The sequence below is a fragment of the Aegilops tauschii genome, chromosome 5 (assembly GCF_002575655.3).
Source record: "Aegilops tauschii subsp. strangulata cultivar AL8/78 chromosome 5, Aet v6.0, whole genome shotgun sequence".
NCBI lineage: Eukaryota > Viridiplantae > Streptophyta > Magnoliopsida > Poales > Poaceae > Aegilops > Aegilops tauschii.
In genome coordinates, this window is record NC_053039.3 from 474,720,855 (window position 1) to 474,792,943 (window position 72,089).

At 46.6% G+C, this 72,089-nt stretch overlaps 1 protein-coding gene across 1 annotated transcript; it reads right to left on the reverse strand.

Moving 5' to 3' along the window:
• Nucleotides 1–51,518: 51,518 nt before the first annotated feature.
• Nucleotides 51,519–57,187, reverse strand: LOC109743826 (E3 ubiquitin protein ligase DRIP2). Its single transcript, XM_020302911.4, has 7 exons — nucleotides 56,819–57,187; nucleotides 55,084–55,183; nucleotides 53,421–53,736; nucleotides 53,062–53,306; nucleotides 52,919–52,969; nucleotides 52,427–52,499; nucleotides 51,519–52,004 (listed from the first exon to the last, which is right to left on the reverse strand). Exons 1-7 carry the CDS (start codon nucleotides 56,937–56,939, stop codon nucleotides 51,783–51,785), a joined length of 1,128 nt encoding a protein of 375 aa, XP_020158500.2. The 5' UTR covers nucleotides 56,940–57,187; the 3' UTR covers nucleotides 51,519–51,782.
• Nucleotides 57,188–72,089: the final 14,902 nt, after the last annotated feature.

Sequence of the window (72,089 nt, forward strand, 5' to 3'; positions counted from 1 at the left end):
GTGCCCGCCGCCATCGCCGGCCCCGCCTCCGCACGCTGCTCCGCCGCCGCGCCCGACGCCGCTTCCCTCCGCCGCCGTCGCCTCCTCTCGTCGCGGCCCCGCCGTCCCCGGCCAGCGCCGCCCCTTCCTCTACCGCCGCCGGCGACGAGCCCGAGCCGCACCTCGTCCCGATCGGATCTGGTCAACGCCGAGGTTGACCCCGAGACCCCGAAATATTTCCAAGTTTTTTGCATTTTTAGATTATATACCCCTATTCATCATGGTATAACTCTCTGCATATAGCTCCGTTTCGCACGTGTAATATATCGAAATGTTCGCCTCGTGACGCTCTACATTTTGTTCAATTTTACCATGTTCATTAGAGGCCATCATGATGCCCACATCTCTGGTGCAAGAGTGCTAGTTGCTGTTATCTGCTGGTTCTTATCAGAACTTGGAGATTTGTTATTTTTGTATCATTTAATCTGTGCATCTTATGGGCATGAGCTCTACATGTGTTTTGTTGTATGCCATGCCATCTTTCCAGTGGTGTATTCCATGTATTTTTGTGATCCCTGTGGTGACTAGCATAAGCATGCAAACTAGGCCCCGTAATGTTTCTGATTTCAGGGACTTGTGATTTCTCCAAGTCTTTGTCTGCTGTTATTTTGTTACCATGTAAACTTGATGCTACGGAGAGATCCGTGCACATTTTAGAGATGTTCAGTAAGGATGTTTTGTAGCTATTGTGGTAATTGATCCATTCCGGCCCTTTTTTGCAATTATGGAGTAACATAGCATGACTCAATCTTGCTCTACTTTTGCTATAAAATACTTCTGGCAGATTGTTTACGTGTTATTCAATTTTGCCAAGCTTGTTGTAGTGGATCCATATATGCTATGTATTTGCTATTGCCATGGATAGCTTCATAAACATGCCATCTTGCTATAGGTATGCTTGTTTTTGTCATGCATTGCTTTGTGGTGAGTGCATCAAGCTCACCAAGATGCCTTCATATTATTGTTTCTGCCATGCTCTGTTTTCTGCTAAGTCTGAAACCTGATAACGAAACTTGATATGTTTACGTGGTTGCCATCATATCTTCTTGTCCTTTTTGGCTTATGGTCAGTAAGGGACTTTTGTCATATGCATGTAGTAGAATACTGACATACCTTGTTTTGCCATGTTAAGTTTCTGTAGCATGTTGTTTTCATGCTCTGAACATTGCTACCTGATGCTGTTTTCTGCCATGTCCAGTAATTTCACTAAGTCTGTGAACCTGTTATCTTTTGCACTTTTGCCATGCTTGTTTGAGCTTGTTATGTTGTGATCTAGCCGTAGATCAGTGTTCATATTTTGTCAAGCATCTCCTGTAGATTACTGCCATATGCTTTGTTGCTATGTTGGAGTGCTGTAGCATTGTTGCTTGTTGCATTTTAAGTGCTATCATGCTGTTAATCGCAGATTCGTGTCATTCTTGTTTTGCTTGCCATTTGCAAACCGTGCATCCGTTTCCGGTGATCTTTATATCGATTTCGAACGAAATCATCTCATCTTTCCAGTGGCATGCTTGGTTTGCCAAGTTACTGCCTTGTTCATCATTTTCCTTCCAGAGCACGCATATGCATTGCATATCATATCTCGCATATCATACATGTTTTGCATCATGTTGCTTGTGCATTTCCCGTGATTGATTGTGGTTCCGTTTATTTGTGTTCTTGTCTTGGGTAGAGCCGGGAGACGAGTTCGTGAACGAGGAACCTGTTGAGTACGCTTACGAGGATTAAGCTTTCGACAACTCTAAGAACCTTGCAGGCAAGATGACCACCCCTCGAAATCACTTCTATCTTTGCTTTGCTAGTTGTTCGCTCTATTGCCATGCTGCGCTACCTACCAATTGCTATATCATGCCTTCCATATTTTCCATCTCAGCCTCTAACCATCCTTTCCTAGCAAACCGTTGTTTGGCTAAGTTACCGCTTTTGCTCAGCCCTTCTTATAGCGTTGTTAGTTGCAGGTGAAGTTGAAGTTGGTTCCATGTTCGAACATGGATATTGTAGGGATATCATAATATCTCTTATTTAATTAATGCATCTATATATTTGGTAAAGGGTGGAAGGCTCGGCCTTATGCCTGGTGTTTTGTTCCACTCTTGCCGCCCTAGTTTCTGTCATACCGGTATTATATTCCTTGAGTTTGCGTTCCTTACGCGGTTGGGTGATTTATGGGACCCCCTTGACAGTTCACCTTGAATAAAACCCCTCCAGCAAGGCCCAACCTTGGTTTTACCATTTGACACCTAAGCCTTTTCCCCCCGGGTTTTCTAGAGCCCGAGGGTCATCTTTATTTTAAACCCCAGGGCCAGTGCTCCTCCGAGTGTTGGTCCAAACTAGAGCACCGTGCGGGACCGTCCCTTGGCAACTTGGGTTACGTTGGTACCTGTACGCTTAGTTTATCCGGTGTGCCCTGAGAACGAGATATGTGCAGCTCCTATCGGGATTTGTCGGCACAGCGGGTGGTCTTGCTGGTCTTGTTTTACCATTGTCGAAATGTCTTGTAAACCGGGATTCCGAGACTGATCGGGTCTTTCCAGGAGAAGGTTTATCCTTCGTTGACCGTGAGAGCTTATGATGGGCTAAGTTGGGACACCCCTGCAGGGTATTATCTTTCGAAAGCCGTGCCCGCGGTTATGAGGCAGATGGGAATTTGTTAATGTCCGGTTGTAGAGAACTTGTCACTTGACCCAATTAAAATACACCAATTGCATGTGTAGCCGTGATGGTCTCTTCTCGGCGGAGTCCGGCAAGTGAACACGGTTTGAGTTATGAATGACGTAAGTAGGAGTTTAGGATCACTTCTTGGTCATTGCTAGATGACGACTGTTCCGTTGCTTCTCTTCTCGCTCTCTTTTGCGTATGTTAGCCACCATATATGCTTATTGCCGCTGCAGCTCCACCTCATTACACCATCCTTCCCTATAAGCTTAAATAGTCTTGATCTCGCGGGTGTGAGATTGCTGAGTCCTCGTGACTCACAGATTCTACCAAAACAGTTGCAGGTGCCGACGATGCCAGTGCAGATGATGGGATCGACCTCAAGTGGGAGTTCGATGAGGAACGTGGTCGTTACTATGTGTCTTTTCCTGATGATCAGTAGTGGAGCCCAGTTGGGACGATCGGGGATCTAGCATTTGGGGTTATCTTATTTTCATTTGGATCTTGACCGTAGTCGGTCTATGTGTGTATTTTGGATGATGTATGGATTATATTTATGTATTGTGTGAAGTGACGATTGTAAGCCAACTCTTTATCCCATTCTTGTTCATTACATGGGATTGTGTGAAGATGACCCTTCTTGCGACAAAACCACTATGCGGTTATGCCTCTAAGTCGTGCCTCGACACGTGGGAGATATAGCCGCATCGTGGGTGTAACAAGTTGGTAATCAGAGCTATCCCTGACTTAGGAGCCCCCTGCTTGATCGAATCGCTGGCGTTGTTGAGTCTAGAACAAAAATGTTTTGAGTCTTAGGATTATATATATCGGAGAGTAGGATTCTTTTTACTCCTCAGTCCCTTCGTTGCTCTGGTGAGGTCTCCTGACGTAGAAGTTTTGACTCTTCTCTCCTCAAATTTCACTAAAAAAAAATTTAGGATCACGTGGGTATCTTGGAATCGTTCCGATGGTTTTGTGATGAGAACATTGTTCTTGGTGCCTCCTGACATTTAGGGGTTGTGGCAGTGTCCCGGGGAGTTGAGCTCCGAGGTGTTGTCGTCACAATTTTATCGTTGCAGTTCTGGAATACCTGAGTTTCGCCGACATCGAAATCTCTTTTATGCAGTTGTTGGTGAGATCACCTCGACGCCACCCAGTACTGGGGCGGGAGTTCGGGAGTATTGCCATAACTTGTATAACGGATGCTTTTCGAAGGTTGAGGTAAACGACTTCCGAAGGTTTCTTGGTTATGTGTTGACGGATGGATACAGCTGGATCTAGGGATTGCTAGTTTGGGTGATATATTTTGTGTCCCCTGTATCCCCAACACCAGATTGCATAACCAGAAAGTTTCGGGAGTTTATAAGTGGGAATTCAAGTAGCCTTAGGATATCTTTCCGACAAACGCATGATATGAGATTGGGGTTCGACGTCTAGTGGTCCACCTGTACACAGTTGGTTTACAGTGGTCTCGTAGTGTCTTAAAGAGTCCTTGGCTATGCCGACTCGGGGACGCTTCGTATGTCATGTGCACAGCCTTGTACATGATGGTGTTGTACGATCGAGCCCGTGTGGGCCCCACCACAAAAACTTCGGACGAAATCTCTATCATATGTTTGTTCCGGCTTATTCTGCAAGCCAATACTTTGTTTTGTTTTGAATTGTGGTATTCGAGTTGCTTCAAGTCAAATGTTGATTCCATATCTTTTTCAAGTGGCTTCTCAACTTAATGAAAGTGTGATGATTTACTACGGAATTCATTCGTTCATCCTCGTTCGAATGTTTGTTGTGAAGACTATATGTTGCAATTTCTATCCGTTGATTCTACTTGTCTATTTGTCTATCAAGATGCTAACGGATGTCACCCTCTTCAGGATGGCTCCGCCAACGCGTCAGAATCCGGAACGCAATGATGGGAGTCAGGCGAACCCTCCGCCACCACCTCCGCCTCCGGAGGCATGGCAAGCTATCATGGCAGCCACTAACGCCAATGCTCAGATGATTCTGCAACTCTTGCAAGAACGCACCCAAGGGCAAGGCAATCAAGGTCAAGGCAACTATCAGCCTCACTTCGCTACCCTCAACCAGTTTCTCGCAAATCAGCCCAAGTCTTTCAGCTACTGTGCCGAGGCCACGGATGCCGATGATTGGCTCGTGGACATCAACAAGCATTTTGAATGTAGCAATGTCAGGCCTGAGGACTATGTCAAGTTCGCTTCTTTTCAGCTCAAGGACCAAGCTGCTGATTGGTATCAACAATACAAAGATTCCAGAGGAGGTCGTGTGATCACTTGGACTGACTTCTGTCGGGACTTCAAAGCGCACCACATTCCACAAAGTGTTGTTGAGAGCAAGCGTGAGGAGTTCCGCAATCTCAAGCAAGGCAACATGTCCGTGTATCAATACAACATCCAGTTTCAGAAACTTGCTCGCTTTGCTAAACAAGACGTTCCTGATGAAAAGAGCATGATCTATCACTTCAGAGGTGGCCTTAGAGGGGATCTGCAGTTAGCTCTCGTTCTTGTTGAGCCTACTCAGTTTGATCAATTCTACAATATGGCACTGAAGCAAGAGGCTGCTCAGCTCAAGTGTGAGGCTTCTAAGAAGAGAGTCAGGGACGCAGTTCAGTCTTCTTCTTCCTCACTTGTGGCAGCTAAGCAACAGAAGTTCTGGTTGCCTCCTCCTCCTCCGTTTCGTCAGCCTTACTAGCAGAAGAACAAAGGTGGCCATGGCTCTTCCCACTCTTCCAACTCTGGCTATCAGAACAAGTCTCAGAATCAAGCTCCAAAGTCCAATGCTCCTTACCACCGTCCACTCTCAGAGGTGACTTGCAACAAGTGTCAGCAGAAAGATCACTATGCTAACAAATGCTTCAACCAAAGGCGTCTTCCGCCTCCTCCTCCTGTCAGATCTTCCAGCAATGCAGTGGTCAAGCATAATCCAAAGTCTGCTAAGGTGAACATGATGAATGCAGCTCAAGCGGAGGAATCTACTGATGTAATAATGGGTAATCTTCCTGTTAATGACTCTCCTGCAAAAGTTCTTTTTGACACTGGTGCATCGCATTGTTTCATGTCAAGATAATTTGTTGCAAAGCATGATTTCATTTCGGAAATGTTGGAGAAACCCATGGGAGTTGTTTCTCCGGGATCTTCTATGAGGGCTACCACAATGATTCCGGATGTTTCTATCAAGATGGGCAACTATAAATTTCTGTCTAAACCTTTTGTTCTTGGTGACTCGGATATTGATCTAATTCTCGGGATGGACTGGCTTTCTAAGCACAAGGCTCAACTTGATTGTGCTGCCAGGGAAATTCAATTGACACACTCTTCTGAGGATGTTATCATTTATGCCGCTCGTGATGAAACCATTCGGTTGTTTTCTCTCAATGAGAAGGGCGAATTGAATGCCATCTCTCAAATTCCAGTCGTTTGTGAGTATCAAGATGTCTTTCCAGAAGAGCTTCCGGGTATGCCTCCTCACCGGCCAGTTGAGTTCGTTATCGATCTTGAGCCAGGCACTGAACCCGTTTGCAAGCGTCCATACAAGCTTGGACCCAATGAGCTGGAGGAATTGAAGAAACAGCTCGATGAACAAGAGCGTCTGGGTTTGATCAGACCGAGTTCATCTCCATGGGGTTGTGGTGTTCTTTTTACAAAGAAGAAGGATGGCACGGACCGACTTTGTGTCGACTACCGTCCATTGAACAAGAAGACAATCAAGAACAAGTATCCACTTCCCAACATCAATGAGCTGTTCGAGCAACTCAAAGGTGCTAAAGTATTCTCCAAGCTTGACCTTCGTATGGGTTATCATCAGATTCGCATTCGTGAAGAAGATATTCCCAAGACAGCATTCAGAACAAGCTTTGGTTCTTATGAATATACTGTCGTGTCTTTCGGCCTTGTCAATGCTCCTCCAACTTTCTCTCGGATGATGAATTTCATCTTCAACCCCTATACCAATGAATTCGTTCTGGTGTATCTCGATGATATATTGGTCTTCTCCAAGAATAAGAAGGATCATGCCAAACATTTGTGATTGGTGCTCGACAAGCTCAGAGAGTATCAATTCTATGCGAAGTTCTCAAAATGTGAGTTTTGGCTTGATGAAGTTCCTTACCTTGGTCACATCATCTCTGCCAAGGGCATCGCTGTTAACCCCGAGAAGGTGTCCGCAATTGTGAATTGGGAACCTCCTCAGAATGTCAAGCAGCTCCGCGGTTTTCTTGGTCTTGCAAGCTATTGCCGAAGATTCGTTGAGAATTTCTCTAAGATTGCAAAGCCTCTTTCCAACCTCCTCCAGAAGCATGTGAAGTATGTCTGGTCTCCTGAGTGTGACGTCGCTTTCAACACTCTCAAAGAGAAACTAGTCACAGCTCCTGTCTTAACTCCTCCTGACGAATCCAAGCCATTTGAAGTTTTCTGTGATGCTTCTCTCCAAGGTCTCGGTGATGTGTTAATGCAAGAGAAGAAAGTTGTGGCCTATACCTCTCGTCAGTTGAAGCCCAACGAGAAGAACTACCCAACTCACGATCTTGAGTTGGCGGCAGTTGTCCATGCATTGATAACATGGAGACATCTCTTGTTGGGAAGACAAGTGGACATTTTCACCGATCACAAGAGTCTCAAGTACATCTTCACTCAGCCCAACCTCAACCTCAGGCAGACTCGTTGGGTCGAAATGATTCAAGAGTACAATCCAAGTATTGAATATACTCCAGGCAAAGCCAATGTCATTGCAGATGCTTTGAGCAGGAAGGCTTATTGCAACAGCTTAATTCTCAAGCCATTCCAACCGGACTTTTGTGAAGCTTTCCGCAAACTGAATCTCCAAGTTGTTCCTCAAGGCTTTCTTGCCAACCTCATAGTCTCTCCTACTTTGGAAGATCAAATTCGTGAGGCACAACTCCTGGATACCATGGTTAAGAAGGTGAAACGTGGTATCGACAAGGGTCTTTCCAAATACAAGTGCTATCGCATTGATGACAGAGACACTTTATTCTTCGAGGACCGGATTGTGGTTCCTAAAGGTGATCTAAGGAAAGTCATTATGAACGAGGTGCACAATTCTCTTCTGTCCATTCATCCTGGAAGTACGAAGATGTACCATGACCTCAAACAGTCGTATTGGTGGACTCGAATGAAGCGAGAAATTGCTCAATTCGTGAATGAATGTGATGTCTGTCGAAGAGTGAAAGCAGAACACCAACGACCAGCTGGTCTCCTCCAACCTCTTGCTATCCCAGAGTGGAAGTTTGATCACATCGAAATGGACTTCGTGACTGGTTTTCCAAAGTCCAAGCGCGGAAATGATGCTATCTTCGTTGTCATCGACAAGCTTTCTAAAGTGGCTCATTTCCTTCCAATCAAACAATCCAACACAGCAGCTCAGTTGGCAGAGCTATACACCTCCAGAATTGTCTCCTTGCACGGCATTCCACAATTGATTTCTTCAGATCGTGGAAGCATCTTCACCTCTAAGTTCTGGGACTCCTTCCAGAAGGCCATGGGCACAAACATTCGCTTCAGCACAGCTTTCCATCCTCAAACTAGTGGCCAAGTCGAGTGAGTCAATCAAATTCGTGAAGATATGCTCAGGGCTTGTGTCATTTCCTTTGGCATGAAATGGGAAGATTGTCTTCCATATGCTGAATTCTCCTACAACAACAGCTTCCAAGCAAGTTCGGGCAAGGCCCCATTCGAGATTCTCTATGGCAGAAAGTGCCGTACTCCTCTAAATTGGTCAGAGACTAGTGAACGCCAACTTCTTGGCAATGACTTAATCACAGAGGCTGAAGAAATGTGTAAAGTCATCCGTGAAAATCGCAAAGCCGCGCAATCGCGCCAGAAGAGTTACTATGATAGTAAGCACCGTGATGTGGCTTTCGAGATCGGAGACCATGTCTACCTCCACGTCTCTCCAATGAAAGGCACTCGTCGCTTCGGTATCAAAGGGAAGCTTGCCCCTAGATACGTGGGTCCTTTCAAGATCATTGGCAAAAGAGGCGACCTCGCCTATCAACTTGAGCTTCCTTCCAACTTCGCGAACGTGCACGATGTGTTCCACGTGTCACAGCTCCGCAAGTGCTTCAAGACTCCTGAGCGCACTATCAACTTCGAAGAGATTGACCTCCAAGAAGATCTATCTTATCATGAGCACCCCGTTGCTATTCTTGAAGAAACTGAGCGCAAGACTCGTAACAAGTCAATCAAATTCCTGAAAGTGAAGTGGTCGCACCATTCCGACCGAGAAGCCACCTGGGAACGCGAGGACCACCTCCGTTCCGAATATCCGGAGTTCTTTCAGTCCTAGATCTCGGGACGAGATCCTCTCGTAGTGGTGGAGTGTTGTAACACCCCGCATTAACTTTCCATATTTGTAACTACAAATCTTGCCATTTTCGGCTATGTGTTATGATATTCCCCTCGTGGTCGGGTTTTGTCTTTCACTTTGCTTTTTGTCCATGTCATGCATTTCATATCATGTCATCATGTGCACTGCATTCGCATACGTGTTCGTCTCATGCATCCGAGCATTTTCCCCGTTGTTCGTTTTGCAATCCGGCGCTCCTATCTCCTCCGGCGCACCCCTCTTGTTGTCTTTCGTGAGCGGGTGTCAAACATTCTCGGAATGGATCGAGGCTTGTCAAGTGGCCCTGGTATACCACCGGTAGGCCACCGGTCAAGTTTCGTTCCATTTGGAGGTCGTTTGGTACTCCAACGGTTAACCGGGTAACCGCAAAGTCCATTTGTGTGTTGCAGCAAAAAACCCCTCTCTAACCAGCCCAAAACCCACCAAACTCTCTTCCATGCTCTAGGTCGTTCGATCACGATCGTGTGAGCAAAAACCGCACCTCATTTGAACTCTCCTAGCTCCCTCTAGCTATATATATGCATCCCCTCTCGTATACATACGCAGATCAAACCCTAGCGTCTTCCACCTCGCGCCGCCGGACAAATCCGCCCGCGCCGGACACGTCCGCCCTCGCCGACCGACGAATCCCGCGCCGACATCTGTCCTTCGCCGCCTTCCGCCGCCGCCGGCCCGCGGGGCCCGAGTCGGGCCCGCGCGGCCCGCCCGTCTCCGCCCGCGCCCCGCGGTGCCCCGCCGCACCTCGCCCGCGTCGCCGGTGCCCGCCTCCATCGCCGGCCCCGCCTCCGCACGCTGCTCCGCCGCCGCGCCCTCCGCCGCCGTCGCCTCCTCTCGTAATATATCGAAATGTTCGCCTCGTGACGCTCTACATTTTGTTCAATTGCACCATGTTCATTAGAGGCCATCATGATGCCCACATCTCTGGTGCAAGAGTGCTAGTTGCTGTTATCTGCTGGTTCTTATCAGAACTTGGAGATTTGTTATTTTTGTATCATTTAATCTGTGCATCTTATGGGCATGAGCTCTACATGTGTTTTGTTGTATGCCATGCCATCTTTCCAGTGGTGTATTCCATGTATTTTTGTGATCCCTGTGGTGACTAGCATAAGCATGCAAACTAGGCCCCGTAATGTTTCTGATTTCAGGGACTTGTGATTTCTCCAAGTCTTTGTCTGCTGTTATTTTGTTACCATGTAAACTTGATGCTACGGAGAGATCCGTGCACATTTTAGAGATGTTCAGTAAGGATGTTTTGTAGCTATTGTGGTAATTGATCCATTCCGGCCCTTTTTTGCAATTATGGAGTAACATAGCATGACTCAATCTTGCTCTACTTTTGCTATAAAATACTTCTGGCAGATTGTTTACGTGTTATTCAATTTTGCCAAGCTTGTTGTAGTGGATCCATATATGCTATGTATTTTCTATTGCCATGGATAGCTTCATAAACATGTCATCTTGCTATAGGTATGCTTGTTTTGTCATTCATTGCTTTGTGGTGAGTGCATCAAGCTCACCAAGATGCCTTCATATTATTGTTTCTGCCATGCTCTGTTTTCTGCTAAGTCTGAAACCTGATAACGGAACTTGATATGTTTACGTGGTTGCCATCATATCTTCTTGTCCTTTTTGGCTTATGGTCAGTAAGGGACTTTTGTCATATGCATGTAGTAGAATACTGCCATTCCTTGTTTTGCCATGTTAAGTTTCTGTAGCATGTTGTTTTCATGCTCTGAACATTGCTACCTGATGCTGTTTTCTGCCATGTCCAGTAATTTCACTAAGTCTGTGAACCTGTTATCTTTTGCACTTTTGACATGCTTGTTTGAGCTTGTTATGTTGTGATCTAGCCGTAGCTCAGTGTTCATATTTTGTCAAGCATCTCCTGTAGATTACTGCCATATGCTTTGTTGCTACGTTGGAGTGCTGTAGCATTGTTGCTTGTTGCATTTTAAGTGCTATCATGCTGTTAATCGCAGATTCGTGTCATTCTTGTTTTGCTTGCCATTTGCAAACCGTGCATCCGTTTCCGGTGATCTTTATATCGATTTTGACCGAAATCATCTCATATTTCCAGTGGCATGCTTGGTTTGCCAAGTTACTGCCTTGTTCATCATTTTCCTTCCAGAGCACGCATATGCATTGCGTATCATATCTCGCATATCATACATGTTTTGCATCATGTTGCTTGTGCATTTCCCGTGATTGATTGTGGTTCCGTTTGTTTGTGTTCTTGTCTTGGGTAGAACCGGGAGACGAGTTCGTGAACGACGAACCTGTTGAGTACGCTTACGAGGATCAAGCTTTCGACAACTCTGAGAACCTTGCAGGCAAGATGACCACCCCTCGAAATCACTTCTATCTTTGCTTTGCTAGTTGTTCGCTCTATTGCCATGCTGCGCTACCTACCAATTGCTATATCATGCCTCCCATATTTGCCATGTCAGCCTCTAACCATCCTTTCCTAGCAAACCGTTGTTTGGCTAAGTTACCGCTTTTGCTCAGCCCTTCTTATAGCGTTGTTAGTTGCAGGTGAAGTTGAAGTTGGTTCCATGTTCGAACATGGATATTGTAGGGATATCATAATATCTCTTATTTAATTAATGCATCTATATATTTGGTAAAGGGTGGAAGGCTCGGCCTTATGCCTGGTGTTTTGTTCCACTCTTGCCGCCCTAGTTTCTGTCATACCGGTATTATATTCCTTGAGTTTGCGTTCCTTACGCGGTTGGGTGATTTATGGGACCCCCTTGACAGTTCGCCTTGAATAAAACCCCTCCAGCAAGGCCCAACCTTGGTTTTACCATTTGACACCTAAGCCTTTTCCCCCCGGGTTTTCTAGAGCCCGAGGGTCATCTTTATTTTAAACCCCAGGGCCAGTGCTCCTCCGAGTGTTGGTCCAAACTAGAGCACCGTGCGGGACCGTCCCTTGGCAACTTGGGTTACGTTGGTACCTGTACGCTTAGTTTATCCGGTGTGCCCTGAGAACGAGATATGTGCAGCTCCTATCGGGATTTGTCGGCACAGCGGGTGGTCTTGCTGGTCTTGTTTTACCATTGTCGAAATGTCTTGTAAACCGGGATTCCGATACTGATCAGGTCTTTCCAGGAGAAGGTTTATCCTTCGTTGACCGTGAGAGCTTATGATGGGCTAAGTTGGGACACCCCTGCAGGGTATTATCTTTCGAAAGCCGTGCCCGCGGTTATGAGGCAGATGGGAATTTGTTAATGTCCGGTTGTAGAGAACTTGTCACTTGACCCAATTAAAATACACCAATTGCATGTGTAGCCGTGATGGTCTCTTCTCGGCGGAGTCCGGCAAGTGAACATGGTTTGAGTTATGAATGACGTAAGTAGGAGTTTAGGATCACTTCTTGGTCATTGCTAGATGACGACTGTTCCGTTGCTTCTCTTCTCGCTCTCTTTTGCGTATGTTAGCCACCATATATGCTTATTGCCGCTGCAGCTCCACCTCATTACACCATCCTTCCCTATAAGCTTAAATAGTCTTGATCTCGCGGGTGTGAGATTGCTGAGTCCTCGTGACTCACAGATTCTACCAAAACAGTTGCAGGTGCCGACGATGCCAGTGCAGATGATGGGATCGACCTCAAGTGGGAGTTCGATGAGGAACGTGGTCGTTACTATGTGTCTTTTCCTGATGATCAGTAGTGGAGCCCAGTTGGGACGATCGGGGATCTAGCATTTGGGGTTATCTTATTTTCATTTGGATCTTGACCGTAGTCGGTCTATGTGTGTATTTTGGATGATGTATGGATTATATTTATGTATTGTGTGAAGTGGCGATTGTAAGCCAACTCTTTATCCCATTCTTGTTCATTACATGGGATTGTGTGAAGATGACCCTTCTTGCGACAAAACCACTATGCGGTTATGCCTCTAAGTCATGCCTCGACACGTGGGAGATATAGCCGCATCGTGGGCGTAACAGGGTTCGAGAACTATGTAGACATGACCGAAACACTTTTCCAGTCAATAACCAATAGCGAAACCAGGATGCCCATATTGGTACCTACATATTCTGTGAAGATCTTTATCGGTCGAACCTTATGACAACATACGTAATTCCCTTTGTCTATCGGTGTGTTACTTGCCCGAGATTCGATCGTCAGTATCTTCATACCTAGTTCAATCTTGTTACCGGCAAGAATCTTTACTAGTTCGGTAATACATCATCTCATAACTAACTCCTTAGTCACTTTGCTTGCAAGCTTCTTTTGATGTGTATTACCAAGAGGGCCCAGAGATACCTCTCCGATACACAGAGTGACAAATCCTAATCTCGATCCATGCCAACTCAACAAACACCTTCGGAGATACCTGTAGAGCATATTTATAATCACCCGGTTACGTTGTGACGTTTGATAGGACACAAGGTATTCCTCCGGTATCCAGGAGTTGCATGATCTCATAGTCGAAGGAATATGTATTTGACATTAAGAAAGCAATAGCAATAAACTGAATGATCATATGCTAAGCTAAAGGACGGGTCTTGTCCATCACATCATTCTCCTAATGATGTGATCCCGTTATCAAGTGACAACACATGTATATGTTTAGGAAACCTTAACCATCTTTGATCAACGAGCTAGTCTAGTAGAGGCTTACTAGGGACATGGTATTTCATTTATGTATCCACACATGTATTTAAGTTTCCGATCAATACAATTCTAGCATGAATAATAAACCTTTATCATGAATAAGGAAATATAATAATAACAACTTTATTATTGCCTCTAGGGCATATTTCCATCAGTCTCCGACTTGCACTAGAGTCAATAATCTAGATTACATTGTAATGAATCTAACACCCATGGAGTCTTGGTGTTGATGATGTTTTTCCCGTGGAAGAGGCTTAGTCAACGGGTCTGCTACATTCAGATCCGTATGTATTTTTGAAATTTCTATGTCTCCATCCTTGACCTTTTCATGAATGGAGTTGAACACTATACTAGTAGAAAACAGGGCTTTCGTTCGGGCCTGGCCAGCCCATTAGTCCCGGTTCTGCATGAACCGGGACCCATGGGGTGCATTAGTCCCGGTTCGTGAGCCCAGGGGGCCGGCCGGGCCACGTGGGCCACTGGTCCCGGTTCGTCTGGACCTTTTGGTCCCGGTTCCACGCACGAACCGGGACCAATGCGACTCACCCCTGTCCCATGACCATTAGTCCCGGTTTGTGCCACAAACCGGGACTAAAGGGTTGGTCCTCGTTGCGGTCAGATTTTAGTCCCACCTCGCCAACCGAAGGGCGCTCACACCGGTTTATAAGCCCGTCCCTCTCTGCCTTGTTGAGCTCCTCTCAAAATGAAAATAGATGCCCTTATATAGGGAATTTGACCTAAATTCAGAGTGAATTTCTCTGAAATTCATAGAAATTTATTATGAATTTAGGTTGAATTCTCTCTATAGGCGCATCTATGCTCATTTTTTTATGTTGGGGTTGGCGATCTTTACAGACTTTTTGTGTGTTGAATATGCACCATTCAAAATCAGTCTCTGCTTTGAATGGTTCATTTTGAACACACAAAAAGTCTGGAGTTCAAATATGTTCAAGAAAATGAAATCCCTTTGTAACAGATGAGTTTTCGTCCGAAACCCTGATACTTCGAAAGAGATTGTCCATTTTGTTCACGAAGTGCATCCACCATTTGCCGGGACCCTCTCAACTTTTTAGCACATGCTATGTGGGTGAAATGATGATACCATGCCACCTTTCAACCTTTTCAGAGTTCATTTGAAATGCTTTTCAATTTTAGGGTCTTATAGCTCAAAATAATTAGTAAATGCATGAAAAATAACAAGTGAAGTCAGAAAGGATTGAAAAATGATGATGTGGCTTTGAATGGTGCATTTTGAACACACAAAAAGTCAGGAGTTCAAATAAGTTTTAAAAAATGAAATCCCTTTGTAACAGACGAGTTTCCGTAAGAAATCCTCATACTTTGAAAGATATTGTCCGTTTTGTAAACGAAGTGCATCCGCCTTTTTTCAGGACCCTCTCAACTTTCTTGCACATGCTATGTGGATGAAATGATGATACCATTCCAACTTTCAACCTTTTCAGAGTTCATTTGAAATGCTTTTCAATTTTAGGGTCTTATAGCTCAAAATAATTAATAAATGAATGAAAAATAACAAATGAAGTCAGAAAGGATTGAAAATTGATGATGTGGCTTTGAATGGTGCATTTTGAACACACAAAAAGTCACGAGTTCAAATAAGTTTTAAAAAATGAAATCCCTTTGTAACAAACGAGTTTCCGTATGAAATCTTGATACTTCGAAAGAGATTGTCCGTTTTGTACACGAAGTGCATCCACCTTTTGCCGGGACCCTCTCAACTTTCTTGCACATGCTATATGGATGAAATGATGATACCATGCCAACTTTCAACCTTTTCAGAGTTCATTTGAAATGCTTTTCAATTTTAGGGTCTTATAGCTCAAAACAATTAGTAAATGCATGAAAAATAACAAATGAAGTCAGAAAGGATTGAAAAATGATGATGTGGCTTTGAATGGTGCATTTTGAACACACAAAAAGTCATGAGTTCAAATAAGTTTTAAAAAATGAAATCCCTTTGTAACAGACGAGTTTCCGTATGAAATCCTGATACTTTGAAAGAGATTGTCCGTTTTGTACATGAAGTGCATCCACCTTTTGCTGGGACCCTCTCAACTTTCTTGCACATGCTATGTGGATGAAATGATGATACCATGCCAACTTTCAACCTTTTCAGAGTTCATTTTGAAATGCTTTTCAATTTTAGGGTCTTATAGCTCAAAATAATTAGTAAATGCATGAAAAATAACAAATGAAGTCAGAAAGGATTGAAAATTGATGATGTGGCTTTGAATGGTGCATTTTGAACACACAAAAAGTCAGGAGTTCAAATAAGTTTTAAAAAATGAAATCCCTTTGTAACAGACGAGTTTCCGTATGAAATCCTGATACTTCGAAAGAGATTGTCCGTTTTGTACACGAAGTGCATCTAGTTTTTGCCGTAACCCTCTCAATTTTCTTGCACATGCTATGTGGGTGAAATGATGATACCATGCCAATTTTCAACCTTTTCGGAGTTCATTTGAAATGCTTTTCAATTTCCGGGTCTTATAGCTCAAAAAAGGAGTAAATGCATGAAAGATAATAAAATGCATAAAACTATAATATTTGTTATGATCAACTAAAAAACTAAAATCATTAAAATATTCTGTTATGATGAACTAAAATAAAACTATAATATTGTTGAATAGCAAAAAGAATCAACTAAAAAGCTTTTATAAAACTATAATAGCAAAAGGAATGAACTAAAAAGCTTATATAAACCTCTAGTATTTTTGAAACTAAAATTATATAAATTTTATGGAACTTATATTAACAAAGTATTTTTTGTTCAAAACATTAATAGCAAAAAGAATTTAATAGCAAAAAAATTAACAAAATCTGGTTTTGATTAAAAAAGATATTTAAAATAACCTAAAATTACCAAATTGAGTATAATGATAAAACATATTAATATTAAATAGCAGGAAATGGAATCACTCAAAAATCTATTTTTATAGTAAATTTATTCATAAAACTAGTGATTCACATACATTAAAAAAAATTTAAAACTAATGGCACTAACAGAAAGTTTATAATTTTTGTGACCTAAAAGCAAAAAAGAAATCACTAAAAAACTATAAGTATTCAGTTTAAGTAGAAATAAAAATAAAAAGAAAAAAAGGAAAAAATGCCACCTACTGGACCTCCACGGCTTGAATACGACTAGAAACCCTACAATGGTCCAGGATTCAGGCCCGCAGAAGGCCCAATAGGCCCAACAGGCATGGCAAAGTAGAGATTAGGCCCGTAAGCCTGCAATAGAGAGGAGCTCGAGAGGGTGGCGGCAGCAAAGCTTATAAACCACTCCGAGCCCCTCTCAACTAGCGAGGTGGAACTAAACTTCCCACCGCACCGTGCCAGCACAAGGCCTATGGTCCCAGTTCATGCCACCAACCGGGACCATAGGTGGGCATTCGTACCGGTTCGTGGCACCAACCGGTACCAATGCCCACCTATGGTCCCGGTTCATGCCACCAACCGGGACCATAGGCCTCAGTTTCCCGCCCTTTGGGCTGCCGAAATGAGACCTTTGGTCCCGGTTCGTGGCACTAACCGGGACCATAGGTGGGCATTGGTACCGGTGTTGGTGCCACGAACCGGTACCATTGGTTTTGCTATATAAGGTAGCACTTGTGAAAATTTCGCCAACTGCTCCCATTCCCCCCGACGCCGCCAGGCCGTTCCTCGTCGACGTCGTCGTCGCCGCCCCGAGCCCCTGCCCCGACGGCGTCGCGCCGCCCCTGACCCGCCGTCGACGTCGTCCTCGTCGTCGCCGTCGCCGCCCCCGAGCCCTCGCCGCGCGCGTAACCCCTCCCCCACGAGCCCGCCGTCCTCGTCGCCGTCATCGTCGCCGGCCTCGTCGCCGTCCTGCCTCGAGCCCCCAGTGAGCCCCTTCCCATCCCGATCTGTGCGCTGTCGCGGCTGCCGCCGCCCCCCTGCGCCACGCCGCCGCCCCTGTTTTTGTATGTATGTATGTATATGGATGTATGTATGTATGGATGGATGGATATGCATGTATATGGATGGATGTATGTGTATGTGTTCATAGTTTTTTGTTCATAGCATTTTTAGGCTGTATAGTTTTATTTTTGTTCAATGTTTATGGTTAGAAGAGGAGAGGAAAAAATTGTGTTGCAAAAGTTACATTTAAGGTTAGTTGATTTAGTGCATTTTAGGTTGTTAGTTCTACTGTTAGTGCATTTAAAGTTAGTTTATTTTTAGTTGAACTAGTTGATTAATTAATAAAACTACTTTATTTTACTATATATAGAAGTAATTTATTTTTAGTAAGTACTACTTTATTTTATTTATAGTAAGTACTTAATTAGTAGTTGAACTAGTTGATTTAACAAAACTAGTTTATTTTACTATAGAAGTAGTTTATTTTTAGCAAGGAAATTAATAGAACTAGTTTGTTTTTGTAGTTAAAGCAATTATTCCCGCATCGACGTCGACGATGCCTATCCCGCATCCTCGTCGTCGAATCGGCGGAGGAGGCCGGCTTGATTAGAGGGGCCATGTCCGGGACTGGGCTCCGCCGGGCTGGTTTTGGGAGGTGCTACCTTCCGGTGGGCGTAGGTTGGTGAGGAGCCAACCCGTCGTTGACCCGATCCTTGTTTGGTGGCGGTCGCGTGGGCCAGTGACGGTGCCGAGGCTTCCGGACACCGCGGACGTGGTACGTCACCGTGTCAGCGAGGAGGACCAGCACGTCTATCGCTACATGGTTGCGTTGGAGGGCAGGTTCGACAATACCTGGCAGGTTCTTCAGGGATCTCACTGGAGCTATGATCCTGTGATGGTTCCGTCCCTTTGGGTGTCCACCGCCCGCGCCGATACCCGTCGGGCGCTACGGTTCTAGCTGTACTAGCGATGCTATATGTATGATAGTATTCGAGGTGTATTAGTGATAATATTTGACGATGTCCGGACGCATGGAGATGATGTAGTTTTGCTTATAATTGAATGCATCCTAATTTGAATACTACTTTATGTTGTGATTTGATTTTGCTTATTGAATGCTCAAAGTGGAAAACTACTCCTACTTTGAACGTTAAAATTGGAGAGCACTATGCAAGGCATATGCATATGATTAGTTGATAGCTTATAGGGTTTTTGTTTTCGTAGAACTCTAGTAGCCCCCGGCCCCTCCATCATCCCCGCCGTCATCCCCGTCACCGCCCCCTCCGACATCGAGGTGAGACCAGCCAAATCCCCTTTTAGAAAGATAATTAAACAATATTTTGGGTTGACTTTAAGTCTGTCGAGTCTCCACCATATATGAGAGGACGAAGAATCCCGACTGTTGTCGTGGGGGTAGCTTCTCCTTCGTTCCCGTGTGCTAGACAATTTGGTGTAATGCACTCGAGAACGAAAGGAGGAGCTACCATCACCGACGGTCGCAAATGTCAGAGAGTTATCAGTGAGGGAGAGTTCCACCATATATATATATATATGAGAGGATGAAGAATCCCGACTGTTGTCGTGGGGGTTGCTTCTCCTTTGTTCCCGTGTGCTAGACATTTTGGTGTAATGCACTCGGGGACAAATGGAGGAGCGACCATCACCAACGGTCGAATGTATACACCACGTGAGCTGAGAGTTTTCAAGAAAAGACTCGACAAACCGATAGTCAACCCGTGATGAATAATAATGATCTAACTTAGGTTTTTTAGTACATATATTTAATTGTAGACGTTTAATATTTGAATTATGAACATAGGAAATGTCGTACTCGGACGACGAAAGTCTCCCGGGGGAGTGCGACTGGTGCCACAACGACCGAGGTCAGTGCGACAGGCCTCACCTGGACGAAGATCAGCACTTCAGTATTAAGTGGAGGAGACCTTCGATGTTGAAACGGTATGCAACGACGACAAGTGTTATTTTTTCGTAATTAAGCACGACTTCAACTATTTCAACGTGTACTTTTCATCTTTTACAATTCGACTAGCTTATCCCATGCCATGCAAGACGCTACGTCTTGGAGAGGATGGGTTTTGAAGACCATGAAACTATGGAAACAAAGAAAATTCACCTAAGGACCCATCATGATATAGATTTTGAAGTAAATCTGTATAATTCTGAGAGCGTAACCCATTTTGGTTGCAAAAATTGGGAAGCATTTTGCAAGATGTATGGTTTTGATGAGGGTATGCTTGTCACCATGGATCTTGGTGATCCTGACATCGAGCAAGACAATATGGACATTTGGGTCCTTGTTGATACGCCTCCAATTCTACCGCTATGTGAGTTTCTCAAACATAGTTATTAGCTAATTTATATTGTTCATTTCAAAATAGTTGACAGCTTATTTTCATTGACAGCTTATTTTGGTTGTTAAAACAATGTGCGGAACATGGTAGACATAACCTACTACACCGATGGCTCTGAGTTAACTTATAAGGAGAAAACTCATCTGGTCGGATTTTGTACTGATCTTGAGAATTACAATATCTATTGTAAAACTCCTCCACATTATGGTCAATACGTGCCACTAGTGCACGTGTTGAACTACGGTAACTACTATGGAGATACCCTGGTAAGATTTCTTACTATTACGACATCTGTGCATCTTTTGCATACTTCTAAAACTAGTACATCATTGCTAACTATGAAGTTATTACTATGTTTTTCAACAGATAATCCCAGAGGATTGTGTGCCTCATTTGATGTATCAGAATGGTAGGCTTGATGTTTTGAACATACAACCAGGTCATCCTACGAATCTCAATTGTCCATACCGGATTTCTAAAAGAAGTGGAGACATGAAAATCAAAGAATGGAAAAAATGTATGGACAGTCGCAAGGAGGTTCTTGGAAGCAAAAGGAAGCGAAGCGCAAAAATTGGAGACAAGATGATCTCCATTCTCCATAATGGAGAGTCGGGGTCTATATTGTTTTATGCTATTTTACCTTAAAGAGGGTATTTAGGTCCTACCTAATACTGATGATCATGTGCTAAGAACAATTAAGTAGGGTTGGTTCGATGACTATGAGGATGATGATCGTATGACTTGTTATTAATAACGAGTAGAAGTTGTATGATGATGATTAGTAGGACTTGTTATTATGATGATGCATGACGCGGGCATGAAGAATTATTATATATCAGTGGGTGAAATGAACATGGATTGGAATGAAGTGAAGGCAACAAGCATGTGGTGCATGTCAAAAGTAGTACTAATCCAAACTTGATCAAGTTAGGATTAATATTAATTAATATTACTTTTGACATGCACCACATGTTGCCTTCACTTTAATCTAAGCCATGTTTAGGCATAGCAGTAGCGTTGGTAAGTCAAGCACGGAAATAAGAGAGGACAGTTCTCTCTGTTAGCTAGCTTACACACCCTAAATTACCCCCTAAACCCTCCCCCTTTCAAAAAAAACAAAAACCCCAACCACTGAAATGCTGACGCGTGGATGCCTTTTGGTCCCGATGGTGTCAACAACCGGGACCAAAGGCCCTCCTGCCTGGGCTGGCCGCAGCGGCCACGTGGAGGCCCATCTGTCCTGGTTCGTGTAAGAACCGGGACTAAAGGGCTAGGGCATTAGTAACGACCCTTTAGTCCCGGTTCAACAACCGGGACAAAAGGCCCTTACCAACCGGGACAGATGCCCCTTTTTCTACTAGTGGAAGCGTCTCTTGATGTGTTTGGTTCTCTCGTGAAACCTGGATTCCTTCGCTAAGGCAATTTCTCCAGTCTTGTCACAAAAGATTTTCATTGGACCCGATGCACTGGGTATTACACCCAGATTGGACATGAACTCTTTCACCCAGATTCCTTCATGCGCTGCTTCCGGAGCAGCTATGTATTCCGCTTCACACGTAGATCCCGCCACGACGCTCTGTTTGGAACTGCACCAACTGACATATCCACCATTCAATACAAATATGTATCCGGTTTGTGACTTATAGTCATCCGGATCGGTGTCGAAGCTAGCATTGACGTAACCATTTACGACGAGCTCTTTGTCACCTCCATAAACGAGAAACATATCCTTAGTCCTTTCAGGTACTTCAGGATGTTCTTGACCACTGTCCAGTTATCCACTCCTAGATTACTTTGGTACCTCTCCTTGCTGAACTTATCGCAAGGCACACATCAGGTCTGGTACACAACAATAGCATACACGATAGAACCTATGGCTGAGGCATAGGGAATGACTTTCATTTTCTCTCTATCTTCTGCAGTGGTCGGGCTTTGAGTCTGACTCAATTTCACACCTTGTAACATAGGCAAGAACCCTTTCTTTGACTGATCCATTTTGAACTTCTTCAAAACTTTGTCAAGGTATGTGCTTTGTGAAAGTCCTATTAAGCGTCTCGATCTATCCCTATAGATCTTGATGCCCAATATATAAGCAGCTTCACCGAGGTCTTTCATTGAAAAAATCTTATTCAAGTATCCTTTTATGATATCCAGAAATTCTATATCATTTCCAATCAACAATATGTCGTCCACATATAATATCAGAAATGCTACAGAGCTCCCACTCACTTTCTTGTAAATACAGGTTTCTCCGTAAGTCTGTATAAAACCCTATTCTTTGATCACCTCATCAAAGAGTATATTCCAACTCCGAGATGCTTCCACCAGTCCATAGATGGATCGCTGGAGCTTGCACACTTTGTTAGCACCTTTAGGATCAACAAAACCTTCTGGTTTCATCATATACAACTCTTCTTTAAGAAATCCATTAAGGAATGCAGTTTTGACGTCCATTTGCCAAATTTCGTAATTATAAAATGCGGCAATTGCTAACATGATTTGGACTGAGTTAAGCATCGCTACGGGTGAGAAAATCTCATCATAGTCAACCCCTTGAACTTGTCGAAAACCTTTTGCGACAAGTCGAGCTTTGTAGATAGTGACATTACCATCAGCGTCTGTCTTCTTCTTGAAGATCCATTTATTCTCAATGGCTTGCCGATCATCGGGCAAGTCCACCAAAGTCCATACTTTGTTCTCATACATGGATCCTATCTCCAATTTCATGGCCTCAAGCCATTTATCGAAATTTGGCTCATCATAGCTTCTTCATAGTTCGTAGGTTCGCCATGGTCTAATAACATGACTTACAGGACAGGATTATCGTACCACTCTTGTGCGGAACATGCTCTGTTCAACCTATGAGGTCCAGTAGTAACTTGATCCGAAGTTTCATGATATCATCATTAGCTTCCTCTCCAGTTGGTGTAGGCATCACGGGAACGGTTTTGTCTAATGTGCTACTTTCCAATTCGAGAGAAGGTACAATTGCCTCATCAAGTTCTACTTTCCTCCCACTCACTTCTTTCGAGAGAAACCTCTTCTCTAGAAAGGACCCATTCTTGGTAACAAAGATCTTGCCGTTGGATCTGTGGTAGAAGGTGTATCAATAGTTTATTTAGGGTATCCTATGAAGACGCACTTCTCTGATTTGGGTTCAAGCTTATCAGGCTGAAGCCTTTTGACATAAGTGTCGCATCCCCAAACTTTAAGAAACGACAGCTTAGGTTTCTTGCCAAACCATAGTTCATACGGTGTCATCTCAACGGATTTAGACGGTGCCCTATGTAACGTGAATGCGGTTGTCTGTAATCCATAACCCCAAAACAATAGTGGATCGGTAAGAGACATCATAGAACGCACCATATCTCATAAAGTACGGTTACGACGTCCGGACACACCATTATGCTGTGGTGTTCTAGGTGGCATGAGTTGTGAAACAATTCCACATTGTTTTTAATGAAGGCCAAACTCGTAACTCAAATATTCGCCTCCGCGATCAGATCGTAGAAACTTTATTTTCTTGTTGCGATGATTCTCCACTTCACTCTGAAATTCCTTGAACTTTTCAAATATTTCAGATTTGTGTTTCATCAAGTAGATATATCCATACCTACTCAAATCATCTGTGAAGGTCAGAAAATAATGATACCCGCCGCGTGCATCGACACTCATTGGAACTCATACATCGGTATGTATTATTTCCAATAAGTCATTAGCTCGCTCCATTGCTCCAGAGAACGGAGTTTTAGTCATCTTGCCCATGAGGCATGGTTCGCAAGTATCAAATGATTCATAATCAAGTGATTCCAAAAGTCCATCCGTATGGAGTTTCTTCATGCGCTTTACACCAATATGACCTAAACGACAGTGCCACAAGTAGCACTATCATTATCAACTTTGCATCTTTTGGCATCAATATTATGAATATGTGTATCACTACGATAAAGATTCAACAAGAATAGACCATTCATCAAGGGTGCATGACCATAAAAGATAGGACTCATATAAATAGAACAACCATTATTCTCTGATTTAAATGAATAATTGTGTCGTAGTAAACAAGATCCAGATATAATGTTCATGCTCAGCGCTGGCACCAAATAACAATTATTGAGGTATAAAACTAATCCCGAAGGTAGATGTAGAGGTACTGTGCCGACAGCGATCACATCGACCTTGGAACCATTCTCGACACGCATCGTCACCTCGTCCTTAGCCAATCTTCGTTTATTCCGCAGCTCCGGTTTCGAGTTACAAATATGAGCAATTGAACCAGTATCAAATACCCAGGCGCTACTACGACCATTAGTAAGGTACACATCAATAACATGTATATCAAATATACCTTTGTTCACTTTGCCATCCTTCTTATCCGCCAAGTATTTGGGGCAGTTCCGCTTCCAGTGACCACTTCCTTTGTAGTAGAAGCACTCAGTTTCAGGCTTGGGTCCAGCTTTGGGCTTCTTCATGGAAGCGGCAACTTGCTTGCCATTCTTCTTGAAGTTCCCTTTCTTTCCCTTGCCCTTTTTCTTGAAACTAGTGGTCTTGTTAACCATCAACACTTGATGCTCCTTCTTGATTTCTACCTCCGCGGCCTTAAGCATTGCGAAGAGCTCAGAAATGGTTTTTGTCATCCCTTGCATATTATAGTACATCACGAAGCCTTTGTAGCTTGGTGGCAGCGACTGAAGAACTATGTCAATAACACTCTCAATTGAAAGATCGATTCCCAGCTGAGTCAAGTGGTTATGATACCCAGACATTTTGAGTATGTGTTCACTGACAGAACTATTCTCCTCCATCTTGCAGCTATAGAACTTGTTAGAGACTTCATATCTCTCAACCCGGGCATTAGCTTGAAATATCAACTTCAGCTCTTGGAACATCTCATATGCTCCATGATGTTCAAAACGTCTTTGAAGTCCCGGTTCTAAGCCGTAAAGCATGGCATACTAAACTATTGAGTAGTCATCAGATCGAGTCTATCGGATTCATAACATCTGTAGTAGCTCCTGCAGCAGGTCTGTCACCTAGCGGTGCATCAAGGACATATATCTTATGTGCAGCAATGAGGATAATCCTCAAGTTACGAACCCAGCCCGTGTAGTTGCTACCATCATCTTCCAACTTAGCTTTCTCTAGGAACACATTAAAATTCAGGGTAACAGTAGCACGGGCCATTGATCTACAACGTAGATATGCAAAACTATTAAGACTAAGTTCAAGATAAATTAAGTTCAATTAATCAAATTACTAATGAACTCCCACTTAAATAAACATCCCTCAAGTTATCTAAGTGATACATGATCCAAAGCAACTAACCCATGTTCGATCATCACGTGAGATGGGGTAGTCATCAATGGTGAACATCTCTATGTTGATCACATCTACTATATGACTCACGTTCGACCTTTCGGTATCCAGTGTTCCGAGACCATGTTTGTACATGCTAGGCTCGTCAAGTTTAACCCAAGTATTCTGCATGCGCAAAACGGTCTTACACCCGTTGTATGTGAACGTAGAGTCTATCACACCCGATCATCACGAGGTGCTTCAAAAAGACAAACTTTCGCAACCGTGCGTACCCGGTAGAACACTTTTAATCTTGAAATTTAGTGAAGGGATCATCTTATAATGCTACCGCCGTTCTAAGCAAAATAAGATGCATAAAGGATAAACATCACATGTAGTCAAAATATGTGACATGATATGGCCATCATCATCTTGGGCTTTTGATCTCCATCTCCAAAGCATCGTCATGATCTCCATCATCACCGGCTCGACACCTTGATCTCCATCGTTGCATCGGGGTCGTCTCGCCAACTATTGCTTCTACAACTATTGCTAACTCATAGCGATAAAGTAAAGCAATTACATGGCGTTTGCATTTCATACAATAATTAAGAGACAACCCTAAGGCTCCTGCCGGTTGTCGATATTACAAAACATGATCATCTCATACAACAACGTATATCACATCACAACATGCCCTGCAAAAACAAGTTAGACGTCCTCTACTTTGTTGTTGCAAGTATTACGTGGCTGCTACGGGTTTCTAGTAAGAACCACTCTTAACTACGCAAAACCACAATGGTGATTATCAAGTTTGTTGTTTTAACCTTCTTCAAGGACCGGCCGTAGTCAAATTCGATTCAACTAAAGTAGGAGAAACAGACACCCGCCAGCCACCTTTATGCAAAACAAGTTGCATGTCAGTCGGTGGAACCGGTCTCATTGCGTGGACATGTAAGGTTGGTCCGGGCCCACAATACCGCCGAATCAAAATAAGACGTTGGTGGTAAGCAGTATGACTATCACCTCCCACAACTCCTTTGTGTTCTACTCGTGCATATCATCTACGCATAGACCTGGCTCGGATGCCACTGTTGGGGAACGTTGCAAGGAAAACAAAAAAATTATACGCACATGAAAGATCTATCCATGGAGTTGCATAGCAATGAGAGGGGGGAGTGTGTCTACATACCCTTGTAGACCGTAAGCGGAAGCGTTTATTAACGCGGTTGATGTAGTCGAACTTCTTCGCGATCCAACCGGTCAAGTATCGAACGTACGACACCTCCGCATTCAGCACACCTTCAGCTCGGTGACGTCCTCGCCTTCTTGATCTAGCAAGATGGGCAAAGTAGCAGATGAGTCCTGGCAGCACGATGACATGGTGACGGTGATGGTAATGCTACACCGAAAATATGACCGAGGGACGAAACTGTGAAGAGGGGCGCCGCACATGGCTAAGAGATTGTCGTGGCCCTGTGAGGCGCCCCTTCCCTCATATATATATAGGTTGGGGAGAGGGGAGGCAGCCAGGAGGCACCCCAAGGGAGGCCTAATCCCCCATGGGCTCCTGGCCTGGCCGCCCCCCCTCCCTTATTGGCGCACGGGAGGAAAGGAGGGGGAGGTCGCCCCCCCCCTTCCTTTCTCTCATGAGGAGGGAAAGGAGGGATTGGCCAACCCTCCCCCTTTCCTTCCCCTAGGGCCGGTGGCCAGGGAGAGGGCGCGCCAGCCCCCTTGTGGGCTGGTGTGTGCCTCCCCTTGGTCTATTAGGCCCATAGACCTCCCGGGGCCTACCGGAACCCCTTCCGGTGATCCGATGGTTACCTGGTACAACCCGAAACCTTTTCGGTGTCCAAATAGCATCGTCCTATATATCAATCTTTACCTCCGGACCATTCCGGAGCTCCTCGTCTTGTCCGTGATCTCATCCGGGACTCCGAACAACATTCGGTCACCAAATCATATAACTCATATAACACTATATCGTCAACGAATGTTAAGCATGCGGACCCTACGGGTTCGAGACCATGCAGAGATGACCAAGACACTTCTCCGGTCAATAACCAATAGCGAAACCTGGATGACCATATTGGTTCCTACATATTCTACGAAAATCTTTATCGGTCAAACCTTATGACAACATACGTAATTCCCTTTGTCTATCGGTATGTTACTTGCCCGAGATTCAATTGTCGGTATCTTCATACCTAGTTCAATCTTGTTACCGGCAAGTCTCTTTACTCGTTCCGTAATACATCATCTCGTAACTAACTCCTTAGTCACTTTGCTTGCAAGCTTCTTGTGATGTGTATTACCGAGAGGGCCCATAGATACCTCTCCGATACACAGAGTGACAAATCCTAATCTCGATCCATGCCAACTCAACAAACACCTTCGGAGATACCTGTAGAGCATCTTACGTTGTGACGTTTGATAGCACACAAGGTATTTCTCCGGTATCCGGGAGTTGAATGGTCTCATAGTCGAAGGAATATGTATTTGACATTAAGAAAGCAATAGCAATAAACTGAACGGTCATATGCTAAGCTAACAGATGGGTCTTGTCCATCACATCATTCTCCTAATGATGTGATCCCATTATCAAGTGACAACACATGCATGTCTATGGTTAGGAAACCTTAACCATCTTTGATCAACGAGCTAGTCTAGTAGAGGCTTACTAGGGACATGATATTTCGTTTATGTATCCACACATGTATTTAAGTTTCCAATCAATACAATTCTAGCATGAATAATAAATCTTTACCATGAATAAGGAAATATAATAATAACAACTTTATTATTGCCTCTAGGGCATATTTCCATCACAAATAAAATAAAATAAAACCTTTGAGCATAAGGAAAACTAAGACCATTTTCCTATTTGAAATGGGGGTCAACCATCTCCATATTGTTACCGAGAGACCAATGTCTTCAGATAAACTTGATAACCAACATTAATCCCACTAATCATGTAGTAATCAATACCAAAATACATTTAGGGTTTATATGCAATTTCAACTTCTTGCACGACAACGCCTTTAAGAAGGAACAAAAAAAGCCTTGCGCCTCCGTCACCCCTTTTAGATGAAAATGGTCTAAGACAAAAATATTCATCCTGACTTTCGAGACCAACCATCGAAGGGAGCACATCAACAAGGAGACAAAACATTTAACGAGGTAACAACGCAAGTTTGCCGCTACTAAACTGAAATATTCAAGGTGAGGACAAGAATTTTTAGCCCGACATGAGGCAATGTTCCAGTTACCATCTTGAAAACGGATCTTCAGGTAGTTGCGCCAGCTTGTACTCCATGATAGGACGTGACGGTATGGTGGTAGCTAATGTATGGGTCATCTTCCCACCATAGACCACTGCCCCAGTCATTAGGGGGTCGCTCTCATGTCGTTGTGTGATCTAGCCGCTACCATTCCTCACCTACGCGAACTGACCTGTAGCATCCGCCATGACCCAGGGGCCACTACCCTAACGCCCTTTGCATGAGCAGAGACATCCGCCGCCATGTTTGATGCCGACTGGAAGCCGTTAGTGCGCCCGTGCCCCATCAGCGATAAACGTTGCTACTGCCGACAAGGGCCTCCACATGCAACCTCTCCCTGTGCCCTAGACAACAAACATCCATGCGCTCTCGGCCAACGAATTACCATCATGCAGACACCAGCACACCACACATTTGCAGGACCTTGGCGGCACTATCTGCCCGGCTGCCCCGAGCAAGAAGCGCACAAATCTGTTGTGCACCGCTGCCTCATGTTTTGTTGTTGATTCAAAATAGATTGAGTTTTTCTTAAGCTACAATGGATTTAGACAAATCAACTTTAGTTTTTTTTAGAAAAGGAGGAATACCCCCGGCCTCTGCATCTGGACGATGCATACGGCCAATTTATTAATTATGAACACAAGACCTTACAAAGTCGTACAACAGTAAGACCAAAGCCACCATCTGAGCAACCTCTGTCGCTACTCCTATCTAGCTGATGAAGGGGCACTGATGGTCTGGGCCTAATATCAAATAGACCTCGCAGCCAAACCTAACATCTAAGACCTGAGGTCCCAACCAGGACGCCTGCCGGGTATGGGCACACACACCAGTCCGGCGTGGTCCTCAACCAGGACGCCTGCCGGGTATGAGGCCGCCACAGCCACCTGCCACATATCCATCTTCAGAGCCATACTGCTGCATCGGCCTTGCCCGATCTCACTGCCGCCGACGCCACCACGACGCCAGGCAGCGTCGACCTCCTGCGCGTTTCCGTCACCACACATCTGACGCCAAGCCTCCGCTGCTCCATGCCGCCAAGAGCCGCCGCCAAGAATATGTAGAAAGAAACACCGCTCCACCGAAAGGGAGGCAGCACACCCCCACCCCTCACTTGCAGACCCTCCCATCCGATCCCAATGTCCTTGGCGCCGCCTCCAAGAAGGTTACGGTGCACGGGGCGCCGCCGATGCCCGATCCGCATCGGATCTTAGGCTTTCACCCGGACATGGGTCGAACTGGAGAGATGGTGTCCTAAGCAACGCCCCCAAGGAGGAAAGCGGCACCAAAAGGCGGCGTCGCCGCTGCCGGCCAGCCAAGGTTTCCCTCGGACACCGATCTGCTCCACCAGAACACACCAGAAATGGATCCGGCAAGATCCAAAACCGAACCGGGGACTGGGAAGGGATGCATGGAAGGGAGGGTGGCAATACCTCCTGTGTAGGATATAGACCTTAGAGTCACCCGCCAGGAGGGGCCGGGTTACTCTAATAGTCATTACCAGAAGCCCGGCGCCAAGCTTGAAGACGGTGGGCCAGAGATGGGCTTAAGACCCGGATATGGCTTAAGGCCCGTAGTTACAATCATTATCATGGTAGAACTTGTAGTGCAAGGCAAGAATAGCTGAGAGTCCGAGCCGGACACCCTTATGAGCCGGCCGAGACTCTGAGAGCTGTTGGGCGTCAGCCTCCCTATATAAAGGGAGGACCCGGCAGCGGTTTAGGGACAAGAACAATCTCATCGAGAGCCGGGCATAGCAGTTTAGCTCCCTAGTAATCGTAACCCTAATCAGTACCACCTCAACTGGACGTAGGCTTTTACCTTCACCGTAAGGGGCCGAACCAGTATAAACCCTCGTGTTCCTTGTCCCGCATTAACCCCTTCAAGCTTCCTAGCTGCGATGGCTCCACGACTAAGTCCTAGCTCGAGGACATTTGCCGTGACAATTCCATGACAGTTGGCGCCCACCGTGGGGCCAACGCACGGTGGATTTGAGTTCTTGAAGGGCGGCTTCGAAGGGCTCAAGGGATACGTTGTGGGCCGGATGACCAAGAGTCGTCGCGGCAAGCTCTGCATCGACGATGCAAACTGGGGCCCCGACGCCGGCTCAATTGAGTACGGGTACCGGGTCCCCTTCGGCGGAATTCGTGTTTTCATTGGCAAGATTGGTGAGCCGGGCCCTGAGCCGGGTCTCTGCGCCGATCTCGTCGAGACGGCTCAGCGTGCGCGACCCGCCTGGGCCCGGCCTGCCTTAAGGCATGCTTTTGTGGGGTGTATCGATGGAGGACTCTCGGATCGATCTGGGTCTGGTGATGCTACGGAGAGGGCGGCTCTCGATGCCCAAACTCAGCTGATCCAGGCGCGGTCCTTCCAACTCACGATGGATCAGAACGCGTCCAATGAGGTCATGAGAAGGAGGCATCAAAAGGCCCAATCTCGACTCCCTCCGGTTTACGATCCACGCAACCTCTTCAACACGCCAGGTGCAGGGTCTAGTAACCCGCCAGGGGTCATAGTGCCCGGGTCTGGAACCCCTATTCAGCCACAAGTGATGGGGCCTCCCCAGGTGCCCCCTGCCCCGCCTCAGTACGTGCCAATACCCCCGGGTCATTATAATAACCCACTGGAGAACATGGTCGCGGCGGCAGCACGGCTGGCGGCCCTCCCAGTTGACGGTGACTCTCCGACGGCTATTGAAACCCGCCGGGTCAAGGAACTCCTTCAGACAGCACTGGAACAGCAAGAGGCGTACTCCTACAGCCGGGACAGGATCCACTCGACCCCTCGCCCAGGCCGGAGCCCGAGTTACAGCAGGCACATGGTCTCAGCGACCGGCTCAAGTAACGTCCGACGCCATGACCCGCCCCCTGGCCATGGCCCGGTTCATAACGGAGCCTTCCACGCAGCAGACCGGGACAGAGCACGGCAAGAGGCGGAGCAGGTGCCTCAATTGACGGCTTACCAGAACCCCCCGGCTTATCCGACGACTTCCGTCGACGTGGGTATCCCTACCAGGACTGGGGGTGTCCCTTGTTTAGTGCCAGCTATCCGCAATGAGCGTCTACCCAAGGACTTCAAAGGCCCTAGGAAGGTGCCCAACTACACGGCTGACTTACAACCCGCAGCCTGGATCGAGAGTTACGAGATGGCCATGGAACTACTGGAGGTCAGTGAGGCGGCAATGGCCAAGTACTTCACCATGATGTTGGATGGGACTGCCCGCACTTGGTTAAAGGGGCTACCACCGAATTCCATCGGGTCTTGGGCTGAGCTGAAAGCCCGGTTCATCCAAAACTTCAAAGATACCTGTAGGCAGTCTATGTCAATTGTGGATTTGACTAACTGTAAGCAGCAGGAGGGTGAGTCTACGACACATTGGGTTCGCCGGGTTAAGGAGATCATACACTCGTCAGACAAGATGGATGCCGGCTCAGCAGTTTTAATGCTGGAGCAGAATTGTCGTTTTGTGCCCCTGAAGATGAAACTCGGGCGGCTTAAGCGCGACTGCAATGATATGGGTACACTAATGGCGGCTCTTGTCAAGTACGCCGATTCTGATGGTACCAAGGATCCCCCTTCAGATGATGAAAGGGCAGGGAAGGGAAAGAAGAATGGCAATGTCAAGGGTCCTCAGCATAACCCGGGGAACCAAGGAGGAGGCAAGCGCAAGGCCGATGGCAGCCTAGAGTTTGTAGCCAACGCCAGCTCACAAGGTAATAACCAGCGGCGCAAGGGGAGGCCCCCTCCCCGAGGCGGCGGGTCAGGCCCGACGCTGGAGCAACTGTTGAATGAGCCTTGTCCAAGGCACGGTTCTAGAGAGAAGCCAGCGACTCATTTATGGAAGGATTGTGCGATCATGAAGGCCTTTAAGAATTACAATGGCCCGGGCGGCGGCTCAGGCGCCGGCGGCTTTCATGGCCCGGGCGGCGGCTCAAATTCTGGTCCTCAGAACGGTCAAGGGGGCTTTAATCAACAGTCTGGCCAGGGTCATCAACAGCAGCAGGGGGGTTAGCAGACCAATCCAAAGCAGCTTAGCGGTGGACAGTATCATGTGTTTACCACTAGTTTGTGCAAGCGAGATCAGAAGCTTCACAAGAGGGCTGTGAATGCTGTTGAGCCGGCAGTTCCACGCTACTTGCGGTGGTCCGAACAGCCTATAGTGTGGAGCAGGGAGGATCACCCTCCACGGGTGGATAATCCGGGTCACTTGGCCCTGGTGGTGGCTCCTCAGGTGGGAGGATATAAGTTCACTAAGGTGCTCATGGATGGAGGCAGCAGCATCAACATCCTCTACTATGAGACTTTCCGTCGTATGGGGTTGATTGATAAAAACCTCAGCCAGTCCAACACTATTTTCCATGGTGTGGTACCTGGTAAGTCGGCTTATCCAGTCGGCAAGATTGAGTTGGAAGTGGCCTTTGGAGATGAGAACAACTACAGGGTGGAGAAATTGACCTTTGAGGTGGTCAAGATAAGAAGTCCATACCATGCTATATTTGGACGGCCGGCTTACGCCAAGTTCATGGCACGGCCGTGTTATGTGTACTTACAGCTCAAGATGCCGGGTCACAATGGGACCATTACGGTTCACGGCAGCCGGAAAGTGGCTCTGGAGTGTGAGGAAGGTGATGCGGCTTATGCAGAATCTGTTTGTGCAATAGAGGAGTTGAAGTTTTACAAAGACAATGTTGACCCAACAGATATGACTTCTCTGAAAAAGCCAACTACAGAGCAAGAGCCGGCAATGAAATTTAAGTCGGCTGATGAGACTAAACTTGTTGATTTCGTTCCAGGTGACTCATCTCAGCAGTTTAGCATCAGTGCCAGTCTGGATCCAAAATAGGAAAGCGCGCTCATCGAGTTCATCCGTGAGAATAGGGACATCTTCGCATGGAAACCTTCAGACATGCCAGGTGTACCTAGAGAACTCGCTGAGCACACTCTCAATATTGATCCGAAATTTAAGCCGGTCAGGCAGTTCCTTCGGCGGTTTAATGAAGAGAGGCGGAAAGCTATTGGTGAAGAGATGGCCCGGCTCTTGGCGGCCGGGTTTATTGTTGAAGTTTTTCACCCGGAGTGGTTGGCTAACCCGGTGCTCGTGCTCAAGAAGAACGGCACCTGGCGGATGTGTGTGGACTACACGGACTTAAATAAGGCGTGTCCGGCTGATCCTTTTGCCCTTCCCCGTATTGATCAAATTATTGATGCTACGGCTGGTTTGTGCGCGCTTAAGTTTCTTGGATGCTTATTCTGGATATCATCAGATTAAAATGGCAGTTAAGGACCAGGAGAAGACGGCGTTCATCACTCCCTTTGGAGCCTTCTGCTATGTGTCTATGCCCTTTGGACTCAAGTGTGCACAGGCGACTTACCAGCGTTGTGTATAGAACTGTCTTCATAAACAGATTGGGCGCAATGTTCATGCTTATGTGGACGATATTGTGGTTAAGTCCATAAAGGAGGAAACCCTGATAGATGATTTAAGGGAGACCTTTGATAACCTCCGGGTCTACAAGATGATGCTTAACCCGGCCAAGTGTGTTTTTGGTGTTCCTGCAGGCAAACTCTTGGGTTTTTTGGTTTCTGACAGAGGCATTGAAGCTAACCCGGAGAAGATCAAGGCCATCACCTCCCTGGCTAAACCGGCGTGTATAAATGACGTTCAGCGCTTGGCGGGTCGCATCGCTGCTTTAAGCCGGTTCATAAGCCGTTTGGGTGAGAAGGTCATGCCATTATATCAGTTGATGAAGAAAACTGATAACTTCGTCTGGAATGATGCAGCTAATACTGCCTTTGAGGAGTTGAAGAAGCAGCTGGCAGAGCCCCCAGTCCTTGTTGCTCCGGTTGATAAGGAGCCCTTATTATTATATGTGGCGGCAAACACACGAGCCGTCAGTGTGGCTATGGTGGTGGAGCGCAAGGAAGGGGGTAAGGAGCATCCGGTTCAGCGGCCGGTTTATTATGTCAGCGAAGTGCTCATCGAGTCCAAACAGCGGTACCCGCATTGGCAGATGCTTGTTTACAGTGTGTTCATGGCGAGCCGGAAACTTAAGCATTATTTCCAGGGTCATCCCATCGCTGTGGTCAGTTCTGCCCCTCTTGGTGACATCATTCAAAACAGAGAGGCCACAGGGAGAGTGGCTAAGTGGGCTATAGAGCTGGGACCTCATGGTCTCAAATATGTGCCACGCACTGCTGTTAAATCTCAAGCCTTGGTGGATTTCATCAATGATTGGACAGAGTCACAAGTGCCCGAGCAAAAGCCGGATAACACATATTGGACTATTCACTTCGATGGGTCCAGGCAGTTGGAGGGCTCGGGGGCTGGAGTTGTATTGGCTTCCCCTAAAGGTGACAAGTTCCATTATGTGTTACGGTTGATGTTTCCTTGCACTAACAATGCGGCTGAGTACGAGGCTTTGCTCCATGGTCTTCGGATGGCTAAGGAGATGAGCTTGAGCCGGGTAAGGTGTTTCGGTGACTCAGACCTGGTGGCTCAACAAGTATCAGGAAAGTGGGATTCCAAGGACCCTCTCATGGCGGCTTATCGCCGCGAGGTTGATGCCATTGCTGGGCACTTTCAGGGTTACCAAGTGGAACACATCGATCGCAGGAAGAACGAGGCGGCGGATGCTTTAAGCCGGCTGGGCTCTCAGCGAAAACCGGTGCCGCCTAACACTTTCCTGGACGTCCTGTATAGCCCTTCTGTTAAGTTGCCTACAGAAGAAGACTTGGCTGTCCCTGACCCGGAAGCACGACTGGTGGCGGCTCTTCATATCATACCAGACTGGACAATGCCATATCTGGCTTACATGACCCGGGGCGAGTTGCCTGAGGATGAAACTTTGGCCAGGCAAATAACCCGGCGGGCTAAGTCAATGATTGTTATCAATGGAGAGTTGCATCACCGCAGTGTTACGGGAGCATTTCAGCGTTGTGTTTCCCCCGAGGAAGGTCAAGAAATCTTGCGTGAGATCCATGAAGGGGATTGTGGCCATCACGCCGGCTCAAAGTCTCTTGTGGCCAAGGCTTTTCGCCATGGTTTTTATTGGCTGACGGCTCATGCTGATGCGGAGGACTTGGTCAGTAGATGTGATGGTTGCCAGAGGTTCTCACGACGGGCTCATGTGCCGGCTCAGGAGTTGAGGATGATCCCAATCACTTGGCCCTTTGCGGTCTGGGGGCTTGATATGGTTGGGCCTTTTAAGAGGTCCAAGGATAAGAAGACCCACCTCTTGGTGGCAGTTGACAAATTCACAAAGTGGGTGGAAGCTGAGCCAGTTAGCAAGTGCGATGCAGCCACGGCGGTTCAATTTCTGAAAAAGGTGATTTTCCGCTTTGGCTTTCCGCACAGCATTATAACTGACAATGGCACCAATCTCTCCAAAGGCGCAATGGAAGAGTTTTGTCAACGAGAGCATATCCGACTTGATGTCTCCTCAGTTGCTCATCCTCAATCCAATGGTCAAGCTGAGAGAGCTAATCAGGAGATTCTAAAGGGCATCAAGCCCCGGCTTTTGGTCCCTTTGCAACGGACGCCGGGTTGTTGGGTGGAGGAGTTGCCCTCCGTGTTATGGAGCATCAACACTACTCCTAACAGGTCTACAGGCTTCACGCCTTTCTTCATGGTTTATGGGGCAGAGGCCGTCCTCCCCAGTGACATCCGTCATGACTCACCTCGAGTGGCGGCTTATGTTGAGGCGGATAATGAACAGGCGCGCCAAGATGCTCTTGACTTGTTGGACGAACAGCGTGATGTGGCAGCAGCCCGTTCAGCGATTTATCAACAAGACCTGCGCCGTTATCATAGCCGCCGGGTTAAGTCCCGGGTCTTCCAGGAAGGCGATCTCGTGCTCCGGCTCATCCAGGATCAAACAGATGCGCACAAGCTCTCCCCGCCTTGGGAAGGACCCTTTGTGGTCAGCAAGAACTTGCACAACGGGTCATATTACCTCATCGACATTCGGGAGCATAAAGATTCACGTAAGTCGGAGGAAGAGACCCGTCGGCCGTGGAACATAGCTCAGCTTCGGCCTTACTACACTTGAGCCACCGGCTCTCATAATGTACATATTTCTTTCAACCATGTATATATTATGATAAGCAATAAAGCAGGACCTCTGTCCTTTTTTCTCCTCCAAATGTGCACGTGTTGTTTTCATTGCAAGATTAACATGATAACTTAAAGGAGGATCCGGCTTATGATCGTATTCGAATCTAGCCGAAGGTAATAAGGTCACTTGGGGGCTTCCTGTTCAAACATGGGTCGTATTCGAACCAAAGAGAACATAGCTGTCGATACCCATTTGATTGGCAAAGTGCCGAGCTCATTGGGGAGTTTTCCTTGATCATATTTGAATCATGGTTTCACCCCTTTGGGAACCGACGTGGATCGTATTCGAATCAGCGTCGTTAAACAATTCTTAAAATCACTTGGGGGCTTCCTGTTCAAACATGGGTCGTATTCGAACCAAAGAGAACATAGCTGTCGATACCCTCTTGATTGGCATCGCCACACCCACTGGGGGCTATATGATCGTATTCGAATCTTAGCATAACCCCTTTGGGCCGGGTCTCTGGTCGTATCCAAACCGGAAGCCCCTAAGTTCTCCCAATTTATAGTCAGTTTTGTCTGATTATTCCAAGTGTGTACGGCCGGGTCTTACTTTGCCGGCTTAACTTGGGTTTACAGTTTTGCTGAACGCAATGGGTGTTATAAGACAGGTAAACCGGAGTTGCGGTACCAACCTTCTTATCCGGGTTATCTAAACCGGAAGTATGCTTGCAGGCCGTTAAGTATATTCTTACGGCTGTATTCAGGATATCATTGAAGACAAGTCCTTTTTGATTCATATTCCGGGTTATCTAAAGCTTATGATTCTCAGGGCGGTAAGCCGCCTCGAGACTTGTGATTTGCCCTTATATGCAGGATAATTAAAGGCACCTCTTTTGAGGTTAAGAAAAACAAAGGATTGATTATGACCCGGAGAAACATCAAAGAGACAACTTCAAAAGACTTCAGCATTCAATACGTGCATGATGGCATGGCAGAGATAAATTGTTGCACCTACTCTATTACAAAACTCATCAAGTCTAAAAGGGTGGAGCATTGTTTGGTAAACCGCCAGCCGAGTTACGACGCTTGCTGAGTTGAAGTCTCCGGCTCGTTCCTGTCTTCTCCTCCGGCTGATCCCAAGACCTGGAAAGTTGATGACTTCCAGTCGATGCCGCTGAGAGCTTCGAATTGGGCTTCCTCATCAATTAACCCGGCCGGGTCAATCTCCGGGGCGAACGTGTGCTGACGAGCCGGCGGGATCAAGTTGAGGGCTTCATAGCGAGGGGTTGGAATCCTCTGATTCTCCGCATTGTAACCCGGCTGGTACTTGGTCAGATCTGTGTCGTTCCCGATAAGGGTGGCCACCGGGCGTACGGCCTTCACGCACGCTGCGAAGTCCTTCTGATCGAAAGCTGAGCCGTCTTCCTTCAGGCTTGGATAGCCAAGGGCGATGTCCGCCGGGTCTAACTCCGGCAGGAATGCCTTGGCCCGGCTCAGCGCGGCGATCGCTCCGGCTCTTGCAGAGGCCCGTCGCAGCTCTTGGATCCGTTGAGGCAGTACAGCGAGCCGGCGAAGGACTTCTGCCAGGTGAGTCGGCACCTCGTTGGATAGGGCCACCACAGCTAAGGCACGCTATGACCCGGTGTAGAGCTGCTCCACCAGGGTATACACGGCCTTCAGCTTGGTTACCACGCTCTGATTGAGGTTGGCACTTCTGGGACCTGTTTAACAAAGACAGATAAGCCGCCGACAAGGATGAAATTATGAGATATACACATTCTGAACTTAATGAAAGCCGGCGAGACGACTTACCGAAGACTGCGGCCACCATCTGGGACACTTGGCGCTTTAGGCCGGAGAGCTCGGCGGTCTTCTCGGAGAGAGCCTTCTCCGCCTGTTCCGCCTGGTTCACCAGTGCGACCTTTTCTTCGGCCCACGCTTTCCGCTCAGCGTCGAATTCCGTCTTCAGCTTCTCTTGTGCGGCGATGTTGGACACGAACTTGGCGTTTGCCTTCCGGGTCTCCATCTCTTGCATCTTCAGCCGGTTCTTGAGATCAGCAAGGTCAGCCTCAAGCTTCTTGCCAACAGCCTGTATAAATTTCCGGGTTATGGCATGAACACTTATTCTACAAATTTAAAGTCCCAAGCGTTTTCCAAGCAAAGACACTTGGCACTTGGGGGCTAATGCATATCGAACGTTTCTATCTACACATTGCCGGTTCAAATGGAGTAAGCCAGAACCTAAGTCTACAACATATTCAATCATAAGTCGTCGACTTGGGGGCTAGCATGGTAAAAGTAACTATGCAGTAAGTAAGAGGACAGCAGAATGATACCTCAGACTTCTGCTGGATCTGGTTCACCATGGCAACCTCTGCGTCCCGGCTCTTGTGCACTTGGCTGATATAGCCAGAGACGAGCTCTCCAACGCTCAGGTTGGTGTAGTCGGAGAGGTCCAGGTTCACCCGGTGGGGCTGCAGCAACTCCCCCTTAGCGGAGCACTTGGCCAGCACGGTGGGTCTCCCCGGCTCAACGAACTCCGTCCGGGTGATTACCACGTCCGGGTCGTCTGCTGGTGGAGCCGAGCTGGAGGCCTCCGGGTTAACAGAAGCTTCTGTAGTTGCCTTGGTAGTTGGGGCAGCGGCCTCAGGTGCCTTGTCGGTTGGAATGGTGGCTTCGGGGCGGAGGCAGCTGGCGGTTCTTGAGCCGTCACCTCCGGTTCAGGTAAATCCGGCACTCCGGCTGACTTGGTCTTCTTCGCTCTCTTGGTGAGCTTTGCCTGGGCACTGAAAGGACAGAAATGTTAAGCACAAAAAGGGTAAGTACAGACAAGTATAATATGAGGTGGTTGTCATTACCCGGGCGCGGTCTTGAAAGCCGAAAGACTCGACTGCATAGAGTCGCCCGAAGAGGGGGAGGTCTCCTGATAATTTGAGTCAGAAGAATGAGTGGCTGACGGATAACACCCGCCAACGGATGAAAAGGGTACAAGTGGGAAATAACCTCAGTTCGGCGCTTCCTTGATGCGTCAGGTAACCCGGAGGAGAGATCGGTGTCCTTGCTGGTCCGGGTGTGACGCCGGCTCTCATGAACCTGTCGCTTCAAAATAAACCGAGGATCTTGATGAGCTAAAGGATGTGAAAAGCTTACTTTCCGGGTTACCCTTCGGATTTTCAGCCTTGGCAAGGGCTTCGAGTCGGAGGAAAGTGACATTACCTCTTCAACCACCGGGTTACTTGCGTCGGTGTCATCCTGTCAATGAGCAAGTATTGATAAGGCGGACAGCAACAAACAGTGAATACAGCAAGGATTTAAAAACTCAGGGGTTACCTCTGTCTCGGAGCTGTCTCTTAATTGCATCAGCTCTGAAGCAGTAGGCCTGCTTCCTTTCTTGCGAGGGGCGGCTTTCTTCACCTTTCTGGCCTTCTTGGCCGCCTCATGGTCATATTTGACCCGCCAGAACTTGCGTCCGCCTGAAAATACAATGATGATTTCTTCAAACGATTCAGATGAAAGTTATATACAGAAAAAGATATGATGATCAGATTGGCGGCTTACCGCCGGGGCTGGGTTGGTCTTGCAGAAGGGGGCTAACCCGGTCCTTCCGCAGTCTGCTAGGCTCTCGTTTAAAAGAGCCTTGGTCATCTCCTCTGCAACGTCTTCAGGAAGATCGTTGCGGCTGTGTCTCTGGGGGTCGTCCTTTTGGCCTGTGTACTCACACATTAAGCCGGGGCGGCGGCTCAATGGGATCACCCGCCATGAGATCCAGACCCGGACCAGGTCGATTCCATTCAGACCATTGCCCAGGAGAGCCTTGATCTTGTTGATAGTAGGGAGCAGAGGTTGGCGCTCCGCTTGAGTCAGCTTGTCTGACAGTGGGTGTGTTGACTCCAGACGCGATGGGCGAAAGCCGGGCAGCGGACTTTCATCAGCCGGTGATGTGTCTTGGCAATAGAACCAAGTCATGTTCCAATCCTTGGGGTGGCTGGGCGGCTCTGCGTAAGGGAAAAGGCAGTCCCTACGCCGCTGGATGGAGATGCCACCTAACTCCAGACTTGGCCCATTGGCGCACTCATTCTGACGGTTCAAATAAAAAAGCTCTCTGAAGAGCAGCAGACTAGGTTCTTCTCCAAGGTAAACCTCGCAGAAGACTTGGAAGTTGCAGATATTGGACACTGAGTTGGGTCCTATGTCCTGAGGCCGCAGATCGAAGAAGTTCAGAACGTCTCTGAAAAACTTTGAACCGGGCGGTGCGAAGCCCCGGTTCATATGATCCGCAAAAATCACTACCTCCTCGTCCTTTGGCTGTGGTCTCTCTTCTGACGGGTCAGGGCACGGTAGGACATGACGTCCTTCTTGGGCAGATATCCGGACTTGACAAAATCTGCTAGGGTCTCATTGGTGCCATTGGACCTCATCCAGTTGCAAGTAATGGGAGCTTTGGGAGGCATGGTGAAAGTCAGCAGTCTATGATAAAAGGAAAAAACGTCCGGGTTAATTATGAGCCGGAAGAAATCTACGGTTCAAGGTCAAGGTGGCGGCTTATGAAGGGGACTAATGGTATACATTCAAGTGCATCGGGCTATTTAAGCCGCCGAGGGATTGAGAGTAACTTGATTGTCTACAGGCTTTATCACAGCTAAGCCGGAAATTTTATGGCGCATGGTTTCCTTTAAGCCGTAAAGTTCTATGGCGCGGGGTTTCTTTAAACCGGAACTGTAAACCGCCGAGATTCAAGGATTGCAATTTTTACTAAGTGTGGTAAAACAGGTTTCACACATCGCGGTAAAAAATTTGGATCAAAATAGTCGGGCAAAAGAAAAGTTTCTAGACCTAGAAACAGACGCTGGAGAAGTTCTTGGGCTCGAACAAGGTTCTTATGCAGTAAAAAGAGAGCTACTTGCATGTAAAATGGGTCCTCAACGTCTACCGCAGTAAGCCTATACAGAGCTAAGATCAAAAAGGGGAAGCAAAATTCAAATCTACTGAGGCCCGTGATGAACTACGAAGAACACGGACGAACTACTCGAGCCCTAGTACGGATCTGCCTATGGAGTAGCGAAGACTCACCGGAGCTGGAGAGGAGTGGCGGTTGCCGCCGTTTGTCTGGTCCGAGTCAGGGTGATGCAGCGGCCAAGGTTGACGAAGACTGGGGGCGTGACGGCGGCGGCAGTAGCAGAGCTCGGGCAGGGGAGCAGTGGCACGAGGAAGAAGATGGAGAGAGAAGTGGCTGAGAGCCCGTCGGGCCGGCCTATTTATAAGGCAAGTTCATAAGTGGGCGCGAGAATCAAGGAGACCACGGCGTGGTTATCTCCCCACGAAACGCCTCGATTTTCGGGATGACAGTAAAGAAAAAGATCCGTTGCGGATCTGGCGGAGTAAAAAACGGGTTTAATGGAAGATGACGTCACGGCGGATTATCCGGAGTCCAGAGGATGACGTCACACCGGGTTATGGCCTTCACACAATTGTAAGCCGGAGGTTTTCTGTCGAAGGAATGGAAGATTGACATGAGCCGGCTCAAATCAATCTGGGGCCTAATGTTGAGGATATAGACCTTAGAGTCACCCGCCAGGAGGGGCCGGGTTACTCTAATAGTCATTACCAGAAGCCCGGCGCCAAGCTTGAAGACAGTGGGCCAGAGATGGGCTTAAGACCCGGATATGGCTTAAGGCCCGTAGTTACAATCATTATCATGGTAGAACTTGTAGTGCAAGGCAAGAATAGCTGAGAGTCCGAGTCGGACACCCTTATGAGCCGGCCGGGACTCTGAGAGTTGCTGGGCGTCAGCCTCCCTATATAAAGGGAGGACCCGGCAGCGGTTTAGGGACAAGAACAATCTCATCGAGAGCCGGGCATAGCAGTTTAGCACCCTGGTGATCCTAACCCTAATCAGTACCACCTCAACTGGACGTAGGCTTTTACCTTCACCGTAAGGGGCCGAACCAGTATAAACCCTCGTGTTCCTTGTCCCGCATTAACCCCTTCAAGCTTCCTAGCTGCGATGGCTCCACGACTAAGTCCTAGCTCGAGGACATTTGCCGTGACAATTCCATGACAGTTGGCGCCCACCGTGGGGCCAACGCACGGTGGATTTGAGTTCTTGAAGGGCGGCTTCGAAGGGCTCAAGGGATACGCTGTGGGCCGGATGACCAAGAGTCGTCGCGGCAAGCTCTGCATCGACGATGCAAACTGGGGCCCCGACGCCGGCTCAATTGAGTACGGGTACCGGGTCCCCTTCGGCGGAATTCGTGTTTTCATTGGCAAGATTGGTGAGCCGGGCCCTGAGCCGGGTCTCTGCGCCGATCTCGTCGAGACGGCTCAGCGTGCGCGACCCGCCCGGGCCCGGCCTGCCTTAAGGCATGCTTTTGTGGGGTGTATCGATGGAGGACTCTCGGATCGATCTGGGTCTGGTGATGAAGCGGCCGCCGGCTCTGACGGCATGTCGTCCACTGATGAGTCCGACTCGTTGTATCAACTTCAAGATGGCCGGCTCATGGGTTATTCCGATGGTGACAGTATTCCGGACCCGTTTGAGCCGCCAAGTCAGGTTGGGGTCTTTATGGCCGGTGCACAGCCTGCTCAGAACCCCGCTGCTGGAGCTGGAAACCCGGTGCCCTCGCCGGCTCAGGTGCTAATGGATCTCACGGACAAGATGACGGCCCTGTTAACCGCCACAGTTGACCCGGCGGATCAAGCTCAGCATGATGCGGAGGTGGCACAGTTAAAATTGGATCTAGTGAAGGCTAAGGAGGATCTTGCAGCGGAAGGGATCAGGATGGCTGCGGAGAGGGCGGCTCTCGATGCCCAAACTCAGCTGATCCAGGCGCGGTCCTTCCAACTCACGATGGATCAGAACGCGTCCAATGAGGTCATGAGAAGGAGGCATCAAAAGGCCCAATCTCGACTCCCTCCGGTTTACGATCCACGCAACCTCTTCAACACGCCAGGTGCAGGGTCTAGTAACCCGCCAGGGGTCATAGTGCCCGGGTCTGGAACCCCTATTCAGCCACAAGTGATGGGGCCTCCCCAGGTGCCCCCTGCCCCGCCTCAGTACGTGCCAATACCCCCGGGTCATTATAATAACCCGCTGGAGAACATGGTCGCGGCGGCAGCACGGCTGGCGGCTCTCCCAGTTGACGGCGACTCTCCGATGGCTATTGAAACCCGCCGGGTCAGGGAACTCCTTCAGACAGCACTGGCACAGCAAGAGGCGTACTCCTACAGCCGGGACAGGATCCACTCGACCCCTTGCCCAGGCCGGAGCCCGAGTTACAGCAGGCACATGGTCTCAGCGACCGGCTCAAGTAACGTCCGACGCCATGACCCGCCCCCTGGCCATGGCCCGGTTCATAACGGAGCCTTCCACGCAGCAGACCAGGACAGAGCACGGCAAGAGGCGGAGCAGGTGCCTCAATTGACGGCTTACCAGACTCCCCCAGCTTATCCGACGACTTCCGTCGACGTGGGTATCCCTACCAGGACTGGGGGTGTCCCTTGTTTAGTGCCAGCTATCCGCAATGAGCGTCTACCCAAGGACTTCAAAGGCCCTAGGAAGGTGCCCAACTACATGGCTGACTTACAACCCGCAGCCTGGATCGATAGTTACGAGATGGCCATGGAACTACTGGAGGTCAGTGAGGCGGCAATGGCCAAGTACTTCACCATGATGTTGGATGGGACTGCCCGCACTTGGTTAAAGGGGCTACCACCGAATTCCATCGGGTCTTGGGCTGAGCTGAAAGCCCGGTTCATCCAAAACTTCAAAGATACCTGTAGGCAGTCTATGTCAATTGTGGATTTGACTAACTGTAAGCAGCAGGAGGGTGAGTCTACGACACATTGGGTTCGCCGGGTTAAGGAGATCATACACTCGTCAGACAAGATGGATGTTGGCTCAGCAGTTTTAATGCTGGAGCAGAATTGTCGTTTTGTGCCCCTGAAGATGAAACTCGGGCGGCTTAAGCGCGACTGCAATGATATGGGTACACTAATGGCGGCTCTTGTCAAGTACGCCGATTCTGATGGTACCAAGGATCCCCCTTCAGATGATGAAAGGGCAGGGAAGGGAAAGAAGAATGGCAATGGCAAGGGTCCTCAGCATAACCCGGGGAACAAAGGAGGAGGCAAGCGCAAGGCCGATGGCAGCCTAGAGTTTGTAGCCAACGCCAGCTCACAAGGTAATAACCAGCGGCGCAAGGGGAGGCCCCCTCCCCGAGGCGGCGGGTCAGGCCCGACGCTGGAGCAACTGTTGAATGAGCCTTGTCCAAGGCACGGTTCTAGAGAGAAGCCAGCGACTCATTTATGGAAGGATTGTGCGATCATGAAGGCCTTTAAGAATTACAATGGCCCGGGCGGCGGCTCAGGCGCCGACGGCTTTCATGGCCCGGGCGGCGGCTCAAATTCTGGTCCTCAGAACGGTCAAGGGGGCTTTAATCAACAGTCTGGCCAGGGTCATCAACAGCAGCAGGGGGGTTATCAGACCAATCCAAAGCAGCTTAGCGGTGGACAGTATCATGTGTTTACCACTAGTTTGTGCAAGCGAGATCAGAAGCTTCACAAGAGGGCTGTGAATGCTGTTGAGCTGGCAGTTCCACGCTACTTGCGGTGGTCCGAACAGCCTATAGTGTGGAGTAGGGAGGATCACCCTCCACGGGTGGATAATCCGGGTCACTTGGCCCTGGTGGTGGCTCCTCAGGTGGGAGGATATAAGTTCACTAAGGTGCTCATGGATGGAGGCAGCAGCATCAACATCCTCTACTATGAGACTTTTCCGTCGTATGGGGTTGATTGATAAAAACCTCAGCCAGTCCAACACTATTTTCCACGGTGTGGTACCTGGTAAGTCGGCTTATCCAGTCGGCAAGATTGAGTTGGAAGTGGCCTTTGGAGATGAGAACAACTACAGGGTGGAGAAATTGACCTTTGAGGTGGTCAAGATAAGAAGTCCATACCATGCTATATTTGGACGGCCGGCTTACGCCAAGTTCATGGCACGGCCGTGTTATGTGTACTTACAGCTCAAGATGCCGGGTCACAATGGGACCATTACGGTTCACGGCAGCCGGAAAGTGGCTCTGGAGTGTGAGGAAGGTGATGCGGCTTATGCAGAATCTGTTTGTGCAACAGAGGAGTTGAAGTTTTACAAAGACAATGTTGACCCAACAGATATGACTTCTCTGAAAAAGCCAACTACAGAGCAAGAGCCGGCAATGAAATTTAAGTCGGCTGATGAGACTAAACTTGTTGATTTCCTTCCAGGTGACTCATCTCAGCAGTTTAGCATCAGTGCCAATCTGGATCCAAAATAGGAAAGCGCGCTCATCGAGTTCATCCGTGAGAATAGGGACATCTTCGCATGGAAACCTTCAGACATGCCAGGTGTACCTAGAGAACTCGCTGAGCACACTCTCAATATTGATCCGAAATTTAAGCCGGTCAGGCAGTTCCTTCGGCGGTTTAATGAAGAGAGGCGGAAAGCTATTGGTGAAGAGGTGGCCCGGCTCTTGGCGGCCGGGTTTATTGTTGAAGTTTTTCACCCGGAGTGGTTGGCTAACCCGGTGCTCGTGCTCAAGAAGAACGGCACCTGGCGGATGTGTGTGGACTACACGGACTTAAATAAGGCGTGTCCGGCTGATCCTTTTGCCCTTCCCCGTATTGATCAAATTATTGATGCTATGGCTGGTTGTGCGCGCTTAAGTTTCTTGGACGCTTATTCTGGATATCATCAGATTAAAATGGCAGTTAAGGACCAGGAGAAGACGGCGTTCATCACTCCCTTTGGAGCCTTCTGCTATGTGTCTATGCCCTTTGGACTCAAGTGTGCACAGGCGACTTACCAGCGTTGTGTATAGAACTGTCTTCATAAACAGATTGGGCGCAATGTTCATGCTTATGTGGACGATATTGTGGTTAAGTCCATAAAGGAGGAAACCCTGATAGATGATTTAAGGGAGACCTTTGATAACCTCCGGGTCTACAAGATGATGCTTAACCCGGCCAAGTGTGTTTTTGGTGTTCCTGCAGGCAAACTCTTGGGTTTTTTGGTTTCTGACAGAGGCATTGAAGCTAACCCGGAGAAGATCAAGGCCATCACCTCCCTGGCTAAACCGGCGTGTATAAATGACGTTCAGCGCTTGGCGGGTCGCATCGCTGCTTTAAGCCGGTTCATAAGCCGTTTGGGTGAGAAGGTCATGCCATTATATCAGTTGATGAAGAAAACTGATAACTTCGTCTGGAATGATGCAGCTAATACTGCCTTTGAGGAGTTGAAGAAGCAGCTGGCAGAGCTCCCAGTCCTTGCTGCTCCGGTTGATAAGGAGCCCTTATTATTATATGTGGCGGCAAACACACGAGCCGTCAGTGTGGCTATGGTGGTGGAGCGCAAGGAAGGGGGTAAGGAGCATCCGGTTCAGCGGCCGGTTTATTATGTCAGCGAAGTGCTCATCGAGTCCAAACAGCGGTACCCGCATTGGCACAAGCTTGTTTACGGTGTGTTCATGGCGAGCCGGAAACTTAAGCATTATTTCCAGGGTCATCCCATCACTGTGGTCAGTTCTGCCCCTCTTGGTGACATCATTCAAAACAGAGAGGCCACAGGGAGAGTGGCTAAGTGGGCTATAGAGCTGGGACCTCATGGTCTCAAATATGTGCCACGCACTGCTGTTAAATCTCAAGCCTTGGTGGATTTCATCAATGATTGGACAGAGTCACAAGTGCCCGAGCAAAAGCCGGATAACACATATTGGACTATTCACTTCGATGGGTCCAGGCAGTTGGAGGGCTCGGGGGCTGGAGTTGTATTGGCTTCCCCTAAAGGTGACAAGTTCCATTATGTGTTACGGTTGATGTTTCCTTGCACTAACAATGCGGCTGAGTACGAGGCTTTGCTCCATGGTCTTCGGATGGCTAAGGAGATGAGCTTGAGCCGGGTAAGGTGTTTCGGTGACTCAGACCTGGTGGCTCAACAAGTATCAGGAAAGTGGGATTCCAAGGACCCTCTCATGGCGGCTTATCGCCGCGAGGTTGATGCCATTGCTGGGCACTTTCAGGGTTACCAAGTGGAACACATCGATCGCAGGAAGAACGAGGCGGCGGATGCTTTAAGCCGGCTGGGCTCTCAGCGAAAACCGGTGCCGCCTAACACTTTCCTGGACGTCCTGTATAGCCCTTCTGTTAAGTTGCCTACAGAAGAAGACTTGGCTGTCCCTGACCCGGAAGCACGACTGGTGGCGGCTCTTCATATCATACCAGACTGGACAATGCCATATCTGGCTTACATGACCCGGGGCGAGTTGCCTGAGGATGAAACTTTGGCCAGGCAAATAACCCGGCGGGCTAAGTCAATGATTGTTATCAATGGAGAGTTGCATCACCGCAGTGTTACGGGAGCATTTCAGCGTTGTGTTTCCCCCGAGGAAGGTCAAGAAATCTTGCGTGAGATCCATGAAGGGGATTGTGGCCATCACGCCGGCTCAAAGTCTCTTGTGGCCAAGGCTTTTCGCATGGTTTTTATTGGCTGACGGCTCATGCTAATGCGGAGGACTTGGTCAGTAGATGTGATGGTTGCCAGAGGTTCTCACGACGGGCTCATGTGCCGGCTCAGGAGTTGAGGATGATCCCAATCACTTGGCCCTTTGCGGTCTGGGGGCTTGATATGGTTGGGCCTTTTAAGAGGTCCAAGGATAAGAAGACCCACCTCTTGGTGGCAGTTGACAAATTCACAAAGTGGGTGGAAGCTGAGCCAGTTAGCAAGTGCGATGCAGCCACGGCGGTTCAATTTATAAAAAAGGTGATTTTCCGCTTTGGCTTTCCGCACAGCATTATAACTGACAATGGCACCAATCTCTCCAAAGGCGCAATGGAAGAGTTTTGTCAACGAGAGCATATCCGACTTGATGTCTCCTCAGTTGCTCATCCTCAATCCAATGGTCAAGCTGAGAGAGCTAATCAGGAGATTCTGAAGGGCATCAAGCCCCGGCTTTTGGTCCCTTTGCAATGGACGCCGGGTTGTTGGGTGGAGGAGTTGCCCTCCGTGTTATGGAGCATCAACACTACTCCTAACAGGTCTACAGGCTTCACGCCTTTCTTCATGGTTTATGGGGCAGAGGCCGTCCTCCCAGTGACATCCGTCATGACTCACCTCGAGTGGCGGCTTATGTTGAGGCGGATAATGAACAGGCGCGCCAAGATGCTCTTGACTTGTTGGACGAACAGCGTGATATGGCAGCAGCCCGTTCAGCGATTTATCAACAAGACCTGCGCCGTTATCATAGCCGCCGGGTTAAGTCCCGGGTCTTCCAGGAAGGCGATCTCGTGCTCCGGCTCATCCAGGATCAAACAGATGCGCACAAGCTCTCCCCGCCTTGGGAAGGACCCTTTGTGGTCAGCAAGAACTTGCACAACGGGTCATATTACCTCATCGACATTCGGGAGCATAAAGATTCACGTAAGTCGGAGGAAGAGACCCGTCGGCCGTGGAACATAGCTCAGCTTCGGCCTTACTACACTTGAGCCACCGGCTCTCATAATGTACATATTTCTTTCAGCCATGTATATATTATGATAAGCAATAAAGCAGGACCTCTGTCCTTTTTTCTCCTCCAAATGTGCACGTGTTGTTTTCATTGCAAGATTAACATGATAACTTAAAGGAGGATCTGCCTTATGATCGTATTCGAATCTAGCCGAAGGTAATAAGGTCACTTGGGGGCTTCCTGTTCAAACATGGGTCGTATTCGAACCAAAGAGAACATAGCTGTCGATACCCATTTGATTGGCAAAGTGCCGAGCTCATTGGGGAGTTTTCCTTGATCATATTTGAATCATGGTTTCGCCCCTTTGGGAACCGACGTGGATCGTATTCGAATCAGCGTCGTTAAACAATTCTTAAAATCACTTGGGGGCTTCCTGTTCAAACATGGGTCGTATTCGAACCAAAGAGAACATAGCTGTCGATACCCTCTTGATTGGCATCGCCACACCCACTGGGGGCTATATGATCGTATTCGAATCTTAGCATAACCCCTTTGGGCCGGGTCTCTGGTCGTATCCGAACCGGAAGCCCCTAAGTTCTCCCAATTTATAGTCAGTTTTGTCTGATTATTCCAAGTGTGTACGGCCGGGTCTTACTTTGCCGGCTTAACTTGGGTTTACAGTTTTGCTGAACGCAATGGGTGTTATAAGACAGGTAAACCGGAGTTGCGGTACCAACCTTCTTATCCGGGTTATCTAAACCGGAAGTATGCTTGCAGGCCGTTAAGTATATTCTTACGGCTGTATTCAGGATATCATTGAAGACAAGTCCTTTTTGATTCATATTCCGGGTTATCTAAAGCTTATGATTCTCAGGGCGGTAAGCCGCCTCGAGACTTGTGATTTGCCCTTATATGCAGGATAATTAAAGGCACCTCTTTTGAGGTTAAGAAAAACAAAGGATTGATTATGACCCGGAGAAACATCAAAGAGACAACTTCAAAAGACTTCAGCATTCAATACGTGCACGATGGCACGGCAGAGATAAATTGTTGCACCTACTCTATTACAAAACTCATCAAGTCTAAAAGGGTGGAGCATTGTTTGGTAAACCGCCAGCCGAGTTACGACGCTTGCTGAGTTGAAGTCTCCGGCTCGTTCCTGTCTTCTCCTCCGGCTGATCCCAAGACCTGGAAAGTTGATGACTTCCAGTCGATGCCGCTGAGAGCTTCGAATTGGGCTTCCTCGTCAATTAACCCGGCCGGGTCAATCTCCGGGGCGAACGTGTGCTGACGAGCCGGCGGGATCAAGTTGAGGGCTTCATAGCGAGGGGTTGGAATCCTCTGATTCTCCGCATTGTAACCCGGCTGGTACTTGGTCAGATCTGTGTCGTTCCCGATAAGGGTGGCCACCGGGCGTACAGCCTTCACGCACGCTGCGAAGTCCTTCTGATCGAAAGCTGAGCCGTCTTCCTTCAGGCTTGGATAGCCAAGGGCGATGTCCGCCGGGTCTAACTCCGGCAGGAATGCCTTGGCCCGGCTCAGCGCGGCGATCGCTCCGGCTCTTGTAGAGGCCCGTCGCAGCTCTTGGATCCGTTGAGGCCAGCCAAGGTTTCCCTCGGACACCGATCTGCTCCACCAGAACACACCAGAGATGGATCCGGCAAGATCCAAAACCGAACCGGGGACTGGGAAGGGATGCATGGAAGGGAGGGTGGCAATACCTCCAGATCTGGCACGGGAAGATCTGCGCCGCGCTCGACCACCACCTGCGGCTCGCCGTCCTCATGGCCGAACCCTCAGGCACGCCGCACGCCACGCCAGCAGGGGCCACCGCCCCTGGATCCGAGGGCCTCCGCGAGAAAGGAGCGCCGAAGACCCCACCGCCACCTTCCCCGGCGCCCGCGCGGGCTTTCCCGGCGGTCGTCTCCGGTGGCGGCGAGGGGGTGGGGGGTTGCGGCGGGGGAAAACCCTAGACTCCCCCGAGTCGCCCTAGGGGCGACGCGAGGGACGGGACGAGGGAATTTGGCTTACAAATTGTAATCAACTTTAGTTTACTGCAATATTTTTTTATTTCAGAACTTTAGTTTAGTAAAGAAGTGTAACGTTCGCTTTTCTGAATAAAAAGGTGTAAGTGGCACTTTCACTGCACTGTTTCACTTGTCTGGATTGAATAAGACTTAAAAAGTGTCAACGGCTTAGACATAGACATAGACGGGCCCATCAGAATGACTTGTGGAGGCAGCTGTTCAGCTCGCTCGGTGTGCAGCTTTGCAGGCCACGCCCTGGCATAGACCGTTACCAGCCAAAACCACTAGACCACCACAGGACAAACGGAAGGAATCTCACCTAGAACAAGGAGATCTTTTGACCAAATCAGGGCTACCGCGCAGCCTTGAACAGTGGGTAAGAAACAAAATTACCATAAGAAAGAGACAGAGGAGAGGAACAACTGAGGAATTTTGTCTGCGAGGTCTTGTCATAACTGTAAACCAAAACTGTAGCCTGCATAAACTTTTCGGATTCTTTGTCTAGCAAATCTACGGCTATGCTACTCTTTCTTTCGCCCCTTCTCTCTTTACACGGTCCAACAAAATTGAGAAAGATATGCAGGTATAGAGTGAGAATACTATATGTATAATATATCCTAGGTAGGCAGACTGATGACCATTGAACGACGAGCATGAGCGGATGACGGAGACGGAGGAGCTAGGTGCTGCAATGGCAGGGGAGGGACGCTATCTTCATCGTGCAGCAAAGGGGCCTGGACCCCGGGCACCGGCGGTAGCGCAGCTCCATCACAAACTCATTCGCCGGAGCACCCACCGGCCTCAGGACCTCGTCCTTCGGCTTGCAGCTCAGCCACCGCTCGAGTAGGCCGTGCAGCGTCGTCGAGGGGCACACCGACTCGTCATGGCATAAGATCTCCACCTGCATTTCGCACACGTGTATAAACAAGGGGTCAAACAAAAGAGCAGGTTCACATACTCTCGGTTTGTGGGCACAGACTCACGCACACTCACTAACAGGAGGAGATATGATAGGGTGGATCATTGAGCTGCAAAATGTTTTAGTGACGCATTCTTTGGGAGCTTTGAACAGAAAAATGGTGCAATTAAATCCTACTATGTCACCATCCAAATCTACAAATGCAGCAGGGTGGTTCCTTTTAATGGACAGTGGCCCCTTCACAATTTCTGAAAAACAAAATCTAGAAATGTAGCAAAGTCCAGATTTATCAGTAAATGTAGTACATGGAAGCAAGCACCTTGATAGCAGGGCACAGACTTGAGTAGGGTTTGTGGAGTGACGGCAATCAAAAATGGAAGTACAATGACATCTAAAAGGCCCACCTTATCGTCACTTGCTAGCTCAAGTTTTTTCATAATCAGCCTCAGGATGGAGGATACCCGCATAGTTCCATCTCTGAAACAAGAAGAAAAAACCATATTGAAGAACAAAATGTATTAAATTCTTGGAATCTACTAACATGTTATTACATCAGCGAAAACTGAATTGCTGGTAGGAATGAACGAAAAAAAGCATGCAGGATTTTCGGATGAAATATCCTCTCCACCGGTAATAAAAATTCACAAGACCACTGTTTTTCTAGGTTCTTCACCTTCATATTTTGAGATGAAGAGAAGAACTCTTGCTAATACCAGAGCAATCTATGCATCTAGTAAAAAACAATCAAAGATAACAGGAAAAGGGGCATCAGCACACTGAGCCATCTAAGCTGGGAAAATATCTCCACCAACATATGCTATGATTAAGAGGATGCTAAGTATGAGAGGCCTATATCATTGTTGACAAGGAAACTTGAAGCCTAAAGAGGAACTCACTTGATTCTGTAGAAATTCTTTTCTAGCTGAGGCAACAGTTTTGCTTCTACCCTGCAAAACAATTTTCATTTTGATGTGACAACACAAAACACATGGTCCAACAGAATCAGTATATATATTGAATATGCTGCAAGAGGTCTTACTGGTTCGGTGAAGTGACTAATGAAAACCAGACTCGGGTAGTTATTCCATCATGCGAGTCTGCTTCTGGGCTTTCCCTCGGAGTATGCTCTGTGGTTGTTTTATTTTTGTGACTTTCCTTGGGACAAGAACTTGGATTCTGCGATTTCTTCGCGCTTGCCACGACTAAACTCCGTAAGGGCTTCTCAAGCTCTTCCTTGTCAATCGTCCCGCGATTCTTTCCATCTTCAGAAATATCTACAGTGTTCTGTTTGGGATAGAAGTGTAATTAGAATAAGAAAATGTTACAAGACAACTGGCATAAAAAAAACTGGCATAAGACTTGCATATGAATTATGTGTTGATAACACTTCAATACTACCTGTTTTTTATTTGCAGATGTTGTCATCTTGGTAGATTTTAGTGCCGAGGCCTTCTCAGCCATCTGATCGCGGTCTTCAGATTTATTTGGCAATTTACTGAGAGAAAACGTCTGGGATGTGATAGTCCTTCTTGCAGCTTTGGTTCTCCGTCCTGTCAGAGTAGTTTGTGTTGCCATCTTTGGGGTTTGAACCAAGGAAGAAATGGACCTCTCTTTTCTCTTCGCTGGCAATGTAATACTTGGAGCCTCAAAAGCATCTACTTCTGCCTTAGGTGGAAACAAATAATTTCTGATAGCCTGAATACTTATATCAGCCCTTCAAACAAGGAACCAATCAATCATGTTAGGTAGCAGCATATAGTTGAGTACCTGAGTCGAGATTGCAGGAAAGAAAAAGAATGATGGTGGCTGGAATTCTAAGATTTTGCTTCACCTCACCAAACAATAATGTATATACACTTTTTAGCAAGCGTGTGTATTTCAGCCAGTGTTATTAGACAAGATAACAATGTAGCAGGCAGTCGGCACGAAGAGCTGTGATAGCTGTTACATCTTACGCAAGATTTATACAGTAGAATCCACAGGAGTGTAATTATAAGCTAGTATATTCTCACTAATAACCAGAAGGAACTATTTTTAATTCAAATGTCTATAGAGATATTAACAGTACATATACTCTTATTCTTCACAAAAATATTAAGTGCACTTTTCTGCTGTATAAGGGTCGTACATATACTCTTATTCTTCACAAAAATGTTAAGTGCATTTTTCTACTGTATTATATAAGGGTCCAAATGAGCTAATTGTTTCTGCAGCTATTAATAAATGGTGTGTGTGAACACCATATTTTACTGAAAGGTACAAATTTTAAAATGCAAAACACAATGGAAATGTATATGAACTCCTATCACTTTAAGGATCAAACTAAGAGGATCAAGTTACAAGTGTCGACATGTTTGCTTGTTGGAATCGCAGATATCCTTCACGATAGTTTTATATGGATTCTATCAAACATGAATTTCATTAGTCTGTTTTCTCCATTCTGGCCATCTGTTGCTCTATAGTCTATACATCCTTATACTGCCAAGTTCTTAAGGCTGCAGTTGGGCGTCATGGGCGAAGGGAAAACTTACAGAAACAAGGACAGGAGTGTGGGACTGTGGGGTCTGGTCAGTCAGCTGCAGTACGAAAACTGTTGGCCGCTGATGCGGGGCTTTAGTACGTGGACCCTGAGGCAAACTGCCGACTTATCCAATGATGCTCTGACACGTGCAATAGGAGGGGGAGGAGCCACAAAATTTTGTATTGGCCCAATTATTACTGAGATGAAACAAGCCGGAGGACTTCCAGCATGAGCCATTTTGAGGCAGCCGGAGAACTATAGAATTTGTTCTGTTGTTACAGATGAACAGAAGATTTTGGATCATGTATTCTTACTTGATTTAGTATCCGTAGAACCTCCAAATGGCTCATTTTGACATCCACTATATGTACTATTAGTGATAAGAAGGCCTAAAAAGTGGCAGCACCACTTCTTTAGGCTCACATGTTATTAACGCTATGCAGGTGTACTTATACAGGAATTTAAAGAAAAAAGAGAACTGACAAGTTGGAAAAACAATGTTGTACAGCAGATAACCTTGGTATTTTAACAATTACTTACCGGAGTTTCTCTTCAGGAGTGATCCCAAGAGCAACATCGCACACTGGGCAGGCTTCGATCTCCTCCTCATCTATTTTCTTCATAATACATTCCCGGCAAACTGCTTACAAAAAGATGGTCACAAGAGGAACTCTATAGACAAGCAGGCGAGTATCGTACAGATATTTGAAAGAACCGAATTTTATGTGCTCAACAGAGGAAAGCTACATTATTAGGAGTAAAATAGAAAGTAGCAACAATGCAATAAGAGCAGATACTTGACTTGCATCCAGATTGATAGCTAGAACAAGACTGACAACTGCGCTGTACTTGCGGTGCAGCAGTAGCTGCCAGGCTTATCGATCAAGAACGTTTTTTTAGATAATCAGAGTGATCATCCTCCTGGCCTCTACATCATGTGGTACAGCCACTTTTTCAAGGAAAAAAGTAGTGCAGCCACATTTTATTTTAGAATATGAAGCGCGGCTATACCAAAAACATATATCTGAAATACTTCCCAAATACAAATAACTACTCCCTCCGTTCCATAATATAAGAGCGTTTTTTCCACTAGTTATATTATGGGACGGAGGGCGTATATAAGACAGCACGCCACTGAATACCCGTTCTACTAATAACCAGAAGCATCGACAACATAACCAAACGGACACGAGTCAAGCATTTGCTAAAGAGGTATGGTTGCTTTGCTTGCTGGCTCGCACCATCCATGAGTAGCGAGCAATGCTCTCTCTGTAAGCTCGATCCCTGGATGATGGTGGAAGAAGATTAGCAATTCTGACAAGAAAAGTGCAAAGAGGAGCAGTGGAGGTGGCTTGTGCGGCTGTAGCTGCATGGCATATCTGCTTGGAATGAGAGAAACAAGAGGATTTTCAGAGAGCAGAATACTACGGCTGCTAATGTTTGGGGGCTAGTGAGTGTAGACTTTAGCCTCCTGATGGAGGCTTTTCAAGAATAGTTCTGCTCCTCTCTTTTTTGTACAGCCGAAGTGTTGTTGACTGTCGGATTTTTCTTGTTTCCCTTCCGCTCTGTTTGAGGCTTTGAGCCACCCTGTACTTAATGCAACAGCAAAACACCTGCTACTTACAGTCACACGCGCACACACACACACACAAAAAATTCAGTTTGGCTGCATTGTCGACTCCAGAGGACAGGGATGGCATGGCGGCTCTGGAGGGACTGGTGCGCGAGAGCACGGGCGAAGAAACCACGGCTTCGATCGGCGGCTGCGACGGCGGCACAGGGTTTCTCCGGAGTAGCTCCGGCGCATGCGGCCACCGGAGAGGAAACGCCTGCCTCTTGGTCTTGGACGACGAAGCAGACCAAGCTCCAACGACAACAAGAACGCCGGCCAAGCAGAGCGAACGCGGCGGAAGGTGGCCGCCACGGCCAGACCGCAGCGCACGCAATCAGAAGCCTCGGCAATTCGCAGGAGAACGGCGGCGGCTCCGGCGCTCATCTGGGGTCAGGAAGTCGCGTCGAACGCCAACCTGATCGCCACGCCACCACTGACAGAGAGACAGACGGAACAGGGACAGAGAAAGCAGAACATCCGACACCAAAACCAAGGCCGGCAGCGCGACGCGGCGGGGGGCAAGGGGGCGTCCGCGCGCAGCGGCGCGGGACGCCGGCGCGTGCAGCGCAGACACGACGGAGTAGAGAGAGAGGGAGGGCGGACGGAAGAGAAACGAAACCGTAGAGGCGGCGGCGGAGCGGGGTAGAGAGAGAGAGAACTCACAGGTGTGGCCGCACTCGGTGAAGGCGCTGGCCTCGCGGAAGTACCCGTCGCAGAGCGGGCACGTCACGCACGGGGCGAGCAGCGCCCGCCGCACGCGAGCTACCCCCGGCGCGTGCCCCATCTCTCCGCCGCCGGCAACCACCCCCGCCACTTCCTCCTCCTCCTCCTCGTCGACCTCCTCGTCAGAAGAGCCCGGGGCCTGGGGGAGACGGAGAATCAGGAATACGCGGCGCGGGGCGATGGAATCGAGGGCATTGACCGGCCGGGAGGAGGGAGGAGCGGCGGCCGCGGCGGCGGGGCTGCTCCGGCGAGGCGCGGGGGTTTGGGGGGCCGGGGAGTACGAAGTCTTTTCCTATCGCGGTGTATAAATAGAAGAAATTGGAGTGGCAGAGGCGATTGCGTGTTGGCGGCGCCGGGTGCGCGTAGCCTATAAGGACCTATGTGCGATTTGTATTCGGAACTGTCTTCCTATTGCTTTTCCAAACTTATCTGCTTTTTTTCCTGTTCCGAACCAGGCCGTTCCAAATTTCGTTGTTCCATAACAGTGTAGATAAGATTCATTTTTTGTGCGTGGGTAGGTGGCGAATTCTTACAAAGCAAGAGATACCAAGGAGGGTAAAATTGTAGGGTGTGTTTGGTTGCTCGGCTTGTTTTCGGCCTTCCTGCACGCGTCGCGCCATGAAGTATGTAAAAGCTGAAACGCCGTGACTGGGGCCAAGTTCTGCAGTTCGTTTGGTAGCTCACATCTCAACAGTGCTTATTTTGTACATGGGTGCTGTGTCACGAGATGTAGCTTTTCCTCGCCTTGCCTCTGGCACTGGGCTGCATGGTGGCTTTAGTGGGCCAGCCCAGTAAGACGGTTTTGAGTAGATTCTTTAGAATGGTTTAGAACCTTTCATATGTTTTCTACATTGTATAAACATGTTACAAACAACTTGAACATCTTTCTAAATTACTCGATGATTTTTCTAAAATGTCATAAACATATTCTTGAAATGTGTGATTTTTTAAAATAATAGTATGAATATTTTTTTCAATTACATAAACTGTTTTGAGAAAATGTGATGAACATATTGTTGAACGTGTGAACAGTTTTTTGAATGATATACATTTAAAAAAATATTTTGTGAAAATTTTATTAAATGACAAGAATATTTTTTCAAATGTCACGGATATTTTTTGAATGCTATCAACATGTTCAAAATTTACATGTACATTATTTCTACACTGCATGAACATTTTAAATGTGTGATGAACATTTTTAAAATTTGAGTAAACTAATTTCTAAAACATATTTACGTAGAATATTTCAAGTCACGGGTCCCTATCTGAATGGTAATCGTGTCCGGTCTTGGTTTGTTCACATAGATAGCCGACCTCCATGGTAAATTTTTCTCGTGAAGTTGGCCTCGCAGGTCAGTTTCCTGGGAAACACTTGTAAATTTTTTGAACATGAGGTCCCAGTCCCGACAGCCGAGAGCGGGGAGAGGGTGTTGACCAAGATCCGACCCATCTGCTGTCATAAGGCATTTTTTTTGTCTGATGCTGCATTGAAGGGTAGATACAAGGAGGTTGTAAAGTTCAAATTTCTTCTAAAAGTTCAAGCAGTTAGATAGAAAATGTTGTTGAATGGGCTTTAGAGTTTTGGCCCAAGCTTTAGCGCACTTCTTGTTTTTTTCACTAGCGTCGCCTCTAGGCTTGGATCGAGTGGGTCAGCAGTGCATTGGTTTGCATGATGGCCCAGGTGAAGTTCTCCGATGGGTCGCCAAATGTTAGAGACAATTGGATTGCAAGCTTGGAATAAGGTCCAAAAAATTTTAAATCTAAAAAGGCAGGAGGCTGGAATTGATGTTGCAACTGATAAACGAAAACGCGTTAGGGAGGTTATATGAGAGTTAGGGAATAGCTCATCCCAAGCTAGGTTAAAGAAGACACGGTCTAGTCTTTCTAGGGTGGGCAGTTGTCTATTATTGGACCATGTGAAACGTCTCCCTGTGAGGAGAAATTCAAGAAGAGTGAGCTCATTGATGGTGTTGTTGAAATGTTCGACTTAGTGTCTATGAAATTGTCGTTTCTTTTTTCATGTGCGTGGCCGATGAGGTTGAAATCTCTAGCAATGAGCCAAGATATTGATAGGTGATGTGTAGTGTTTTCTAGTTCACCTAAGAATGCTCGTTTTTAGTGCGAGAGGAGAGTGCATATACGTTGGTCAGAGTGAATTAGGCTGCAGGGTTGGAGCCCAATTGGTCTACCCGCGAGAGGAGAGTGCATATACATTGGTCAAAGTGAATTGGGCTGCAAGGTTGGAGCCCAATTGGTCTACCCTGGTGTATACAAATATAGGCCCGAAAAAGAAATAGTAGCACTTACCGCCAGCATTGGTGCACTTGGGATGGATGTGAGGCCAATCTTCTATCTCTCAAGGGTCTCCTAGGCCCAAATTTGAAGCTCTCTCAAGTAGCAAGCGAGCAGCCTTTTTGTAGCGACCCGACCTCAGACGGTCAAGTCTCTGTGCTTAAGTGTCATCCCTGGATCGGTATGCTGACACACACAGTACTCGATGATTTATAACAGAGGTAAATCACATGTATAAAGTAACGTAAATACTATTACCTCAATCCAAATAGCGGAAGTAACAACAAGGTTGTGGATTCCCATCAACACCAACGGCAAAGTTGAGTGTAGAAATCGTAACCCTAACGTATCACTTACACGTCGTAAGAATCCTGCAACATGAGACGTTGCAGCCACAAAGGGTCAGTACATTGAATGTACTGGCAAATTCACACCATAGGACAATGATGAATAATAGCTATCACTACATGCAAATTTGGCTGGTGGAAAGCTCTAAGTTTATTTTTGCATAAAGCCAATTTTTTCCTACATCAAAGGAATAAATTTTAACTACCAAGTTGGTTGAAAAATTATTGAGAAGGTTCCTCCAACTCAATCCCAAAATAATAATCATTAACCCAATCAAATTAATTAAATAGAGTGTTGAGATCAACATGATAATCCAAGTACCAGAGACTCAAGATGTCCATAACCGGGGACACGGCTAATCATGATTAGTTTGTACACTCTGCAGAGGTTTGCGCACTTTTCCCCACAAGACTCGATCTCCTCCGTTGAATTTCTCGCACTACATGGTGTTTGAGAAACGGATGACCGAGACACGGTCTTTCAGAAGCATTAACTCTAACCCTGGGTAGACAGTACCAACCTACATCCCCTACATCTGCTAGCCTACCATTGGAAGAGGTCATGCAACATACTCGACTATGCTAGAGCCCATAATAGCTTGTGGCTGCACACGGAAGTTTCTAGCATGAATAATCTTATGATCCCTTTGAGCCTGGGTGGCATTCCATAGGGTGATCACACGGGTCCTCCGGGATCCCCTTGGGCAAGCACTGGGTTCTCCAGGTGCCCGGGCAGACCACTGGGTGCTCCGGGGTGCCCCAACCAATCCACCCAGATATGTATTTAAGTAGTCACCTTAAGTTAACCATTAATTAACAATCTCACATCTGTCATGAATACGCTCAACCACTCCACGTCTACGAGCATAGCATAGCAGTATAAGCATAACGTAGTAACTCCCAGGGGTTGAATGCAAGACAATAGGTTCCTGCCTCATCAACTACTTCCCAAAACCCACATACTGAAGGAAATATGCCCTAGAGGCAATAATAAAGTTATTATTTATTTCCTTATATCATGATAAATGCTTATTATTCATGCTAGAATTGTATTAACCGGAAACATGATACATGTGTGAATACATAGACAAACAGAGTGTCACTAGTATGCCTCTACTTGACTAGCTCGTTGATCAAAGATGGTTATGTTTCCTAGCCATAGACATGAGTTGTCATTTGATTAACGGGATCATATCATTAGGAGAATGATGTGATTGACTTGACCCATTCCGTTAGCTTAGCACATGATCGTTTAGTATTCTGCTATTGCTTTCTTCATGACTTATACATGTTCCTATGACTATGAGATTATGCAACTCCCGTTTACTGGAGGAACACTTTGTGTGCTACCAAACGTCACAACGTAACTGGATGATTATAAAGGTGCTCTACAGGTGTCTCCGAAGGTACTTGTTGGGTTGGCGTATTTCGAGATTAGGATTTGTCACTCCGATTGTCGGAGAGGTATCTCTGGGCCCACTCGGTAATGCACATCACTATAAGCCCTGCAAGCATTGCAACTAATGAGTTTGTTGCGGGATGATGTATTACGGAACGAGTAAAGAGACTTGCCGGTAACGAGATTGAACTAGGTATTGAGATACCGACGATCGAATCCCGGGCAAGTAACATACCGATGACAAAGGGAACAACGTATGTTGTTATGCGGTCTGACCGATAAAGATCTTCATAGAATATGTGGGAGCCAATATGAGCATCCAGGTTCCGCTATTGGTTATTGACCGGAGACGTGTCTCGGTCATGTCTACATAGTTCTCGAACCCGTAGGGTCCGCACGCTTAAAGTTTCGATGACAGTTATATTATGAGTTTATATGTTTTGATGTACCGAAGGTTGTTCGGAGTTCCGGATGTGATCACGGACATGACGAGGAGTCTCGAAATGGTCGAGACATGAAGATTGATATATTGGAAGCCTATGTTTGGATATCGGAAGTGTTCCGGGTGAAATCAGAATTTTACCGGAGTACCAGGAGGTTACCGGAGCCCCCCGGGGGCTTAATGGGCCATAGTGGGCCTTAGTGGAAGAGAGGAGAGGCGGCCAGGGCAGGGCCGCGCACCCCTCCCCCATAGTCCGAATAGGACAAGGAGAGGGGGGCGGCGCCCCCCTTTCCTTTCTCTCTCCCTCCTCTTTCCCCCTCCACTCCTAGTCCAACAAGGAAAAGGGAGGGAGTCCTACTCCCGGTGGGAGTAGGACTCCTCCTGGCACGCCCCTTCTGGCCGGCCGCACCTCTCCCGCTTGCTCCTTTATATACGGGGGCAGGGGGCACCCTAGAGACACAACAATTGATCGTTTGATCTTTTAGCCGTGTGGGGTGCCCCCCTCCACCATAGTCCACCTCGATAATACTGTAGCGGTGCTTAGGCGAAGCTCTGCATCGGTAGAACATCATCATCGTCACCACGCCGTCGTGCTGACGAAACTCTCCCTCAACACTCGGCTGGATCGGAGTTCGAGGGACGTCATCGGGCTGAACGTGTGCTGAACTCGGAGGTGCCGTGCGTTCGGTACTTGATCGGTCGGATCATGAAGACGTACGACTACATCAACCGCGTTGTGCTAACGCTTCCGCTTTCGGTCTAAGATTGTACGTGGACAACACTCTCCCCTCTCGTTGCTATGCATCACCATGATCTTGCGTGTGCGTAGGAATTTTTTTGAAATTACTACGTTCCCCAACAGTGGCATCCGAGCGAGGTTTTATGCGTTGATGTTATATGCACGAGTAGAACACAAGTGAGTTGTGGGCGATATAAGTCATACGGCTTACTAGCATGCCATACTTTGGTTCGGCGGTATTGTTGGATGAAGCGGCCCGGACCGACATTACGCGTACGCTTACGCAAGACTGGTTCTTCCGACGTGCTTTGCACAGAGGTGGCTGGCGGGTGTCAGTTTCTCCAACTTTAGTTGAACCGAGTGTGGCTACGCCCGGTCCTTGCGAAGGTTAAAACAACACCAACTTGACAAACTATCGTTGTGGTTTTGATGCGTAGGTAAGAACAGTTTTTGCTAAGCCCAGTAGCAGCCACGTAAAACTTGCAACAACAAAGTAGAGGACGTCTAACTTGTTTTTGCAGGGCATGTTGTGATGTGATATGGTCAAGACATGATGCTAAATTTTATTGTATGAGATGATCATGTTTTGTAACCGAGTTATCGGCAACTGGCAGCAGCCATATGGTTGTCGTTTTATTGTATGCAATGCAATCGCCCTGTAATGCTTTACTTTATCACTAAGCGGTAGCGGTAGTCGTAGAAGCATAAGATTGGCGAGACGACAACGATGCTACGATGGAGATCAAGGTGTCGCACCGGTGACGATGGTGATCATGACGGTGCTTCGAAGATGGAGATCACAAGCACAAGATGATGATGGCCATATCATATCACTTATATTGATTGCATGTGATGTTTATCTTTTATGCATCTTATCTTGCTTTGATTGACGGTAGCATTATAAGATGATCCCTCACTAAATTATCAAAGTATAAGTGTTCTCCCTGAGTATGCACCGTTGCGAAAGTTCTTCGTGCTGAGACACCACATGATGATCGGGTGTGATAGGCTCTACGTTCAAATACAACGGGTGCAAAACAGTTGCACACGCGGAATACTCAAGTTAAGCTTGACGAGCCTAGCATATAACAGATATGGCCTCGGAACACGGAGATCGAAAGGTCGAGCGTGAATCATATAGTAGATATGATCAACATAGTGATGTTCACCATTGAAACTACTCCACTCACGTGATGATCAGACATGGTTTAGTTGATATGGATCACGTGATCACTTAGAAGATTATAGGGATGTCTATCTAAGTGGGAGTTCTTAAGTAATATGATTAATTGAACTTAAATTTATCATGAACTTAGTCCTGATAGTATTTTGCAAATTATGTTGTAGATCAATAGCTCGCGTTGTTGCTTCCCTATGTTTATTTTGATATGTTCCTAGAGAAAAATTATGTTGAAAGATGTTAGTAGCAATGATGCGGATTGGATCCGTGATCTGAGGATTATCCTCATTGCTGCACAGAAGAATTATGTCCTTGATGCACCGCTAGGTGACAGACCTATTGCAGGAGCAGATGCAGACGTTATGAACGTTTGCCTAGCTCAATATGATGACTACTTGATAGTTTAGTGCACCATGCTTAATGGCTTAGAATCGGGACTTCAAAGACGTTTTGAACGTCATGGACCATATGAGATGTTCCAGGAGTTGAAGTTAATATTTCAAGCAAATACCCGAGTTGAGAGATATGAAGTCTCCAACAAGTTCTATAGCTAAAAGATGGAGGAGAATAGCTCAAGCAGTGAGCATGTGCTCAGATTGTCTGGGTACTACAATCGCTTGAATCAAGTGGGAGTTAATCTTCCAGATAAAATAGTGATTGACAGAATTCTCTAGTCACCATCACCAAGTTAGTAGAACTTCGTGATGAACTATAATATGCAAGGGATGACGAAAGTAATTCCCAAGCTCTTCGTGATGCTGAAATCGACGAAGGTAGAAATCAAGAAAAACATCAAGTGTTGATGGTTAACAAGACCACTAGTTTCAAGAAAAGGGCGAAGGGAAGAAGGGGAACTTCAAGAAGAACGGCAAGCAAGTCGCTGCTCAAGTGAAGAAGCCCAAGTCTGGACCTAAGCCTGAGACTGAGTGCTTCTACTGCAAAGGGACCGGTCACTGGAAGCGGAACTGCCCCAAGTATTTGGTAGATAAGAAGGATGGCAAAGTGAACAAAGCTATATTTGATAGACATGTTATTGATGTGTACTTTACTAGTGTTTATAGCAACCCCTCGGTATTTGATACTGGTTCAGTTGCTAGGAGTAGTAACTCGAAACAGGAGTTGCAGAATGAACAGAGACTAGTTAAGGGTGAAGTGACGATGTGTGTTGGAAGTGGTTCCAAGATTGATATGATCATCATCGCACGCTCCCTACACTTTCGGGATTAGTGTTGAACCTAAATAAGTGTTATTTGGTGTTTGCGTTGAGCATGAATATGATTTGATCATGTTTATTGCAATACGGTTATTCATTTAAGTTAGAGAATTGTTGTTCTATTTACATAAATAAAACCTTCTATGGTCATACACCCAATGAAAATGGTTTGTTGGATCTCGATCGTAGTGATACACATATTCATAATATTGAAGCCAAAAGATGCAAAGTTAATAATGATAGTGCAACTTATTTGTGGCACTGCCGTTTAGGTCATATTGGTGTAAAGCGCCATGAAGAAACTCCATGCTGATGGGATTTTGGAATCACTTGATTATGAATCACTTGATGCTTGTGAACCATGCCTCTTGGGCAAGATGACTAAAACGCCGTTCTCCGGAACAATGGAGCAAGCAACAGATTTGTTGGAAATCATACATACTGATGTATGTGGTCCGATGAATATTGAGGCTCGTAGCGGGTATCATTATTTTCTGACCTTCACAGATGATTTGAGCAGATATGGGTATATCTACTTAATGAAACAGAAGTCTGAAACATTTGAAAAGTTAATATAATTTCAGAGTGAAGTGGAAAATCATCGTAACAAGAAAATAAAGTTTCTACGATCTGATCGTGGAGAAGAGTATTTGAGTTACGAGTTTGGTCTTCAGTTAAAACAATGTGAAATAGTTTCACTGCTCACGCCACCTGGAACACCACAGTGTAATGGCGTGTCCGAACATCGTAACCGTACTTTATTAGATATGGTGCAATCTATGATGTCTCTTACCGATTTACCACTATCGTTTTGGGGTTATGCATTAAAGACAGCTGCATCCACGTTAAAAAGGGCACCGTCTAAGTCCGTTGAGACGACACAATATGAACTGTGGTTTGGGAAGAAACCAAAGTTGTCGTTTCTTAAAGTTTGGGGTTGTGATGCTTATGTGAAAAAGCTTCAACCTGATAAGCTCGAACCCAAATCGGAGAAATGTGTCTTCATAGGATACCCAAAGGAGACTGTTGGGTACACCTTCTATCACAGATCCGAAGGCAAGACTTTTGTTGCTAAATTCGGAATCTTTCTGGAGAAGGAGTTTCTCTCGAAAGAAGTGAGTGGGAGGAAAGTAGAACTTGATGAGGTAACTGTACCTGCTCCCTTATTGGAAAGTAGTTCATCACAGAAATCTGTTCCTGTGACTCCTACACCAATTAGTGAGGAAGCTAATGATGATGATCATGTAACTTCAAGATCAAGTTACTACGGAACCTCGTAGGTCAACCAGAATGAAATCCGCACTAGAGTGGTACGGTAATCCAGTTCTGGAGGTCATGTTACTTGACCATGACGAACCTACGAACTATGAGGAAGCGATGATGAGCCCAGATTCCGCAAAATGGCTTGAGGCCATGAAATCTGAGATGGGATCCATGTATGAGAACAAAGTATGGACTTTGATTGACTTGCCCAATGATCGGCGAGCAATTGAGATTAAATGGATCTTAAAGAGGAAGACGGACGCTGGTAGTAGTGTTACTATCTACAAAGCTAGAATTGTCACAAAAGGTTTTCGACAAGTTCAAGGTGTTGACTACGATGAGAGTTTCTCACTCGTATCTATGCTTAAGTCTGTCCGAATCATGTTAGCAAATTGCCGCATTTTATGAAATCTGGCAAATGGATAAACAAAACTGCATTCTTTAATGGATTTATTAAAGAAGAGTTGTATATGATGCAACCAGAAGGTTTTGTCAATCCTAAAAGTGCTAACAAAATATGCAAGCTCCAACGATCCATTTATGGACTGGTGCAAGCATCTCAGAGTTGGAATATACGCTTTGATAAGTTGATCAAAGCATATAGTTTTATATAGACTTGCGGTGAAGACTGTATTTACAAGAAAGTGAGTGGGATCACTACAGCATTTCTGATAAGTATATGTGAATGACATATTGTTGATCGGAAATAATGTAGAATTATTCTGCAAAGCATAAAGGAGTATTTGAAAGGAGTTTTTCAAAGAAGGACCTCGGTGAAGCTGCTTACATATTGAGCATCAAGATTTATAGAGATAAATCAAGACGCTTCATAAGTTTTTTCAATGAGTACATACCTTAACAAGATTTTGAAGTAGTTCAAAATGGAACAGTCAAAGAAAGAGTTCTTGCAAGTGTTACAAGGTGTGAAATTGAGTAAGACTCAAAGCCCGACCACGGCAAAAGATAGAAAGAGAATGAAAGTCATTCCCTATGCCATAGGTTCTACAAAGTATGCCATGTTGTGTACCAGATCTATTGTATACCCTACCACTGAGTTTGGCAAGGGAGTACAATAGTGATCTAGGAGTAGATCACTGGACAGCGGTCAAAATTATCCTTAATGGAATAAGGATATGTTTCTCGATTATGGAGGTGAAAAAAGGTTCGTCGTAAAGAGTTACATCGATGTAAATTTTGACACTGATCCAGATGACTCTAAGTCTCAATCTGGATACATATTGAAAGTGGGAGCAATTAGCTAGAGTAGCTCCGTGCAGAGCATTGTACACATAGAATTTGCAAAATACTTACGGATCTGAATGTGACAGACCCGTTGACTAAAATTATCTCACAAGCAAAACATGATCACACCTTAGTACTCTTTGGGTGTTAATCACATAGTGATGTGAACTAGATTACTGACTCTAGTAAACACTTTGGGTATTCGTCACATATCGATGTGAACTATGGGTGTTAACCACATAAAGATGTGAACTATTGATGTTAAATCACATGGCGATGTGAACTAGATTATTGACTCTAGTGCAAGTGGGAGACTGAAGGAAATATGCCCTAGAGGCAATAATAAAGTTATTATTTATTTCCTTATATCATGATAAATGTTTATTATTCATGCTAGAATTGTATTAACCGGAAACATGATACATGTGTGAATACATAGACAAACAGAGTGTCACTAGTATGCCTCTACTTGACTAGCTCGTTGATCAAAGATGGTTATGTTTCCTAGCCATAGACATGAGTTGTCATTTGATTAACGGGATCATATCATTAGGAGAATGATGTGATTGACTTGACCCATTCCGTTAGCTTAGCACACGATCGTTTAGTATTCTGCTATTGCTTTCTTCATGACTTATACATGTTCCTATGACTATGAGATTATGCAACTCCCATTTACCGGAGGAACACTTTGTGTGCTACCAAACGTCACAACGTAACTGGGTGATTATAAAGGTGCTCTACAGGTGTCTCCGAAGGTACTTGTTGGGTTGGCGTATTTCGAGATTAGGATTTGTCACTCCGATTGTCGGAGAGGTATCTCTGGGCCCACTCGGTAATGCACATCACTATAAGCCTTGCAAGCATTGCAACTAATGAGTTTGTTGCGGGATGATGTATTACGGAACGAGTAAAGAGACTTGCCGGTAACGAGATTGAACTAGGTATTGAGATACCGACGATCGAATCCCGGGCAAGTAACATACCGATGACAAAGGGAACAACGTATGTTGTTATGCGGTCTGACCGATAAAGATCTTCGTAGAATATGTGGGAGCCAATATGAGCATCCAGGTTCCGCTATTGGTTATTGACCGGAGAAGTGTCTCGGTCATGTCTACATAGTTCTCGAACCCGTAGGGTCCGCACGCTTAAAGTTTCGATGACAGTTATATTATGAGTTTATATGTTTTGATGTACCGAAGGTTGTTCGGAGTTCCGGATGTGATCACGGACATGACGAGGAGTCTCGAAATGGTCGAGACATGAAGATTGATATATTGGAAGCCTATGTTTGGATATCGGAAGTGTTCCGGGTGAAATCAGAATTTTTACCGGAGTACCAGGAGGTTACCGGAACCCCCAAGGGGCTTAATGGGCCATAATGGGCCTTAGTGGAAGAGAGGAGAGGCGGCCAGGGCAGGGCCGCGCGCCCCTCCCCCCTAGTCCGAATAGGACAAGGAGCGGGGGGCGGCGCCCCCCTTTCCTTCCTCTCTCCCTCCTCTTTCCCCCTCCACTCCTAGTCCAACAAGGAAAAGGGAGGGAGTCCTACTCCCGGTGGGAGTAGGACTCCTCCTGGCACACCCCTTCTGGCCGGCCGCACCTCTCCCCCTTGCTCCTTTATATACGGGGGCAGGGGGGCACCCTAGAGACACAACAATTGATCGTTTGATCTTTTAGCCGTGTGCGGTGCCCCCCTCCACCATAGTCCACCTCGATAATACTGTAGCGGTGCTTAGGCGAAGCTCTGCGTCGGTAGAACATCATCATCGTCACCACGCCGTCATGCTGACGAAACTCTCCCTCAACACACTCGGCTGGATCGGAGTTCGAGGGACGTCATCGGGCTGAACATGTGCTGAACTCGGAGGTGTCGTGCGTTCGGTACTTGATCAGTCGGATCGTGAAGACGTACGACTACATCAACCGCGTTGTGCTAACGCTTCCGCTTTCGGTCTACGAGGGTACGTGGACAACACTCTCCCCTCTCGTTGCTATGCATCACCATGATCTTGCGTGTGCGTAGGAAATTTTTTGAAATTACTACGTTCCCCAACAGTTATCAATCCTACTCATGCAATGTTTGAGGGTTGAAACTAATGCATAAAAACTGGGTAGTAAAGGGATATGATCAAAGTGTGAACTTGCCTTGTACTGTTGATGAAGATGATTCACACTCATAACTCCTGATAGTTCTACTCGTCACACTCCGGTCAATCTATCGTAAGCAAGCAATAGTAACCACACATAAGCAATCAAGCAAAAGAATCGAAGAAAAGATCTCGGAAAACTTCGAAAACAAGCAAACAACTCTTGCAACAAAAAACAATTTCTAACAGTACCAAAATTGTGTGGATTTGGTCTTATCAGAAATTTTATGTCAAGAGCTTCGATTTGTAAAAAGAATCAACTCAAACGGAGTTATAAAACTCAAGTTACGATCAAAAGAAGTTTGAAATCAAATCTGTTTGAAAACATATTTTAAATGTTCAAAAACATGTTCAAGTTGATTTACTGGATAGAGGGGATCATAACGAAGAAGTGGGCGTTGGTTTCGTTGAATTTGGGCAAACGAGTAAAAAGTAACGAAGGTTTGAAGAATAGGGACTAATCTGTAAAAAATCTAATCGCGGATAGGTCCCTGACGAGAAAATAACAGAAAAAGAAAAGACTAAAAAGTGAACGTTCATTACTGAACCCTAATCTACGAACACGTTCGCTCTAGAGGCTTAACTAGTGAACGTTTGCTAAATAAAAGGAAACGATTCAAAAAAAACAGAAGCGATCTAGGCCTCCGGATCGAGATCGGCCGGGGGAGGTGGTGGTGGCGGTTACCGCGGCGGCGGGGTCGTTGGCGGCGAGGAAAAGGACGGCGGCGGCGGCTCAGATCTGATCGGGGGTGGCGTTCCGGCGGTCGTAGAGGACGGCGGAGACGTCGGGGAGGGGCGGCGCGGAGCGGTGGAGTCGTCGGCGAGGTTGGCGACGGACGACGGCGAGGCAAGCAGCGGCTGAAGCGGCTCCATGGCGGCGGCGGCAATGGTTTGCGGCGGCGGGGCGCGGCAGCTAGGGAGGAGGAGAGAAGAGGGGGCCGGGGTCGGGGCCCGCCTTTTAAAGGCCAGGGGAGGGGCGGTGGCGTGCAGAAGGGGTTGGGGCGCGAGGAGGCCGGCGGCGGCACGGCGGTGGCCGACGTGCTCGGGCGGGACTCCGCCCGGAGTCGGAGGCGAGCGGGGCTGGCGGGGCCGCGGCCTAGCCCGGAGCTGGGTCGGCCCAGTCGGCGACGGAGGAAGTTTTTTTTTACAAACAGACAAAGAAATAAACAAAGAGAAACAAAAACAGAAATATAATATAGGCATATTATATATCAAAATTTTCAAAAAAATATTTTCTATAAGATGAACATTTTTCTAGTGTCAAATAAAATCCACAAAAATTCAAGTAAAGCAAAGAGTGCTACTGCTATACCAAAACCCAATAAAAATCATTTTAAAAATACCATAATTAATTCAAATTTATTCCTCTCCAATTTTTTGATGTAGGGAATCATGTTACCCTATTTTCCATATATTTTATTTTTGGAGATAAATAATCTGATTAAAACCAAATAACTCCAAATTGAAAATAATTTTCAAAGGAACTTTGAATTCTTTGAAACTTCCAACTCATATTTCATATGTTTTGAAGAAGTCATTTTATCTTCTCTCATGAAAATCATTGAGTTGCTTGAAGTTTCTGAATTTGAAAATATTCCAAAATGAAATTTAAATATTTTCAACACCCCTTTTCATTTAAATAAATGGAAGAAGTCATGTCACCTTCTCTCCAGGGTTTTGTGATGAAAAGAATCTGAATTCATGGAGACCAGAAAGCAAAGGTGAATGTTTGGGAAAGTCATTTTATTCCCTCTCATTTAACTTTTAAAAAGCTTCGAATTTCACTCAGTTTCAGTCAATCAATCACACAACAAAAAAAACAAACAATCAAATCTATCTATTTAATATAACATTCCAAAATTTAGAATTTTGGGATGTTACACTTTTCTTTGATGGATCAATTCCTTTGTTAGCTCCTCCTTCATGTACCTTGTACGATCCATCGATCGATCGACTCAAGTTGTTTCCTATTTGGCGCTTATACCGTTGTTTACGCCAACTCCTATTTAGCGCTTCACGCACCGTCTAAAGGTAATTTGGTACAATACGCACCCCTCCCTCTCGACAGATTCTTTATGGGCTAGCACATATATGGCACCAGTGGGAAGCATCCCTTTCCTGGTATTCGGAAGCTCCAAGAAGCTTCTGGCCGAGGTTTTGGAAGGCTTCTAGAAGCTTTCGTCTGTTTTTTGGGAACGGTTTTGTTTGGTTTAATTATGTTTTTCTCTTTTTTTTCCTTTTTTTAAAATATGTGAACTTTTTCTAGATTTGAAAACCCTTATCGAATTCACAAACTTTTTTTAATTTCTTGAAGTTTTAAGAAATCCGTTAACCTTTTTTCAAAACCCGCAAACCTTATCAAATCTATGAACCTTTTTTCAAATCTGTCAACTCTTTTTTAAACACACCAATGTTTCAAAATCTACAAATTTATTGATTTATGAACTTTTCCAAAATACACGATATTTATAAAAAATTGATGAACTTGTTTCATCTTTTTTTTTTTCAAAATCAATGAACTTATTTTAGAGTCACGAAAATTTTCAAAGGAAAACATTCATAAAGGTTTTTCAATTTTTGCTGAAATTTTTTAAATTTGTGAACTTTATTTTGTGCATTCACGAACATTTCTCAAGTTCACGCACCTTTTTTGAATTCATGAATATTTTTCGAGTACATCTACTTTTTTAAAATTCATAAATTTTTCAATTTCTCATGAACTTTTTTTGAATTCATGACCATTTCTCAAGTTCTCAAAATTTTAATTGTTTTACGAACTCCTGAATTTTCTCCAATTGATGATTTTTGTTCAAATTTCCTGATTTTTGGTGTTATTGAATTTTTCAGAAAGTCAACGATGGAACAAACAGGCGAACGAGCAAGCGACATCGTGTTGTTCGGCTGGCCCACGTGAGCGCGCTGAGGAGGAGGGCGAATACGA

Coding starts and splice junctions, on each gene's coding strand:
- LOC109743826 (XM_020302911.4), bottom strand. CDS start 56,939: ATGGGGCACGCGCCGGGGGTAGCTCGCGTGCGGCGGGCGCTGCTCGCC. Junction 52,970..53,061: donor TTAGTCACTTCACCGAACCA/GTAAGACCTCTT, acceptor ATTGTTTTGCAG/GGTAGAAGCAAAACTGTTGC. Junction 52,500..52,918: donor AAGAATTTCTACAGAATCAA/GTGAGTTCCTCT, acceptor TTCTTGTTTCAG/AGATGGAACTATGCGGGTAT.